This window comes from Lynx rufus, unplaced genomic scaffold (assembly GCF_022079265.1).
Source record: "Lynx rufus isolate CCGP_SWC_20201006 ecotype Redwood Valley unplaced genomic scaffold, mLynRuf1.p SCAF_6, whole genome shotgun sequence".
In the NCBI taxonomy this organism is placed as follows: domain Eukaryota; kingdom Metazoa; phylum Chordata; class Mammalia; order Carnivora; family Felidae; genus Lynx; species Lynx rufus.
Genome location: NW_025814878.1, coordinates 121654255 through 121726131, shown reverse-complemented (window position 1 = coordinate 121726131; position 71877 = coordinate 121654255). Strand labels below are relative to the sequence as shown.

Sequence of the window (71877 nt, the reverse complement as noted above, 5' to 3'; positions counted from 1 at the left end):
GCTGGGGCACTCACATCTGTTGGTGAGGGACCACCAAAGGCAAGGCACCTAATTTATCAGAAAATAGGATGTTAATTGTGCAGAAAGTCTGACTGGAACTGAGCACATGCTACTGTGCTACGTGGTAGTGACATTCAAACCTGCTTCTGTGGAACCTGAGAGTGAGTTTTTGGGAAGCTGAGGTGGGGCTGGAATCAGGCATCTCTGTTCCTTCCCTCAAAACCCCGAATCTGCACCCTGATTTTCAAAAAGTACCACACAAGTGTACAAACGGAATGCATGGTCCACTGAAAGGTGGGGGGCAGGGTTTGGTGAGAAGAGGTGGGATGTCCTGTAGCTGGCAGGCACACACCTGTCACTTTTGATGGGGCAGCTATTGTTCTTGCCTTGTCCTCCAAAGATGGTCAGGCCCTCTGGGGTGGCTCAGGCGGCCAGCACACCACAGGAGGGCATTTCCTGCAGGCAGGGCTGCACAGCAGGAAAACCCGGGATTGGAAGGTCACCATTCTCTTGCTGATGGCAGACGGCACCCCCATCCGGGCCTCATTTGAAGAGTCTGATCACTGCGGTCTTCTCCAGTGCAGGTGTGTATTTGGGGCCCCGCCATCAGGTGATTAAGTCTCTACTAAGCCTCCTGGACCACAAAGTCACATCCACAAACTTGTCCCTATTTATTCTGGGGAATTGACTTCGTTCTTTTACATAGCCACAGACTGACAATCTGTGGCCACAGTCTCATAGTTAGCCCAAAGTGAGGGCTACGGGTGTTCTTACCTTGGGAGACTGATCTGGCCCGCTATTTTCCAAGTCTGGGAAGAGGGTGGCTTGGAGGCTTTGGACAGGAAATCCGTCCCTCCTCTGAAATCACTTAGGATGGGAAAACTTATTAGAGCAAAAAGAGAAAAATATACTGTTACTTTCCAAGTTGGGACCACGGCATAGACTGGAGCTGACCTGGACAGACCAGATGTACGGTCACTCCCTGCTGCCACATCACCCTGTGTCCTTGGGCAGAATAACAAGATTAGAACATGCCTTTGTTTGGTCAGGACAAAGTGCACACAGCACCCACGAGACCTTCATGATGCGCACGTTTCTCTTACTGGCCACCGAGGTCTTGTCCGACACATCTGTTGCTCGAGACAAAGGCTACCTCAGCTTGCTTCCAGACAACTCGTTTATAAAGAGCTCACAGCAGTGTCAAGCTGCTGCCTCCTGGGAGGATGAGCGAGCACTTCTTCCTGAATCATTCAGGAAATGATTTACAATACAAGACCCTGGCTGCAGGCTTCCCAGTGTGTGTATTTGTGGTGACGCAGTTGTACCACAGAGCCGTTTAGATGTGCGAGAATGCCCTTTCTCAGAGTTGACAAGATATTGAGGCCCAGATGGCCTCATACTGTGAAAGTATTGGGGGAAATGCCCTTGTGCAGGACTTTTTGTATAAAAAGCTGTGGCAGGGGGCGGGGGCGGGGGAAGGGGTGCCTGGGTGGCTCAGGGGTTTAAGCGTCAGACTTGGGCTCAAATCATGATCTCATGAGTGAGTTTAAGCCCTGTGTGTCGGGCTCTGTGCTGACAGCTCAGAGCCAGGAGCCTGCTTTGGATTTTGTGTCTCCCTCTCTCTCTGCCCCTCCCCTGCTTGCACTCTGTCTCTCTCTCAAAAATAAATAAACATAAAATTTTTTTTTTAATAAAAGAAAAAGCTGTAGAGAGGCTAGCTCAGCTCTAGGCGACATTTGCAAAGAGTGACCAGCATTAAAAAGCCAGGGGTACAACAAGGCAGCTGGAGAAATGCCCAGGTCACTATAGGAACACTTCCTCGAAGAAAGGTTTTGGGGGATCGTTAATTAAACCAGGGAATTAAAGCTTAAGTTTTATCCACATATTTGCCTTATGACCTTGGTCGCAATGCCAGATCTCACTAAGCCTCAGTTTCCTCATCTATAGAGTTAGAATCATAAGAGTAGTAGATGCATGTCTCGGAGAGGAAACACGATAACGTGCAGGGCTCTGTTAGCACGGTGCAGAGCACAGTGGAAGGGCTTGATACCTGCCAGCTGTTACTGCTGTATCATTTAATTACTTCCTCTTGAGAAATCCTCCCTAATGCACAAGACCTGCCTCCTGTCATCCAGCTGTCTGTTCACTGACTGTCTAACTGCTGCCTGTCCAGAGGAGCAAGAATCCACAGGCATCCTATCCAATGTGCCTCTGTGTCTGATCATGCAGGACTTAAGGCTTTATGTCCCTCAGTTACAGACTGACATCCAGATCCTTGCATCTAGCCTTCTCCCAAATATCCTCAGATACCTCAAAACCAACATATGCCAACCTGCAATCATTTTTCCTCCCCAACCTGCTGCTTCTCCCTTTGGCCTCTGTCAGAGAATGGTACCCTGGCTTCCCATCACCCTGGCAGGAAACCTGAGTGTTACTCCACTTCTCCCCTTTCCCACCTGACTTTGAGCAGCCCTCAGCAGCACCTCTGGTCTGAATCATCCCAATGGCCTCTTTGCTGCTCTCCTGATTGCAAATATCTCTCCGCTGCATAAATTTTTTCCCCACTGTCTGCAATAGTGAAGGACATTAGACAATTACCCCTCTACAAATGAAACAAGGTTCAAATTCTCTAGAACGATGCATGCTGAAGTGTTCAGGGGCGAGGTGTCACAGAGGTTGTAGCTTATACTCAATAGATCAATAATCACTGAATCTAGATATTCATGCTACTCTTCCAACTCTCCTGTGGATTTGTAATGAATAAAATGGGGAGGAGCTAAAAAGTGTCTACACTAATCACTAAGGAAATGCAAATCAAAGCCGAAATGAGATACCACCTCACACCCTTTAGGCTGGCCACTACCAAAACACAGAAAACAAGTGTTGGCTAGGATGTGGAGAAATTGGAGCTCTTGTGCGCTGTTGATGGGAATGCAAAATGGCGCAGCCACTGTGGGAAATGGTTTGATGGTTCCTCAAAAAATTAAGCGTGGAATTATCATCCGATCTGGCAATTCCACATCCAAGAATCCACATCCAGAATATATCCATTCTGGTATATCCAGAAGCACTGGAAGCAGGGTCTCAAGCAGATGTTTGTAGCCCCATGTTCACAGCAGCATTATTCACAAAGCTAAAATGTGGAAACAGCCCAAGTGTCCACTGACAGTAGGATAGGAAACAAAATGTGGTCTATAGATACCATGGAATATTCTTCAGCCTTAAAAAGGAAGGAAACTCTGATACATGCTACAACACAGATGAACCTTAAGGACATTATGCTGAATTAAATAAACCAGACACAAAAGGATCGATACTGTAGGAATCCACTTCCATGAGATTCTCCAGAGTCATCAGATTCATAGAGACAGACAACTGAAGGGTGGGTACCTGGGGTTAGTATCTAACGGGGTCAGAGTTTCAGTTTTACAAGATGAGAAGGGTTCTGGAGGTAGATATGGTGGTGGTTGCACAACAACATGAATGTATTTAATACTACTGAACTGTACACTTAAAAATGGTGAAGATAGTAAATTTTATGTTATGTGAATTTTACCACAATAAAAAAAAATTGGAAAAGGTCTCTAAAAAGCTACACAAACCCTTCCTGGGTTGTCTCCAGCACAAGTCCTCAGCCTTGTTCTCACCCTACCCATCTACCTCACACTCCAAGTGTATGGGTTTCTAAGCTGTTCCACAATGTGACCTTTACTTCTTCCACTCTGGGAAAATTCACACTCTCTGCAACGTTCTGCCTTCCATTTCCCACCGGCTGGTCCACCCAGGGCCTCTTTAAATGATCTACTCCAGGAAGCTTCTGATCTCATCATGCAGCCCTGGGCTTTGTCTGTAGGGAGCCGTGTGTTCTCTTTCTACCATCTGCCATCACTTCAGGGTGTGGCCACGACCTAAGGAGCTTGGTCTCTACTCGGCACTCAGTGCCTGCTGTGTGAGCGAGGAGTGCCTTCCACCCTGGCTTGGTGTGGGTGCAGGTAAGGGAATGTCCATTCATCTTCAAGCACTGTGCAGAACCCCTGGATCGTTTCAGTCGCTCAGGAAACACCTTTTCTAAAGCAAGTGTGTCAGGAGTAAAGGGAACTGCTAGATTAGCAATCGGGGCTGAAATGTCCCACCATGTTCCAGTAAGGCCATAGAGATTTTTTTACAACACTGCATGCTTTTAGGGCACCTGGGTGGCTCAATTGGTTGGGTTTCTGGCTCTTGATTTCAACTCTCAGGTCATGATCTGGCAATTCATGGGCTCCACTGCCTTATCCGGCTCTGCACTGATGGCATGCAGCCTGCTTGGGATTCTCTCTCTCTCTCTCTCTCTCTCTCTGTTTCTGTCCCTTCACCACTCTCTCGCTCTTTCTCTCTCTCCCTCTCTTTGCCACCCCCCAACTCTCTCTCTCATCTCAAAATAAATAAATAAACAAACATTTAAAAAAAAAAAACACTGCAGTGCTTTCAGACTGGTTGGTAATCAGCTCTAGTCCCCGCGCCCCCCTAAGTCTGCTTCAGAACCCTGGCCTCACTGGTCTCTCCTCCAGCATCCCCAGCACCCCCAGATCTCCCATGAGCCAACATGTATTGGGTAGCCCCCAGCACAGTACAGAGCCTCTGGAAACTGTCCTCAAGAAGTGCCCTTTCTGATCCTTTGGTGGCCATACCTTGCATGTTATATATTTTGTCATAAAAACTCCATTTGTGTTGGTAGCTTCAGGTAAGAATAAACAAAAAAGAGACTACAGTGACTTCCAGAAGAACCACAGGTCCAGAATACGCTGGCCTGAGCCTCTCAGGGGACCTTTTGTGGCGATTCCAGCCCGGGTGCTGGTGGATGAGTTTCAGGTGCTCACCCACTCCAGGACAAGGGTAAGACGGCCCTGGCAATAAGCAAACCTGGGCGGCGGCCTCCCCGGGGCATAAAAGTGCTCTTGGCTCTGTGACCATGAGGAATGGCTTGCACACAGCTTTGGAAAGATTTCTGCAGGGCACACACCTGGGAGGCTCTGACACATGCTTTTTGGAATCAGAGCAGCAAAGTATTGGAAGGAGCTGACCAGTCTGGCCAAAGGGCAGACTGTTGTCCTGTCTGAGCCAACCCTCCAGAGAGGCCGCCTGTATCACATGCAGACTTCTTTTTCAGGTAATTTCAGAAGGGAAGGTTTTTTTTTTTTTTTTTTTTTCCAGCAACACAGAAATATGCGTACTTAGCATTTTTAGAAGGAGATCATCGCTGTTTACCTTCATATGCAGACACCCTAAGTAAGTTCAGGCTGGTTTGGACATGCAGGATTTGAAGCAGAGAACAGTAAAGGTTTCAGGATTAATTAGGGCAGGAATCAGTGCACGTTTTCAAGCGCTGTGATATTGCCTTTCATGCTAATTTTTACACAGCCAAGGAGACTGGGGGGCTGGGAGCCATTGCGGGTGTGAGCAGAATAACATTGTACCCAGTGATCAATGCTACAGCTTACAGAAATATGCATTTCCAGGCCTTTTATCGATCATCCAAATCTCAGTTTGGTTAGCAGAGCAGGACTGTGGGTGTTCATAGCTATGGAAAATTTGAGAGATAAAGTATCCTTGGACACATGAAAAATAGGCCACACACATACACACACACACACTCCCAAACTTTGAGAGGTTCATGCCTTGATTGTTGTATAAAAATAACAAGTTAATGTGAATGTGGTTTGAAAAGTAGACATGGATTTCAGTTATGAGAGAGGGAATGGAAGTTGAGATTCCCTTACTGGAGGCTGAACTGGGTTAACTTAAACACACACTGCTTTTCTGGTAAAGAAGGGGCTATATTTTCATCTCGAGCAGGCGGCGACAGATGAGATGAGCTTACTTACGCTTTGGCACGCGGACAGTCTATCAGCATTTAGCGATGCGTGTAGCTACACATCCTTGCTGATTTCATCGCATTTGTTTTCTTAGAAGGAACTTCAAGCTGCTGCATGAAAATGACATGTTAGCAGTGGGAAAAAGGAACCCAAAAAAGCCATGTTCTGGACTAGCTTTCAGCGGGGAGACAGGTCCTACGGGTGTCAGAAAAACGGTTTCTTCCAGCTTTGCTGGCAATTGTCACTTATTGATCTATTGATTTGGAGGAGAAAAGCAGTGACTTAAAAAGGCTCCCTCCTGAATCCTGCTGTTGAACAAAACAGCACATGGCAAGAAAGGAAGTCCCTTGAGAGGAGGGGCCCAGGGCATTCCCTGACATTCACACTGACCACCCCGCAGACCTTGAAAAGAAGCTTTACCACCAGCTGCTTCAGGGCCTGGCCGTGTCACACAGAGAAGGAAAGAGCCCATGCACTGTTTCGTGGGCTCGACTCACCTTCCAGGAGGTTTGCATGGACTCCACAGAAAATTCCTCTGACAGGGACTATTGGGTGGGGGAGGCTGATTAACACACAGCCCTGTATTGTCCTTGGCGGTTCCCAGGGACGCTTTGCAGCTTTCCATGTTCTCTTTAGAGTTTCTCCGCCATTTCCAAGTCCTAACTACTATCTCTGTCCACATTCAAAGGACACTGTGCTTGCCTGGAACACAGACCTGGCCAGACAGCAGGTCCGAGAGCTCAGGGACATGCTGCTTATGCTGCTTGGAACAGTTGCCATTCCAGCCAGGCCTGTCACCTCACCTAATGCCCCTCCTGCCCCTACCCAAACATTTCCTTGCTCCATTCCTCTCTCTTCCACAATATTCTAACTAGTGTCTTGAGTTTCATGGCCCCTTGAGCAAAAAATTTCAGTGCTGAGTTAGAGCTCAGCCAAGCCACGCACGAGACCAAGCCTTCTCCCCAGTTCCCTCCTGTGCTTCCCACTTCCCTTAGAGGCATCATCACGGTGGTAAGCACAGCTCATAGTCACATTATCCATTCCTGGGTCCCCACATCTAGTTAGTGTCAAATTCTGACACCAGCCCTTTTTCCATGTTTCTTATCCCAGCCCTTTCCTCCTGTTTCCTCTGGTACTTTCTAACTAGCCAACAGCCCCCTTCCAGCTCTCCCTGTCCCCAACCAGAGACTGTCCTGGACAATGTATCCCACAAACCCCTAAAGACTATCCCCCCAACAATGCCTCCTATGTGCTACTACTCCTATCACGTATGCCCCTAACATACATGTGCCTGTGCATGTACACAAACCCAACACACACACACCTAAAACACACATCCAACATATTCACCCAATACACACACGCTCAACACTTGTGCCCAACATACACATATCTAACACATTCACATCCAGCACACTCACCCAACACACACACACTCAGCACATATACCCAACACTCACCCAACACACACATAGACCCAACACTCAACTGAACACAAACACACACATGTAACACACACACCTAACATACACACCTTCAACATGCACATCACACACACACATATACACATACACATACACACAAACTCCGGCCAGCTCTTCCTAATATTCAGAGTAAAGTTTGTAGACAATGTCCAGCCTGACATGCAAAGCCTCCCACAGTTAGCCCCTACCTACTTATCTAGCTCTCCTCTCACTAGCTCTCTGCTCCAGAGATGACACATTTGGTTTTTTTTAACACGTTTATTATTGAGAGACAGAGACAGAGCGTGAGCATGGGAGGGCAGAGAGAGGAGGAGACACAGAATCCAAGCAGGCTCCAGGCTCTGAGCTGTTAGCACGGAGTCCGACATGGGGCTTGAACTCACAAACCGCGAGATCATGACCTGAGCCGAAGTCGGACGCTCAACCGAGCCACCCAGGTGCCCTCAGAGATGACACATTTAAGGACAATTTGAAATATGCTCATCATTTGCAATGGAAAAAAATTTTCAGTGGAATATTTTGTGGTTGTTTAACTGTTCTGCAGACAACACAAGCTATATATGTATATACACATCTGCACATACTTATGTAGATATATATGAGAAATGTATGTTATGTAATATATAGTATATCCACGTCTATGAGGAAGGAGAAATGACCCAAATGCCGGTCTTTGTCCTTATAACTTTTGGATCCAAGGCAGTGGTGAGGTTCTGTAGGATCCAGATGTTGACCCCCCCGCTCACTACTGGTGCCCCATTATACTTTTATCACAACCAGCTGTAATCCTTGATTTGCTTGTCTGTCCTCAACGGGATGGGGTTTCCTCTGAGACAGGGGAGAGGGTGGTGCACCCTCTTCATCAGTGTGTTCTCAGTGCTCAGCACAGCACAGAGCCAGCGTGGACCCCCTGCGATCTCCTCTAGTGAAACAGAATCGGGAGAGTTCTTCCACACTGGGGTTGTGGGGAACATGGCAAGGGTGCTGCTCAGTGACGTGTGTGTGAGCCTCCATGAAGCCTTCATTTGCAAATCTGTGATCTCTAAAAGGTAAGTTTCCAAAATCCTTCAGGCAACATTTTTTTGGGGGAGATGTGTGGTTTCCTTAAGCCAATCCACACCACTGTGGACACTGAGGCAGTGGCAGGCCTAGGGGAGATGACCAGGATCCTATAATGGCACTTCACATCCAAGAAAGACCTACTTGCCCCCCAAATTTTCCCCCTACTAATATCGTCACAGTGTCCAATCCATCCCTTTGGGTTGTGACCGTGGTTCTCAACCCTGGCTACGTGTTTAAATCACCTGAAGCACTCAGTCCTGACACTGGAAGCTTCTGCCGAAGGTTCTGGTTAATGGTCTAGGGAGGGCGATCAGGATTGAGGACACTTGCTAACACATCAAGAGGCACAGTGCTTCATTTCTCAGTTCCCAACCAGTGTTAGCGACAGTGTTCCATGAAGCTTCATGTTGTTGAAGGTGCCAATGGCACCTGCTTCTACTTTCATTTCAAAACAATAAATGAATAAAGCAATTACTCAGAGATTCCTCCCTTTCCAGCCTAACAACTTGCACTTCTAAGTATTCAGGGAGTGAGCCCACATGGCTATGCACCTAGACAGTGCTCAGATTTTGTTACTCAGTTTGCTGGGTACAGCTAGCCATGCTGATGCTTGTGACAGATTTTATATCATTCTTCATCTTAGTTTTACCTTTTAAATTCGTGCCCATAATGGGCCGTTGGTTAAGCAAACAAGGCGTTTGAAATACTGACATTTAAATACAAGTTTATGAAGAAAATAACACAATCACTCCCTAAATAAGCCTCAAAAATTCTACCAGTTATATTCATTGGATCAAAATTCTTAAAGGACATCAGCTTCCAGTATCTCAAAACCATTGTCTACAAGAGAAAATACAGGAACTTTTTTACCCAGTTGCTTTTCCATTTGCTGAAAAGAAAATTTCACAAAAGAAACACCCTCTCCTTTATCTTCTCATTTTGAAACAAAGTATGAAAATTATTAAAAAAATAAGTGTATGGGTTACTTTTCATGCCCCTAACATGACTAACTTTCAAGCTGCATTTTAATATTCGTTCTTTGCCCAAACCAAACACAATATAACAGGCCATTTTAAAAATTAGTTTGTCAACAAATTGTGCTTTTTCATATGAAATGAACACATATTAAACAGCACAAGCCACTTATTAAGTGAGAAAAATAAAATGCATCTTATAGTGATCGTCATTACTCTAGCATTAGAAATACTTTATGACATTCTTTAATATCAGATTGATCTGAAATAAAACACTAAAATGAAAATAGCTTTTGTTCAAAGCCATGCAAAAATAATAAAATTGGGGCTCCTGGGTGGCTCAGTTGGTTGAGCGTCCGACTTCGGCTCAGGTCATGATCTTGCGGTTTGTGAGTTTGAGCCCCTCATTGGGCTCTGTGCTGACAGCTCAGAGCCTGAAACTGGCTTCAGATTCTGTGTGTGTCTCTCTCTCTGCCCTTCCCCCACTCACACTCTGTCTCTCTTTCCTTCAAAAATAAACATTAAAAATTTTTTAAAAATAATAATAAAATTATTTTTCTTAATTTTGAAGGAGTTCTTCAGATTATACATTACAAAAAAGAGGTACGTGAGTTACAAACTTTGGGGAAATGGCATCTTTCCCATAACTTGATTATCAGAATCACCCAGGGAGCTTGTAAATAAAGAGACTTCTATTTCTTATCTCCTAGACCCGCAAATTAATCTCCAAGAGATGCTGAGGCACCTCTATTTTTATATGCACCCCACATGATTCTGATGGTGAGCCTGGTGTGGGAAACACCCGTCTTGCCAGAAAGCAGTTTCTCGAGGCAAAAAGAAGCCAGAAAAGCAACTGTCTCAGCTGGCAGGAGAACACAATTGGCAGAAGGCAGCCAGAGCGGCACATAGCCCTGCCCCGGAAGATGTTAGCAAGCTGGAGGGAAGGCAGGAAGACACTGAAGGGCTAGATTCAGGATTCCATGAGGATTAAAGCTATAGGTTATTGCAAACCTGCAGATGAAATTACTTGTCTCAGAACTGTCTCTTACCGTGGGACCTAGGGGAAGTCACTTGCCTCAGGTTCTTCATGTGTATAATGAAGGTTTTTATTTCTGAAGATTTTTATTTCTTCTCTTTTTTTTGTTTTTCTTTCTTTTATTTATTTTTTTGAACGTTTATTTATTTTGAGAGACAGAGACAGTGTGAGTTGGGGAGGGGCAGAGAGAGAGGGAAACAGAGAATCCCAGGCAGGCTTTGCAGTCAGCTCAGAGCCCAGTGCAGGGCTCGAACTCATGAAACCATGAGATCAAGATCTGAGCCAAAACCAAGAGTTGGATGCTTAAAAGACTGAGCCACCCAGGCACCCCAGTAATTAAAATTTAAAAAACAAACAAACAAACAAACAACCTGCTAAGGTTGTGATAGGGGTTAAAATAAATTATCCAGGCAAGGCATTTGGCCCCCAAACAGCCCCAACATAAGTAGGGAGCCCCAAAGAGAGGCTGGGAATGACTTTGAAGAATGCTTTTGATTCTGCTTTTGACCTGCCTCAGCAAAACTATTATTATATTTTTTGAAACTATAACTTGTGTTTTGTCCTATTCTTTTAGGAGTGAGCAGTCTATTCATAACCAATCTGGGATCCCATGCCATTTCACTCAGCTGGCATTTCAAGAGGTGAACACTGTCTCCAAGCCTGGAAATGATTCTTCTCTAGGGAGATAGAGTTAAGAGCATCTTGGTAAAGGAGGTTGAACAATGCTGCCCTTTGAAAGTAGCTTCTGTAACGTTCTCTGGGTGACGATGAAGGTTCTGGAGAAGGGGAGTTTTACAACACCAACCTCCACTGAACAAGCAAAGTAGTCAGGCTACCAGTTGGGGGCTGCCTACGCTGAGGTCTTTGATTTAATTCTGACCACAAAGCATTCGTTTATTTAACATCTTTCAGAGATGAAAATGTGATTGGGAGCTAGGCTTACAAATTGGTGGTCCAATTCTAAAGCCTGTAGACTAACTCACTGGAAGCATACGGGCTGGTAATGAGATTAGAGACTCAGCTCTCAGATATCACACAGACTAAAATACATATTCAGGAAGCCGGAGATGGGGTCCCGGAGCAGACCAAAAATATGTTATGCAAATACAGTGTGTCTGTATTAGTCTGGGAAGTAATGAAAAATAGAAAGAAAGTAATCTTGAGACCTTTCTTGTCCTTAAAGATGTGGTGGGTTCAGAATCACCCCCCTGAGAGGATGCCCCCTCTCTGGGCTCTGGCTGGCTCTGCAGAACACGGATGGGTAGCTCTGGGAAGGCACATGCAGATGAAACCTGTCCCCCTCCCACCCCCCGCCTGCTTCTGCCAATGCACAGGACCTGCAGCAATAAAGTGAAAAGCAGAGGAAAGTATGAAGTGATTATTTTTCTCTTTATCCCTTGTGGTTGGGCATGGCTGCCCTCAATCTGTTGTTTGAATTGATTGAGTTTTCATATCTCTGCCTTCCTTCCAGACACAATGCTCTTCACTGCTACAAATTATTAGCATATTTCATCAGAAATTCTTACAGCAGAAGTATGCCACATGATGATAATTCTTTTCATCAGCAGAATGGGACATTGCTATTCATGAAGTTACGTATCCATAGCATCTCTCCTTGATGAGTTTCCTCCTTAGTCCATAGGCTAACTAAATCCAGGACAGGAAATGTGTATGTGAATGTGATAAAGAGAAATTGAGATAATTTGCTCTGACAAATCTAATGTGCTGTTTTAAATTTACTAGAGAGGTCCAGCACGGGGGCCTCTCAATATGTACTCAATCTGTAAGTGAGCTCGTTACCACAGAGAAAGTGTCCCTTTAAATGAGTGAGAAAATTGGTTCAGAAGTTAATGGTCTGATGTCTGGGGGGGGGGGGAGGGGTGGCGGAGAGGCGGTATAGAAAAAAAAAATTCCAAACTTTATTATCCAGGTAGCAGTCTACAGAAGGTACAGATAGCATGGCTACCTACTAAATCCAAAACAGCATTCTAAAGATCTCCCATTGGGGCGCCTGGGTGGCTCAGTTGATTGAGTGTCCGACTCTTGATTTCTGCACAGGACATGATCCCAGGGTCATGGGATCCATCCTTGTGTCCAGCTTCACTCTAAGCATGGAGCCGGTTTAAGATTCTCTCTCTCTCTCTCTCTCTCTCTCTCTCTCTCTCCCCCACCCTCTGTCCCTCTCCCCCACTCACACTCTCTCTCTAAACAAAGAAAATGAAATTTAAAAATAAAAATAAAAAAAGAATAAAGAGTTCCCATTGATTATAGTCAAGGGTGAGGCAGATATTGCTTACGATATGCCACAGATTTCTTCCTCCTGAAAATTAAGCCATGGTGGAATGAAAAGCTGATATATGAGTTTACCGGAGGCACCAGATGATCGGCTTCTAGAATATCATCTTTCCTTCTCCCAGACCCCAAGAGCCAGTAATTCATGATCTCTTAGGCTAACAAATGCAAATTTAAAAAAGATAAATGAAAGCCCTGACTTCTCAGGGCCCAGAGGACCTGGTTATGTTTCACAAGGAAGCAGCTGAAAATAGAAGATTCCACACTTGTCTTGGTGCTCTTCTGACCTGGTTTACCAGCCAGCAATACAAAATCTGTGCATTGAAGGAATGAATGAGTGGTAAAAGAATGGAAATGTGGACAAAGAGGGCCTTTCACAGGGAGAGGAAAGGGTTGGGTGGCTATATTTTGTGAAATTGAATTGGAGGTTGTGCCTGGGTGGCTTGGTCGGTTAAGTGTCCGACTCTTTATTCCAGTTCAGGTCATGATCTCATGGTTTGTGAATTCAAGCCCCACATCAGGTTCTGTGCTTGACAGTGCGGAGCCTGCTTGGGACTCTCTCTCTCTCTCTCTCTCTCTCTCTCTCCTGCTCACTTTCTCTCTCTCAAAACAAATAAATAAGCTTTAAAAAAAGACATTAAATTGGAGGAGTGAAAAGAATTTACACATGTAAGAAAAATAACTGGTTAATTGAGTAAATAGTCATAGGTTTTAAACCTGGGTTTATAAGCAGCAAACTGAAAAGTAAGGAAACAAACAAACAAACAAAAAAACTTCTCGAGATCACCAATAAAGTTACAGAGGCATTTCGGAGTTTCATTTCCTTAGGAAGTGTGCTCATTCATACCACACTGACGTAAAAACTTTTTTTTTTTTAAGTTTATTTATTTTGAGAGAGACAGAGACAGCGTGAAGGGGAGAAGGGCCGAGAGAGAATTAAAAACAGACTCCACACTGCCAGCACAGGTCCGACGCGGGGCTCAAACCCAGGAACCGTGAGATCATGACCTAAGCCGAAATTGAGTCAAATGCTTAACCAGCTGAGCCACCCAGGCACCACGCCATAGAAACTTTTCTTAAGTATTTTCCTGCCATTCTGTTGTTCCACTGAAGGATCCAGAAGACCGTCCTATAATGGATCAAGAGGACATTCCCACTTTTACCCCTATCCTGCTCACTCCCTCCACTAAAAGAATTTTGTATTAGTCCTTTTTTGATATAAGAGTTCCTCGAAGTGCCTCCCAGCTAGGAGCCTGTTCAGAGAAGAAGTCTACCTATTCAGGAATAAGCCTTCCAGGCAGGAGGTATTCAGGCTGCAAGAAGACAGTGCAGACTTCCTATACAAAGGCATTATCTAATTTGGGATAATTTGGAATATGCATAAATATTTTTACCCACCTTATTAAGATGATTTTAATTCCATGTTTGCATGTGACAACTAAATGGTATAAAAAATGGCCTGAATGATACACTTAGTCCTGTTTGCTTTTGAAGCCTCTAACTGGAACAGGGTATTCCCAGATTCAGAGTCATTTTTCCCAGGACAATCACCCTTATACCTCATGAACTGAAATGAATGGCCAGAGCAATAGGGAAGTGAAATAATTTGGATATGCTCAGTTTCTGCCTAATATTCTTAGCTATTAAAATAATTCTTTTGTTCATTGTGTTGGAAGTCACTTCAAACCCTTTTCAGAATGAAACAGTTATAATAAATAATTGAACAGTGTGTGTGTGGTTGCAGTTCGAGGAATAACTACATTTCTCCTAACATGGGACTTAAAATCCTTGGAATTAATTTGAAAACACCCTCCTCGATTTCATTTTCTCTCAATTTAAAAAATACTGAGTACATGTCAAAATCTGTTTCCTGAAAGTGACCAGAAGCAGCAAAATTAATCACCAAGAGCTATTATCATTGAATATAAAACTGCATAAAGGCCCCTGAAGACTAGACTGTGCTTAAATTTCAAGAGGGTGTGGTTGTGGGTGTGAAATATGGGGCTATCATGTAAACCTTGGATGTTTGCCCAAAGCATGCCCACACAGCCACCCCTGGTTGGCCAGCTCTCTCAGAGAGACTGCCTTTAAGTAAGGCCCTCTTACAGCATGGTCTGAGAAGGAGCCATGTGGGCTCTGCCACAGCAGCTGCTTTGGTGATGAGTGTGTTTCTCAAATGCCGTGCATCAGCAAACCAGGGAAACGATCTCACTTACCATCACACTGTCATCTGCTGACACTGAACTTGGAGATTCAGGAGTATAGTCAGAATCAAAGGAGATCCCGGTCTGCTAAACTTTAAAATAGGTTAGTAACAAAAAGCAAAACCTACCAGAGTAGTCTGCAATGGCTTAGCTTCTGGACTATAGCTGCAGCCCAAAATTGGTCTTCAGAACTAGCCTTGGTTCCTTGGAACATACTTAATTTGGGGGTCTGATGGTGGATAGTCCCTCAATAGTAAACTTCCCACACATACATGATCTTCTCATTCGGAAGTTTAATGTAAATGTCATAACAATTTAACAAAAACTTCAGTAAGGAGGAAGCAAACTTTCCAGTTATTCTCAGCTCTTCTTCCATCACTGGCCCGAACAGGAGGTTTTTGGAAAGCAGTGTTTTGTCCATCCCTTTAAAAATATATTTACATGTTTTTTCAGGCTTATGACTTCTGCTCTGGGCTTACTGCAGCCAGGTCATTTTGAATGTTTGAGTTAAACAGCCCTTGGGAAAAGAAACTTCAATTATTTTCCTGTCTGGATAAGTGTCAGAACAATTCATCATAACAACTAATACAAATGTACTTACTTCTATGGAAGTCAACTCCTTGAACCAAGACACTGGTATTTGTTCCATTGCCCTGAGCTTTTTTTCTGATTTCAGTTCACTGAGCCCTTTATGCCTGGGCAGAATTTAAGCCCCATTGGTGAGGTCTGCATAGTCACGAGATAACATATAGCAGAAATTTGACAATTAGCTGAAATACTTGGGCTGTGCAGACAAGTAATTTGGGCTGCTACTTAAAAAAATACATATTCAGGCCAACTAGAGAGAAGGAGAGAGGGGTAAAAGTAGAAGCTTTCATTAACATGGCCATATCTGCATTGAACAGATCTGGGGATGAAAATACAAATAGGCACAAAAGCCAAAAAGAAAATCAGCATGTGATGATTTACCTTAGAAAGGAAGGTCACCCAAGACTCTCTAAAATTCTCTTGATTTGCAGTAAGCTATCTTCAAACATTATCTTGATGTAAATTTTCCCTTATTTTCTTAGACTGACCCTCAAGAAGAGCTAGAATGTTTGTGTCAAAAAGGCAAAGAGAAAAAAACAAGAGTGTTCCACCCTAGAATGGTTTTCTTGAGATTCCAAAAGGAAAGCCACGGTGGTGCAGGAAATAAGAGATTATGTCCTGGAAGGAGAGGAAAGAAAGAACCCAAGTCACATGGGGTGTATGGCAGGGAACATGGCAGCAAAGGTGCTGTTGGCAGCGGGTGGGAAGAAAATTGAGAGAGAAGAGGACCATCTGGCAGGCAGCACAGCTGCTGCCTGGAAGACAAATCACACAGGCAGATCCTGACATTGTGAGTGGTGAAGAGCTGTTCTACCTGTCCTCATTGGGCCAGGACCCTCATGGACACCTCCCTGCCCACTGCCAATGGACAGGGTGCTCATTTCTCCAAACATCTGCTGAGCCCTAGAACTGCCTCTTGTTTCCTCCCTTGAATGGCCTAAACAGAATTCCCCCCAAAGTAGAGTGGGTCTTTGATACTCAGTCACGCTGTTGGAGACAAATCCAAGGCCCTCAACCGTGTGGGTGAGATTGAGTGGAAAAATATAGCTCCCATTACAAATTCCTGCTCATTCTAATCAAATTTATGGAAATTGAGTCAATCCATATCTTTTCAGAAGCATATCTTCTCCATAAAGAGAGGGGTCCTGGAAGTAACCTTGGTCTTCTTGACTAGGAGCCCTTGTTCACCTCACCTATATGGCTGATGGGTGATGTGTTAGTTTGAGAAGGCACTAAATGGACAATATTTGGGGTATACAGATATGAGCAGATATCAAATGGAGTAAACATGACCCAAATGTTTCCCCATAATTTCCTAAAGAAGCCTGAAGTGCCTCACTCTCCTTTTCATTCACTCATAGAAGAAAACGTTTGCCAGGTACTAATCTAGAGCCCCTCTGTTATATCATGCAACTAATGCAGGTACATTCAGGGAAATAGCTGTACCTTCAGGAGCATTAATAATTGTACAACCAACATTGACTACAGTGAAATGATCATTAAAGTCCCATCTAGCTAGCAGGTGAAATGATTCTATTAAACTTTAGTTGAATATCTAACTTGGGGAAATTGGGTATAAAATGCAATGTCCTGGACTTAATTTGGGGGAGGGGGGTTCTTGTGTCCTACAGTGATGGTGGTGTGCAATAAACCTGGGTACCTCAGGACCAAGGACCCTTGAAATATGGCTGTCCCCACACTCTTCATTGCCTTGTGCACAGCTACAAGTTACACACAAGAAGCAGTATTGTTTGATTTAGCTTTATCCTTGACTTTTAACTCAGTGAATAGGAATTCCTCTGGGACGAATTTTAACATGCTCGATAAAAATCCTTGCCCACTGATGCTTATACAGAATCTGAGCCTTAATACCACTTTAAGACTATCAGCAGAAATAAATGGCTTCTCAAGGCAGAAAACAGGACTTTTCCCCTCTCTTCTTGCTGATTTATGACTTACTGATTTGAAATCACATTTAGATTATCTGCATACTATAAAGGAGTAGAAATAAAAATATATTCTCCCTCTACAATTTTTTCTTTTAAAAATTTTCAAATATTCAATAGTTGAAAGAATAAAATAGTAATAAGGGACTGCAACCCTTTCCTTGGATTCCACAATTATTAACATTTTGCTATAATCACCTCACCTATCTATCTATTTATTTATTGTGAAGCCAATTGAAAGCTAATGTTTAACATTATGGCATGTCATTATAAGGACTTTGGCATGCAAAGCCTAAAAACAAGGACATTTTCAGTACAAAATATCATTATTACACTTATGAAAATAAAAATTCTGAAATGCCATTTAATATCTTGTTCATCGTCTTTTCCAATGGTCTAAAAAGTATTCTTTATGCTGATTAATAGATTTACTTTAATGTACTAGGTGTGACTTCTCAACACTTGGTTTCCTCTATTGGCAGAAAGCATGACTTATGAGATTTGAGACTGTTGTAATATGCAGATTCTGATTTCTAGTAAATGTACTCCAAACTCAGTTACTTGAAGGCATATTTTATTTGACAATGAAGTTAGCCTGGTGGGATCACCAGTAATCTAAGTTGGTTATCTGTCTATGTGCATAGGCATGTGGCAACCAATTACTAAATGTTACTCTGACCTTTTCCTAGACGCAGATCACCGTGGACCATCTTGAGGGTGGACAATACCAGGGCCTCGACTATTGTTTTGTTCAGGCAGGAAAGCAGCTCTGGGCTATGGGCAGTTTTAGGTGTAGATCCTCCTTGCCCTACAACCATATGTGCTGGATGTTCCTCAGACATCGCAGTTATGAGGATTAATCAGATCCAGACAAGAATCCTGTCCTAGTGATTGAGAGCATATCCATGCACTTAAAAAAAAAAAAACAAAAAACAAAAACAGAAAAACAAAATAACAAAAAAACAAAAAAACACCAGCTGAGCATTCAGACAGCAGGATGGAGTTCTTTCATGCAAAAATGCCTGCACTCTCCCCTGGCCAGAGTCAAAGCCTTAGCCATTTGCTATCTCACAGAGTTTCCCTGCCAGTGAGGGGACAGATCATGCCTAGTCCTCTGAAGGAAAAGAAAACACGGGAAGGAGCTAGTGATGGGTGGAAGCATCATGCTCTTTTGGTAGGGGGGTTGGGAATGACTCTCTTGTGAAATGGTGGATTTGAGTAGAGACCAGGGAGGGCGGGAGCCATCCTGCCATCCACTAGGACACCGGGCAGCTTTAAGCCCAGGCAAAGTAGCTGTGAAGGCCTGGGGTGGGTCTGCCTGACGTATCTGCAGGGGAGTAGACTGAGGGAGTGGAAGAATGGTAGGGGATAAGCTGCAGGCCTGGGAGGGCTGGGGGGAGGGGGTGACACAGCAGGTCACGTAAAAGTCTTAGAGGACAGGCTGGATTTGGGAGCTTAACTCTCAGATGGGAAGTCATTTACAATCTGCATTTAGTACCTGAATGCAGGTCTGTGGCCTGCATATCTATGTAGCAAATTTCCTTTGATCCTCTTTCTCATCCCCTGTATTGTTTTAGACTTTCAGTTGTAAATTATGCATTTTTTATTGCATGTATAATTTGGCAAGTCACCTGAAATCTTTTGTGGAATCAAACAAGACATATCTGTATCTCTAAATCTATCTATCTAAGCAGTAAAAAAATTTTAAATTATATTACCTGTTTTGGCCTAACATTTCTGGTTAATATGAGCCGCTATGTTAGCTCAAAACACTAAAATCAAGTTCAGGCATGGAAATTTTATTTTGATTCAGAATAAGGAAATTCAGAATCCTAGTAGTAACCATGATCCTTTATTTAATCTAACTATTCAAAGAGGACTGATATCTGTCCTAATATAATAGATAGCCCTCATATAAATATTATGGGCAGTCACTGTGTCTCAAGCTACAATGCCAATTCCTTCATATTTCAACTTTGGTCTCCGGGTGCCTGGGTGGCTCAGTTGGTTGAGTGTCCAAATCTTGGTTTCAGTTCAGGTCATGATATGGTTCTTGAGTTAGAGCCCTATGCTGGGCTCTGTGCTGAGCATAGGGCCTGCTTGGGATTCTCTGTCTCTCTCCCTCTGCCCTTCTCCCCTGCATGTGTGCTCTCTCTCTCTCAAATAAATAAAATGAAAAAAAAATTAAAAGTATTTCAACTTTGATCTTTAAAGTTTCCTTATTTTTCCTGTATAGTTTCCACAAACAAGCTTACTAATTCTGCTCATGGTGGCCAATAGAAAACAGCTTGACTGGATGTTTTGATGAGCTAATAAATGTGAAAACAGTGTTTATCTTGAAACCAGAAAATTATGTTAAATCACCTCATATATTCATGCATTTGTACCATTAGAGGAAATGGAATGGGTGCGGGGAAGAACTACAAATGTTGTGTCTGTCCACAGGCTGTTTGCTGACTCACCTCACACAGGTTATACATTGAAGAATATTTATGGAATTCCAGTAACTAAACAGTGTGAACACCATCAGCCTTTCCCAGTGGGATTTTTAGGGCTGTGACTAATGCTGATAGTCTCAAACAGTCTTGGGTTTTCAGTGAATTTTCAGAGGGTCATGCTAAAAAATGGCAACTTAAATTTAGGCAAACACCTTGGCTGCAGCGAAGGGTGAAGTCTGTTATCTGGGCCTTAAGTAACGAAATTCCATCCTCAGAAAAGGGAGAGTGTGAAACAATACTCAGTTTGGCAGAAGCAAAGATGAGATTGGCGGTGTAGGGGCTGAGGGCAGGTCACCTCAACATGTGCCACTTTGGCATACTGATGATTTCAAATAAAAGTTACCTAAGATACAGCAGTGCAAGAAGGACTTTCAGACTGTCCTCCCTTCCCCTAGAAGCAGGATATAAATCTCACATGGAAAAGGGAGCCTCCTTGTACCAGGAGGTAAAGCGATATCCTTACCACCAGACAGAGGGAATTCAGAGCTTAGAAGGCCGTATAAACAACCTTTGCTACTTTTTACTAATTTACCACCCAGCCCAAATTCTGTTTAGAATTTTTTTTTAAGTTTTATTTATTTATTTTGAGAGAGAGAGAGAGAGAGAGAGAGAGAGAGAGAGAGAGAGGCGGGGAGGGACAGAACGAGAGGGGGAGACAGAATCCGAAGCAGGCTCCACACTGTCAGCACAGAGCAGGACGCAAGGCTTGAACTCAGGAACCATGATGAGATTGTGACCTGAGCTGAAGTTGGATGTTTAACAGACTGAGCCATCCAGGTGCCCCTAGAATTTCTTACTGAATGAAGCTCTCAAATTAAGTTTTATTCATTCTGTCAACTCCCTGTAGATTTACAGTCTCTTTGTCTAAAAAGTATGAAAACTGCCTGTTTGGTCATCTCCTTAGTTCTTAATTTCACTGTTGGGCCTTCATGCACATTTAATAAAACTTTGGGTTTTTTCTCCTGCCAATTTGTCTTATGTAAATTTAATTCTTCATCCAGCTAGAAGAATTCGAAAAATAGAGGAAGAATTTTTCCTTTCCCACAATAGGAATAGGGTTAGGATCCCTTGGGGATAAGAAGGACGAGAGGGATTATATGGATAAAAAGACAGATTCAGGGAGAATTGATGCGTGGGTGAGTCTCAGTGGTCATCTACAGCCTGATCTTACTTCGTAGTCAGGAAACAGAGACATTAGGAGCACAAGTGATTGACTACACAGCTAGCTGAATATCCTTAGTGACAAAGGAGAAGTGACCATGTAGACAGTATGAGAAAGAATCTGCTTAGATGAACTTGAACTTTTAAATTACCTTCGATTTACTGCAGTCATGCCTGATTATTGCATGAAATCTGGAAAATACAAAAGTGCACAAAAGAAAATAAAAACCCATCACTGAGAAATAGTCATCATGAACATTTTAGTCTGTCCCTTTTTAAAACGGTTCAATGCCTGGGGTTGGATGATAAATTATGAAACTTCCCCAATGTCTAATTGTTGGAAATCAAGGGATGTCATTTTGGCAGGAGAACAGTGTTGGCTCTCTGGCTCATTCAGCCATTCCGCAGTTATTCAGTGAGCATTCATCAGGCGCCAGGCCCTGTGTTGGGCATGAGGCATACAAATATGAACAAGACAGGTATAGTTAGTCCCTGACCTCATGGAGATTACATTTCTCTCCAGGAAAACACGATTAACACTTAGGTACAATTATGAATGAATGCAGGCATTATGAGATTGTATAATGGTGTCTCTTGACATATTCCAGAGTCACTTTCTCTGGTTGTTGCTACCCAGAGTGGACTGCAGGCCATGAGCATCAACATCTCCTAGGAACCTGTCAGAGATACAGACTCTCGGGCCCATCCAGACCTAATGAAACACGATCTGCTGTTCACCAAGCTTCCTAGGGACCCACAAGCACATGAGGGTTTGAGGAGCACTGGTCTAAAGTATGAGTGGGAATCAGCAGTCCATGCAAGTGGTATGGGAATGGGGAAGGCCTGTCAGGCCCATAAGTGGGCTCTGGGTGGAGGCGCCTGCCACCTGGAGACAGTGGAGACAGCCAGTGTGGCTGGAGCAAGACCAGATGGGGCTGGTGGGATGAGCAGGGAGGCCCTCAGTCTGGGGCTTGCCATGGGTTGGAACCACTTTAGATCCTCTTGGAGCCTTCAGTGTCCTCACCTGCCAAGGGACAATTATCCTCCGCCCCATCCCCCCATCCCCAGGGGCTGTTGGGAGGCTCAGATTCGTTAATGTGCCACAGGTGTTCACAGCTGTGGGCCTCTCACTGCTCTTCTTTGGAAGAAAAACGAAGAGCTGTGGTTTCCAGAATGTTCACTGAATTACCTTACCATGTCTGGAACTGGTGAGGTGGGACTCAAAAGTAATTCCTGGTGCTCATACAAATAGTTTATCAAATGCATACTAAGCACAGGTAGTCATTCTGCATATTGGTGGAGGTAGAGTGTTAGGAGAGGGGTTACAAATGGTGGAAGCTGTGAGGTTAGGGCTGCCCCTGCGGCCAGGACTACCTCCCTCATCCCCGGCTCACTGCCTGGCATCAGCCCCCTGCTTCCTATAGTGTTGTGTTGTCAGACAGGAGGGGGGACACAGGGTGACCTGGAGAAGTGACTATCAACCTTTGCACTGTCTTCCTCTTAACAGTGAGGCCTGGAGAGAAAGGGTAGAACTTAAAACAAAGCAAAACAAAACACCACCAACAACGACAAAGCCAAAACAAAACAACAAGAGAAGAAAAATAAACAGAGAAACCAACCTCCCTTCAAAAGTAAAGGCCTTGAAGCTCATTTGCTGTTATGAATCCAATTGAAGTATCTGGTTTCCATGGCTCTTACCCAGAGCAGGGCTCTTCCTGCGTTGCACCTGTGTAACTCTGCACCAGGCTTGAAAGATGGACAAGGTGAGCCAGAGAGCTCCTCTTTGTTCTCCACTTTCACACGCTATTATGCAGGCTCAGGCACTGAGCTGGCTAATCAGCTTGATTTACAGCCTGAAACCACCCTACCTCCTGTGTATCTGGTCCTAACATTTATATACTACGGGCCTCAAAGGTGTTCACGGCTCACTTTCTGCCACCTACCATGTTATCTGTCCTAGTAACAGGCATGGGCTTTTCCAAATTCTTGTTTACAATTCCTAATTCACAGAAAGGCATATCCAGGCCAAGAAAGTTTAGGTGGGTTTGAGGTAAAATAGCTGGAATCAGTCAGTGGCTCGGCAGGACCAGAACTCAGAAGTGCTAGTACTTATTTCAGAGATCCATTCATCACCATCAGATGATGATATTTAAGTAACAAAAAAATACTAAGACGGAAATCTCATTAGCAGTTATTCCCACCACCGAGACGCTAGCACTGGGGAACGCTCATGGCTATGTACTACCAGCCTCCCACAGCACCCTAGCCTTTTTAAAAATTACACAGTATATGGGGCACCTGTGTGGCTCAATCAGTTGAGCATCTGACTTCGGCTCAGGTCATGATCTCACAGTTCGTGAGCTCGAGCCCTGCGTCAGGCTCTGTGCTGACAGCCCGGAGTCTGGAGCCTACTTGGGATTCTGTGTCTCCTATCTCTCTGCCCCTCCTCCCCTTCAATAAATAAATAAATAAATAAATAAATAAATAAATAAATAAATAAATAAATAAATAAATAAATAAATAAATAAATAAACATTTAAAAAAATTACATGGTATGTGAATTCCTCTAATTCAGAAATATACATAAGAACAGTATAGATAAAGCCAATATCCCTCTGACACCCTCCTATCTGGACTCATTCACCACCCCAAAGGTAGCTTTATGAATTTGGCAGTATCTTTCTAAATTTAGAATTGCTTTGTCATACATATCTTTATTATTACACTATACCCATCAGCCGTTTCCACTGACATTTTGTTTCTGGGATCTATCATACTTTTATAACTGATCCATTTTTTTGTAGTTGTATTATATTCTATCACATGTCACTAATTTATTCATTCCACTTTTGATGAATGTTGAAGCCCTTTCCAATTTCTTACTGTGACAAACACTGCAACAATGAGTGTCTTTGTACCTTTCTTTTGCTGCCCACGTGTAAATACTTCTTTAGGATAGAATCCCAGGTGTTGTTGGATGAAAAGTTACACACATTTTCAATTTTAACAACTACTGCTAAAGTGCCTGCCAAAGAGCCTGTCCCATCTGATGCAACCAAATCAGTGTATGAGGGTACGTGTCTGTCCATAATCTTGCAAAAATCCTTATTGTCAGACGTGTCCAAGTATACTTTTCAAAAGTTAAATACAATCTCAAATGTTTCTACAAATATGGCATGCACATATGTCAAATTTTTTTTTACTTCATCAATTAATGAGAAAATTTGTAAGATGAAAAAGTTGATTCGAAGACCATTTGAAGAAACAGGTTTATACAATCCTTAAAATATATTAAAACAATATTGCTAGACTAGACATAAGGATGGTTAATGTCCAGGGTGCCTGGTTGGCTCAGTAGGTTAAGCATCTGACTCTTGATTTCTGTTCAGCCGACTCTTAATTTCTGCTCAGTTCATGATCTCATGGTTGCTGGGATCAAGCCTGATAAAGCCCCACGTGAGCTCTGTCAGCACAGAGCCTGCTTGCAGTTCTTTCCCTCTCTCTCTCTGCCCCTACCCTGCATTCACATGCACACATGCATGCTCTCTCTCTGCGTCTGTCTCAAATAAATAAAATTTTAAAAAATGGTCAATGTCCTACAGGGCAATAAATTATAACCTGTGAAGTTATCTTTTCTCTGGGGCGAAAATTATCTGCATCTCTACCAAGCACAAATCTACAAGTTAATATATAACTTTACAGTCTTAGCCTTTCATTAATAGTAAATAGCAACATCAAACAATGGTGCATTCTGCTAGAAAATTAAGTAATCCTTGGGCTTTAAAACAATGCCCAATAACTATGAAAGGACATAGATTGAGAGGGTGACTATTCTCTTGGCCTTCTTTCTAGATATTGGATAAGCTTCTTAACAGATTTTTAGAAATCTGTATCAGTGCAATGTATTAAAAAATGGTAGTTCATTGTGTTTTAATCTGAAGTTCTGTAATTACTAGTGGCTTTGGGGCAGTCATTATTTTTTAGTTAGCCCTGGTTTTCTCTCCTTCCAGGTCTCTTGAAACAAATATCACTGATAGGAAAACACTTTCTTCTCTTTAGTGACCAGGAATGCCCGCCACAGACTGAGGGGCAACTTTACAAAGTTAGGTCTCCCTAGCAACAGGGGCCCAAAGACCTGATTGTTCCTAGGCAAGATTTTACAGAATGCTTAAAAGCACCTTAATTCTGGCCTTTAAAGTACTAGGGATGGCTGTTCAGCCCAGTGGCAGTAAGAGAAAAAGGGTGTGTGTCCTGGGAGGGTGACCGTAGGGAGGGGCGGGGGGGAGAATTGGGGGCTCAGTGGGGCTTTGTTGAGGGAGGTCAAACTCAGCCCTACTCCACTCCTTCAGCCTCTGCCCTCAGGCCCCTGGGTGCACAGAGCAGACTCCCTGGGGTCAGCCTATCAATCACACCACACTTACTGATTGCCACCACAGTGCCAGGAGGCCATGCCAAATTGTGGAAAACCCCTTCTCCTCCCAGTTTGCACAGCAAACGGGGACTATGACCAGCACGGGGGACCGGGCGGGGGTGGGGGGTGGTTTAAGATAAACCTAGATGGTGAACCATGAAGATAGGATACCTACAAGTCACTGGAGCAGTCTGAATAAAACCTGGTGGTGGTGATGGGGTGATGGGGGTGGGAAGGAGGACACGTCTGGGTCTGGACTCAGTCAAGTGACCAGCAACCCGCCCTCAACCTCTACAGTTTTTGTGCACTAGCTGGCCTTTCGATACTTTCTAGAACTCTGCAAAGTGCTGAAGAGCCAACCCGGTCTCTCCCACCCCTGCCTAGAGCGATGTGAAGTCACTTGAGACACTTCAGGACCCAATTTCCAATTCTTAAACTATCCCTTGAAATTATCTACCAATGAGGAACAGCCTAAGAAATCAAGGCTGCTATAGATCCCAGTTTTCAATGTGGGCAGTTAACCCACTTAGACTTCCGAAATCCCAGTCTCACAAAGGGCTACCAGGCTCCGGGGGAGGCTCTTTCAGAGGAGACGCCTTTCCCACCACCAGTTTGTCCCACTTCTTAAAAAGATTTAGGGTCTTCTTTTCCTTTTGGGGGCGACCGCTTGGCTGGCTGGCCGGACGACATCTTAAGAGACGCCCCTTCTCAGTCTGTCCATCCCGCCGCGTCCTGGTCGGCAGCAGGCGTCCGGGCTGCTGCAGCACGACTGGAATGCGCGGGGGGACGCGGGGCGGGGAGCGGACGCGGGGCGGGGTGGAGACGCTGGGCACGGGGAGGGGACGCCGGGCGCGGGGAGAACGCGGGGCAGGCGGGTCTCTGCCCTAGACCTCGGCTCCCGGCCCTGCCTGGGGTGGGTGGGCGACGGCTCAGGGACTAGGGCGAGGCCAACAGTCCCGACGCCCGGCGCGACCGGAGCTCTGGCACCGCAGCCTCGCCCGCGCTCCGCCCAGCCCTCGTCCCGGCCCCGGCACACGTGCAGTTTCCTTCCCGGTCGCCGGCCGGGTGGGGCGCGCAGCCCCCACACCCACGAGTTCCCCAGGACCGAGAAACGGAAGAGAAGAAAGTCTGCACCGCGAGCCCCGGGAGTGCAGGCCCGCCCCCGCCCTCCCTTCCCAGCTTCTCGTCCAGTCACCGGCCGGCGGCTCAGGGGCCGGGAGGGGAAGGAAGCGGCGGGGGCGGTCCGGGTCCGGGCCCGGGCGGGGGGCGCGGGGGAGGGGCCCGGCGCTCGGGTTTCGGCCGGGCTCCCGGCCGCCAGGGTGCCGGCGGCCCCAGCAGCGCGGGCTTCGCGTGGGCGGCGCGGGGCGCGGCGGGCCAGGCCACCCCCTCCGCTCGCGGCCCGCGGCCCGCGGCGCGTCCGCTCACCCGGAGGCGGGAGGAAGGCGGCGGCGGCCTCGACGTCGACGACCGCGCCGCCCGCGATGGGAAGTGCCTTATAAAGCCGCAACTCGGCCGGGCCCGACCGACTCGCCGCCGCGCTTCCCCTGGAGTGCGCGCAGAGGCCGGGGGCCGACCCCAGACAGACCGGGGTTACGACGGACTCCGGCCCTTGACAGCCGCCAGACGGACCGCGGCTCCGGACAGACCTCGGACGGCCGGCGTACTCCGGCCCCATCCCGGGTCCGAGCGGACCACAGGCAGACCCCGGCCCGATCCCAGCTCCGGACAGACATCGGACGGACCCTGGCCCCGGATACACCTCAATCCCGGGCAGACCGCAGGCACACGGCGGCCCGATCCCGGCTCCGGAGACCTCGGACCGACCCCGGCCCGGCAGGCGGGCGGGCGGGCGGGGGCCGAGGGCGCCCCTGGAGGCGGGGGCATGCGCGGCCCGCGGCATGGCCTCGGCGGTGTTTGAGGGCACCTCGCTCGTGAACATGTTCGTGCGCGGCTGCTGGGTGAACGGCATCCGCAGGCTCATCGTCAGCCGGCGCGGCGACGAGGAGGAGTTCTTCGAGATCCGCACCGAGTGGTCGGACCGCAGCGTGCTCTACCTGCACCGCAGCTTCGCAGACCTGGGCCGCCTCTGGCAGCGCCTCCGCGACGCCTTCCCCGAGGACCGGCCCGAGCTAGCGCGCGCGCCGCTGCGGCAAGGTTCGGGGGACGCGGGCACCGGGGTGGGGCCGGGGGGCGCCTCGGATGGGATCTCAGCCGGAGATGTGGTTGCATGGTCGTCTTACAGCGCAATGAAGGGAGGAGGGGAAGTTACTTAAACCGAGATTGCGGCTTTCCCCTCCATCCCTGGCACGGGACAGGGGACGCTCAGATCCTCCGCTCCCAAATGAAGGGCGCCCGAGGCGGCAGTGGTCGGAGGACAAGGAGTCAGCCCGTGGAGCTCTGGGGCCTCCGGGCCGAGATTGGCAAGACAGGCGCCCTGACTGTCCCCAGGGACGAGTCACTGACCAGTACCAGTGCAGCGGCCAGTGTTGGGGTGAACCCAGCCCCTGCTCCGGCCTGGCGGCCTCCCCACCTCCCAACCCCCGGGAGGGCGGGCTGCGACCCCCGCCTCGCCCGGAAGGGGACAGGAGAGAGTCGGTGAAACATTTGGGAAGAGTTAACCACAGTGTCCGGCTGGGGTCGCGTCGGCACTGGCAGCCGCCCCTCCGAGGGCTCCGCTGGAAGGGACTGTGTCTCCGGTCTCCTCCGGTGACGGAGGAGCCTGGGTGCGAGGTGCCACGCAGCCTTCTGTCACTCCTCCGGAGGGGCCTCCCTTCTGGCGACTACTAGGGAGAGCCCGGTCCCCACCCCAGGGGTGGGTCCAACATTTGGGTTTGATTAACCGCGGCAGCCTCCTCCCTGGCCTTGTGACTGCCCTGGCCCTTGGAGATTTGAGTTCTCAGAGGACTGCCGCGGCTTCCTTCTGCCAGGCTGACGCCCTTCCAGGGGCTGCACTTGGGAGGCAGTAGGAGAGGCGGCCGGCCGCCAGAGGGAAGGAAGCGCCTGAGCGAGGCGAGCCTAGAAGTAGGAGGGGCTGGGGGAGAGGGGGCCAGGGAAGGCTGTAGGGCTCTGAGCAACCTTCCTCCACCACCGCTTGTGACCACCTGCAGCGCTGAGAATGGTCACACATCACCCAGAGGCCGTCCTGTCCACAGTCTTCTAAACATACCTGGGGGCTCCTTTGGGAGCATTTTACTGAAGCAGAGGGTGGCCGGGACGAGTCTCCTTAGCTGCTGGTCTGCCTGAGGTCTTATGATAACCTCTACTTCCCCGGGTCGATCCCCCGCCCCAGTGTGTGAATTATATGGATAATTAGCTCAGTTCTCATGACACATCCTTTGGAAAGGCTCCCAAAGCCAGCAAGTTTGAAGGCCCTGAGCCAGACGGCCTGCCTTTCAGGGTTCTCTTTGCCCCCCAGATTCTCACATTGATTTCGGATATGGAGATAGCTTTGTATTGTTTCAGCATGGCAGAGTTTTCCTTGGATTTGCTATTTGGGTGTGGATGTTGTTGTATTTTTTGATTTACCAAATGAATGCCTGAATCAGGAAAGCTTAGATGCAGGAACAGCAGTTTATTGTTGACTTATGTCCTTGCTGGAACAAGGCTGACCATTAACACATGAGAGCCCCTGAGAGCTGGCAGAGAGCTGGCCCTCCCCTCTGTGCTCCCCCCACACACCCCCTCCACCCCTGCTCTAGGTCTCACTCTGGTCAGGTGACACAGCTCAGGTGTGTGACCCCAAGCAGGTAGATTGGCTGGAATTGTTCCCCCCCCCACCCCGCCCCGTAGCATAGTACTTTTCCTATTCTTGTCTTTTTTTTTTTTTTGGTGAGAATTACAATGCATAGTATAGTGTCCAGCAATAGTTAGTCCTTCCTATACTCTAGTTGTTACTGTTACCCTCAGCGTCAGCACTTCTGGCAAGGGTTGTAGGCAGCTGGGAGGCCCCAGGATATGGTAGTGAAAACACCTTGCCTGGAGCAGAGGCGGGGGTGAGTGTGAGGCACCAGACTTGCTTTACACACGCAGCCAGGCTCTGTCCTCTCTGCACTCACGCTCTGGATCCTTTCTGGGTTCGTGATGCGGAGACGCATAGCGTGCGTCTGAAGAGTGGAGCATCTACAAGCGAGAAAGGTTTAGGAAGAAAGTGATTATCAGGGCGAAAAGAAGATCCAGAGGGACAGGATGGCTGCTCAGGTATCTGAGGGGGACTAGAACTGGGTGTTAGCCAGGCTGCTGGAAGAAGTAGGGGCGGTGGGGGTGATCAGGATGGGGACCAGTGGTTGGCTTTATACTGGAACTGTTGGCACTACCTCCTGGGCTAGAGTCCTGTCCAGTGGAGACCTCCTGCCAGGGCTGGGCTGGCACCCCCTGGAGGGGAGGAGATGGGGCACTGGGACCAGAGGAAGGCGTGACCTTAATTCTTTGTTCCGGTCCTAGATTCTCTGCCTGGGGGCAAGCTGGTACTGACCCCTCCTGCACTACCCGAGTTTTGGGGCGCAATCCCAGGGGAACCCCTTTTCCTTTCTTAGATCCTTTTAAGTCCAGGGAAATTGTTCACGGAGTAAAACACATAACAGTAACGTAAGAGAAGATTCTACCTTATTTCTATGCAGGTTTATTATTTGCATAAAAACATTGTCTGGATATACAAACTGTAAATACAAAAGGTAACCAGGTGCATGTATTCTATTGGAAATGCCAGGTTTTCTCAGTATAATTCCCCATCAGATTCCCTCACTTGAAATTTATTGAAATAGTTCTGGGCTGGGCTAGATCTGGGCTCTCTACTTTTATTAAAAAGCTTTGTGAGGAAATCTGGGTTTCGGAGCGCACGCTGGCAGCCGGCTGGTAGCTCTTATAAATGTCTGAACACCCTCACGGGGTGTGAAAGCCTTGGCCCCTACTTGCATTTTTGAGTCTGCATGCAATTAAAGGGATGTTGAGCCCTTTTTCTTAGTCCCCCAAGTACTGCAGTGGAGGAAAATGTTTATGTGGAGAGAATGTGCTTTTTTCTCCCTTGTGCACATGCACTGTGGTGTTAAGCTCGGCAACCGTCCGTGGGCCTTGAATATTTCACAGAGACACATGCGCAGAGATACTTAAAGCCCTGCATGGGTAGAGGCACAGTGCTCACTAATTTACCTTCCTGTCCTCCTCTTTGGGCAGGGCTGACCACCCCGTCCTTTCTTGGGCCCCAGCCTGAGAAGATGGAGCCAGCTGCTTCCTGTGGATATTATCTCTGGGTGACCAAGGGGTTCCTTTTGCCTTTTCTACACCTTCTACCCAGTGGGGCTGGGTCTTTAAGTTGAATTCCCTCTGCATAATACTTGTGTGGTTCAGAGTTTCCTGACCGCGGCCAAGGTTTCCTGCCTATTACATCCCTTACATCTGGGAAGGTTTAACATGTTAAAACATCAGCATGTAGAATCTCTGATTGACCATTTGGGGCTCTTGGACTATTCTGATTTTTGTTTTTTTTAATAGCACCAATATCAGGCTTTGTGAAGTCATCTGGTCACCACTGCAGCAAGAAATTCTATTTCCAAAATAGTCAGGTGATCTTTGATTCCTGACTACTGTGAAGTCAACATTTTGATTTCACATTCATCCATTCAGTGAGTATCCGCTGAGTACCTACCATGTGCCAGGAATTAGTCTAGGTGGTGGGGACACAGCAGTGATCGAAAGAGACAAAAAAAAAAAAAAAATCCCTGCCTTCATGACTCTCATTCTCTTGTTGGGATAAATCTAATAATAAACAAGAAAGACAAATAAATAATATGTTAGATAGTAATAAGTATTCAGAAGAAAAAAGTAAGCAAGGAAAGGGCCTATGACCTCTAAGGGGAAGAGTTAACTTTCAGATAAGGTTCTCCAGAAAATCTCAAAGGAAATGAACTTTGAGTCGAGACCTGAAGGAAGGGAGGGAACGAGCCATTTTGTCAATACCTGGGGAAGAAAGCATTCCAGACAGAGGTGAGAACAAGTGCAAAGGCCCTGAGGCCAGCATATGCCTGATGGCTTCAAGAAGTGAGGAGGCAGCCCTCATGGCTGGAGTGGAGAGTAGGATGTGGAGAGTAGGTGACCAGAGAGGAGGGAATGGGCAGATCTGGGAATACTCTGGCCGCTGAGAAAGACTGGAGGTGGGCAAGGGGGAGTCAAGGAGATGGGAGACAGGTGCTAGGGCATCCTGCCAGGTGCAGCAGAGCAGGTGTAAGAAGTAGTCAAACACTGATGTGTGTGGAAGGGAGAGATATGAGATTTACTGAGAGACCAGAGGTGGGGGGTACGGGAGGGTCAGGGCCACACCACAGCGTTCAGTGTGAGAAGTAGAATAGCCATTTCCTGGAATGGGGGAGCCTGCAGGAGGGCTGGTGTTGGGGCCCAGCTTGAGTGTGGTATTTGAGCATTTTCTCTAAATAAAGCCCATCATTGAGGGCCTGGCTGTGCTGCTAGCATACAGGCCCGTATTCACTTGTATCACCAAGGACGTTAATCTACCTGCATATTGCAGACGGTCTATTCTTCAGTTTGAGATCTGAGGAATGGAGTTAAGGCATCCAGGACAGCAGCAGAAAGGGCTGGCCATGGATCCACTTGCCCAGCTCGCACAAGCCTGACTGTGCCCCCAGGCCCTAAGCCTGCATGCTTATTCTCATGTGGACTGCGGGGGCGAAGGTCTGTGCTACCCTGAAGCTAAAGGGGAGATCACCACCTGATGCAGGGGCAAAGCCACTGACTTTACTTTCTTAGTGAAAGTGGCTGAAAAAAGGTTAGAGGCCACACGGGTCCCAGGCAGCAGACCAGAGACAGAAAGCCCACCTCTGCCTAGCCCAGTGGACCCTTGCAGCGTGGTTCTCAGTGGTGTGGGTCTGACACAGCTCCCCAGGCCCCATGCATGGCTTCACTTTAGGGCATCCTGCCCCTTCTGACTGGGGCAACTTCACTTCTCACAGGGATTTGGGGTGTTTTTGATTCACAGGTGTATTTTTGAATCTCTTCTATGTATAGGGCGCCGGGGCTGGTGTGCTTTTCCCGGGCCCCCGGGGTATGCTGTGCCGCCCTAGCCCAGCACCAGGACCTCCGTCTCCTTGTAACTTGTTCTCTCCTCTCTGCCTTCTGTTTTCTCTTTCTTCCCCAAATGTGCACCCTTGCTGCCACCCAGCCTCCGCTGTGATTTCCTTTTCCACTGCTCCAGGGCCCTCTCCTTTCTCTTTAAGTGGCCACGTGGCTGAATTTGGTTCTTGGTCCTGTGATCTTATCCCATCGGATCTCAGACTGTGCTGTGGGCCCCCGGTGACCTGACCTAACCTCTCAGCTGGAGAAGGAGCCAGCCAGAAACTTACACAGGTGGTTAGGTAGCTTGCTTCTAGGTCACGGTGACTTTCCGCCCAATTTCCAGGGAGAAATTTGGCCTGCTTCTTGAGCAGACAGCATTGTGAACCTACTGGTGGCATCTTGGCTGCCCTTGAACTAGCCCCCTGGAGACACAGGTCCCCTTCCCTTTTAAAACAAGTCTGGGCCTCCTGTGTCTCTGCTGTCTGTTTTTACAGACACTTTTCCAAACGGTGAAAGATGTTTCTGTGTTGTGAAGAGTCAAGTAAAAGGAAGATTCAGAGTGCTAGTGGATGGTGACAGTGCCACGCAAAGTTACTGAAATAATGGGCATTTGATTGGGGTGCCTGGGTGGCTCAGTTGGTTAAGCATCTGACTTCAGCTTGGGTCGTGATCTCACAGCTCATGAGTTCGAGCCCCATGATGGGCTCTATATTGACAGCTCAGAGCCTGGAGCCTGCTTTGGATTCTGTGGTCTCCCTCTCTCTCTGCCCCTCCCCCACTCACACTCTGTCTCTGTCTCTCTCTCTCTCTCAAAATAAATATTTATTTTTTTTTTTTTTAAATTTTTTTTTTCAACGTTTATTTATTTTTGAGACAGAGAGAGACAGAGCACGAACGGGGGAGGGGCAGAGAGAGAGGGAGACACAGAATCGGAAACAGGCTCCAGGCTCTGAGCCATCAGCCCAGAGCCCGACGCGGGGCTCGAACTCACGGACCGCGAGATCGTGACCTGAGCTGAAGTCGGATGCTTAACCGACTGCGCCACCCAGGCGCCCCTCAAAATAAATATTTAAAAAATACAAAAAATAATAATTTGATCAGTTTGCCACTTCTCACTGAAGCTCCGTGTGGAGGGGGGTGGGATTCGGGAGAGTGAGGACAGGCTAGGAGTATGAACCCAATATGCATTTTACCCTCATGGCCTCCCCGACAGACGTTGGCCATGGCCCACTCTTTGTGTGTCCTTGGGAGGGAGTGGGAGAGACAGTAAACTGAAGTGAGTCCTCATCAGTAGTTGGTTGCTGGCCCACTGAATCCATGGAAATAGCTTTTTATTGGTGTTTGTGTTCACGTTTACTTTTTTGGGTGACAGTAGGCATCCACTGGACACTTTTGGTCGTCATCACTGAAACATGGACCCCGTGTCCTGGAACGGGTCTGGGAAGCTCCCCGGGGCCGCTTCATCTGCATCCTCTCTTTGATTGATGGGTGGGGCAGGGACAACGTGGGGGCGAAGGTGTCCATGCCCCATCCTTTCCTGGCCAGGCTGCAGCCTCCCTTAAATGGTGAGAGCACAGATGTGTCATGCCCGGCACAGACCCATGTGCGGGGATGATCATATTCTCCAGACAGACTCCTCCAGTCCACCCTCCTCACCCCACCCCCTAAATTGAGTCATGACTGTGGACAGAGCCACTTAGCTCTTTGGCTGATTTACACTGGCAAGTTTTCATATTTGTCTTAAGAACAAAACATCTTAATCACCCTTTGCAGGTACGTAACTTAGAATCAGCAGGAAAAATATGATGCACAGCAATTGGACAGAGGGTAGAGAGGGAGGAGGGAAGGAATAACATGTGATTAAAGCATTTACCTAGAGAATCTGAATCCCACCAGAAGCCCCTCCTGTGTCCTTCAGGAGAAAATCCCCAAGGCCCTGCAAGATTGAGGACCCACCTGGGGACAGAGGGTCCAAGTGGGAGAGGTCAGGGTCATAGTGACTCACCTATGGATACAGCAGTGTCACCGTGGAAGAGGATCAGGCTGAGTGGTTGAAGGCATTGGCTTTGGAACCAGATGGGTGAAGATTCAGACTCTGGCTCTGTCACCTGCTACTTGCTGGGTGACTTCAGGCAAGCTGCTTGGTTCCTCAAGCCTCAATGCCTGACTGATGAAAGAGCAGTAATGATATCCACAGGCAGGACTGCTGGAGTACCGAAGCAGTGATAGCCACAAAGTACCCAGCACCTTGGTGGACACTGGAGAGCTGCTTTGGACTCAGGACCATGTGTCCCTGAAGCTTCTGCCCTTTGCTCTCGAACACACAGCCTTCCCTCACTGAGAGTCAACCAGATGGGCAAGTGCGAGTATCATTGCCCAGCCTGCTGCCCCTGACAGCGTCCTCTCCAGGTGTGGCTCTTCGTCCTCATGTCCCTAGGAGGCAGGGATGGTGATAGCCCCTGCCTAGGCTAGAGAGAGCCCACAAAGGGGGTCACCGAAATTACCTCAGTGGGATGCTTACAGACCAGGTCTGTGGCTTTGCTTATCCAGAAACTAGAATTTGGTGTTTGACGTGGGTCATGCTTGGGGACTGTGCTCCAGGGGGCAGTTTCACAGGGGGCAGATTAGGGTGGACTCCTAGGGTAGGTATATGTATTAACCGTAAGAAATAGAACTGCCAAGTGGGTAGAGTTGGGACCAGAGCCTGCATAGGAGGCCACGGCTCCCCATTGCCTGCCACAGGGCAAACCCTTAATGCAGTTTGTAAGGGCCTACTTGTCTCAGTCCTCGCCTTCCAGCCTCCTTAGGGCCTCTACACTTCCTGACCCCATTCCCAGTTCCCGTCCTCCCTCCCTGCCTCCTGTATCTGCTCACCCTTCAGGCTTCCTCGCCTAGAGAGGGTGGTCTCCCTGCTGGGAGTCTTCCCAGCCCCCCATGTGACACCCTACTCTTTGTGTCCAGTGTTTGCCACAGCTCTGTTCTCCTGGCTTTCAGGAAAACTCTGGGGATCTAGGGGTGCCACGGCACCCCCACCTGACAGGGTGCCCGGCCAGTCAGTACTTCAGCATGTGTGGGTAAATACATGCTTCCTGTTTTGTGAGTGTGGCATGGGATGGGGTGCCCTGAATACCTTTGTTGGTTGAAGACAGACTGGCCGAGTGAGTGGATCTTAAACTCATGAAGTGTGAAGTTCAGGAAGGGAACTGTGCTTTTATTGGGAGAGAATAATGAAGAGGCCCAGGGAAGGAGGGATTGGGAAAGGGCACAGTAGAGACCAGTACGTTTAAGTCAAGCACTCACTCTCTTGTGCTGGTAAGAGGATGTGTCACTCAAGGGAGCACCTCCCAGGTGCAAGAAGAAGCAGAGGAAGGAGGGTCTTCTTCTCTCAGCCCCTTCTTCGATCCTCAGGGAAGTGCTATTTCTTCTCTGCCTCTCTGTGTCCTCCTCCTCCTCCTTTCTGTCCCCTGCTTTTCATTCTTGGAAAGATGCAGGGAAGAAATTAATGCCCATCAGGATTCCCCCTCTTACAGCAGGTGTGAGCATCACTGAACTAGAGCAGCCTATAAGAGGGAGGGTAGGTACCACCGTCAGCCGGGAACGAGGGACAGACAGGGTTTCTGTCCTTCCAGAAATGCTGTGCAATACCCCACACATGGGAACAAGGAGACCTGCATAGAGTAACCACGGGCTCCCAGGGAATTAGAACTTCCACTGAGATGCTTAAGTATGCACAGAATAACCACCTGGGTCACGCTGTCAAGCAAATCATTATTTACTTTGCCACTTCTTGAATGTTGAGTACCTACCCAGAAAACAGGCACTTAGGAAATCAGCACTGAAAATTTCCCTTAGAAGATTTATAATATTTTGCTTCTAAAACTCATACGCAACCTTTAAAGAATACCTACCCCTATGCTCCCAGGATGACCGTGCATTCCTCACCTCACCCGAGCAATCTGCCTTGCTGTACAGTGTGTTCATGGACACATTTTTTAAATGGAAAAGGACCTCTTTAAATGTAATTTATTATTTGAGTCAGTTTGAAAGGTCACTTTACAGAAAATTTCCGTAGGGCTGTATTCTGAGAATCTCCTCTAAGAGACTTGTGTTCTTAGGGTAATGGGCACTTCTTAATGTGCTTTGAAAAGGACGTTCTTCCTTCCCAATTGACCCAAGAGACACCTTGTCTTTATTTCTGAAATGATGGAAGACGGCACTCAGGTTAGATTCCGACCTCTGAAGCCCAGCCCCCCGGGGAGGCCTGGCTCAGTTATCAGAGGAGTTCATCCCAAAGCCTCCACTTACTGAAACAGTGGGACTTTGGACCCACGTTTCTGAGGTTAGGAAACTGGTTTGTTTACATTAGCTCTTACTGATAAGTCTTGTGCTGACCCTGAAATGTTCAGTTTGGGTTCCAAGAATAAGTCAGGTGTTTATGATTGCATGAAGAGGTTAATCCTGAAAAGTGACAGAATCACATTTTCTGTTCTCAATTTTCAGTGCCAAACTAGTTTAGAAATAAAGGGCGCCCTGGCTGCTCTAGGCTGATTTTTGGCCACCAAATGTATGTTAAATTGGTGCACTGTAATTTACATATAATCATATTATCAGTCTTTCGGATTCAAATCTCTATTTTAGGATAATCTGGTTAAAATCTCCACGTCACAAACTGTGTAGATTGTAATTTTACAAATTGAGGTTATATTAAGTGATTATGCTTTATCAGAAATTAGAAAAATTGCCAGGGGCTGTGAAGTTTTCTGAGTCAACTTCCTAACAACTAAAACTTGCAGGTGGACGATTATCCTTCTGTCCTCACTGGATTAAATCCCGTGGGTTCCACAGAGTGCTGGCCCCCTCTGCTGGCCAGTTCTGGAATGACATTCTCAGTACCAATAGATAATAAAGTTTTTCCATCCGGCTGTGCAAAATCACAGCCGTTGGCCCGCCTGCAGTTTTTGTTATTACCATCTCAGATAGTACAACGGAGCCAAACAATATCTCCACAGAATTATTTCATCCACAATATTTGGAATAAAAACCTAAAAGTATTTACATTGTGGTATTTAAACATATTTTTGAAATAAGTTTTAAAATTGGTATTACTGTAAACAGTTGCTATCTGGAGAAGCTTTAGCAGCCATTAAAAACCAAAGCTGTTGCATCACAAAGGAAAAACACAACCGTTAGGGTAGAAAACAACCCCAATGCATAGAATTAGTCTGTTTGGGATGGGCTCAGTTCTTGGCCACCTGCCACAGAAAAGTAACGCAATGACCCACATGGGGTTCTCTTTACTACTTCACTCATCAGCGCTTGTAGCATTTTGAGAATTTATAATTTCGGGTGTCGCCAGCAGGTGTCTAAGGTTTCCACCAGTTATGAAACAAACCTGAAAGGAACCCAGTGACTATGAAACAATTAGAAATTTTAAATTTTTTTAAATTAATTTATTTATTTTGAGAGAGAGGGAGAGAGAGAATCCCAAGCAGGCTCTGCACTGTCAGCATGGAACCTGTTGTGGGGCTCAAACTCATGAAACCGTGAGATCATGACCCAAGCTGAAACCAGGAGTCATATGCTTAACCGAATGGGCCACCCAGGTACCCCAACAATTAGAAATTTTAAAATAAATATTTATTTCATTTTTGCACTGTGACCATTTGGGGTGTGTCTTCTTAAAAATATTTTCCTAAAGCATTTCAGTTACCCATTGTTCAATGGGAGGCACTTTTAAAACAGTCCAGAAGGGTGATGTCCAGGGCCCAGGACAGAAGGAAAATGCAGACGTCTGGCCAGGCAGCCAGGGGCTGCTTGGAGAGTGGTGAGTCCTTCATGCCCGCGTTTGGGGTGTTGGGAGACTTGCTGTGCTCTTAGCTCTGGTGGTGGCTGTTAGACGGCTTTCACCACATTCTGCTAGATCCATCATTTCATCAATTTCTGCCTTTTATTAGCTGAGGCCCCTGCTGGGGAAGAGGCCAGTGCTAGTTGTCACCCCGTGGATACATTTCTTCAGAGAGAGGGGGACGGCACCTTGAGGGAGCTGATCCAGATTGCCAGCGTGATTGTCTCTGGGAAGCCCTGAGAGAGAAGCAAATGATAAAATGTGCCCCCAGCAAAAGGCCCAGAGCTTAAAAAGTAATCATCTATCCTTTCTGTTCTTGCAATGAGGGATTCCAGCATCTTCCTTTCCCTGGTTAAATTTCCTCAGCCTCCTTTTGTTTGGAAACATGTTTACATTTCCAAGGAGGACCATCTGGCCGCCATTCGGAAACATAAAGACGGGTCAAAGGAAGCAGTGTGGTTCCACACACTTTCACAAATAAAATCGAGCCAGACTGGCCGGTGACTCACACGGTATGCCCCTTTGCTCTCAGGCAGCTCTCCTGTGAGGCCTGTGACCTAGAGCCAGCTGGCAGGAGGTTCTAGCTGGGGTCTGGCTGAGTGTGGTGCTGAGAAGCAGGAATTAGGGTCACTGCCCCGTGGGCAAGACAGAGCACACGCTTGGAAGATAACGCATGCTTGACTTGTGTTCACTAATACTAGACTTCTGTGCTCTCTTATGCAACTTTACTCAGTCAGCAAACGGCTAACAAACATGGATCCCCTGCTTGTGTCAGGCCCTGTGCTCAGTGATGATAAAGGTGAGATGAGCCACAGGCACGTCCTACCCTCAGTTTTGCACAATGGGCTTGGGGAGACCCAGAGGTCCAGGAGCAGTCACAGTGCCAAGTAGCAAATACTGTGGTGGGGGAAGGTCAAGGGGTTTTGGTAGCATGGACCTTCTCAATGGTCATGAGAGTATGGGGATGGCAGGGCACAGAGCTGGGCAGGTGGGGTGGGGTTGGTCATGGAGGGTCTGTGCATTGAGCTCAGATACCCATACTTTTTCCAGTATCTTCATCAGGTTCTTCATCAGATACTTCCAGAGGCCTCTTCTGGTATTTCCTGCCTTTCTCCACTTCATTCTGGAAAATGGAATACTCTACCAGGAAGAGAGCATTGCCAGATAAAATACAGAACCCCCAGTTAACTTTGAATTTCAGATAAACAGCCAATAATTTTTCAGTAGAAGTCTATCCATACTATTGTATTATTCACTGCTTATCTGAAATTCCTATCTAACTAGGTGTCCTATGTTTTATTTGCTAAACCCGACCATGCTTAAAAAAATCAGTATAGAAAAGAATGTATTTATCTGACTAAATCTTGGCCTTTAAGGTCATAGACCCAACCAGGGGCTGAACATTAATTAAATCAAAGATGTAACCAAAACTATGTCATTAAGGCAAAAATGCAAGAATTATAAACCTCTGTGCTAACTTAAGATTGTTAAATTATGATTTATATTCTATAAGATGGGTTTGAGTATGTTGCATGCATTGATTATATGAGAGGCTAATCTTCCTACAAATGTACGTACAGAATATTAAAATACAGCTACTGTGTCATAAACTTGAGTGATTTAAAACTTATGTTCTAGAGGTAATCAAAGTTGTAATTTAGTAATAGTTTTGATCATCTTAGGATACAGAAGCATTCAGTGGAGATGATTTATTTAATTGTCCTCTCTTTAAAAACAGTTTTGCAGCGGGTTTTGCATTGGCCCTCTTTTCCTGTGTAAACTCCCCTGTGGTAAGCAGAAGATGAAAGCATTTTGGTTCCAAGGGCGGCGGCACAGTGTGTGTGTGTGTGTGTGTGTGTGTGTGTGTGTGTGTGTGTGTTTCTAAGCAGGGAGTTTAGGGCCTAGGGGAGAAGCATCCTGAGAATCTGGCACTATTTTCTTTCTTTTCCCTGCTTCCCACAATATGAAGGGTGGTGTGGTAGGGCCTGGTAACCCAAGGAGAAGGGGAGAAGGCCCGGTCCCTTTCTCTAGTGACTGCTGGGATGTCATACTGGGGTGTGTGTTCGAGTGGACAGAGGCTGTAGGTTTCTCAGCAGGCGAGTCACAGCCCACCCACCTCTGGGACTCCTCCCTGAACAGCTACAGGCTGGCCACCTGGGCCTGCATGGCTGACGGCCCCTCTGATACCCAAGGTGGCCTGTACTTTAGGAAGTTGAGAGAACAATTCTCAGCCTTGACTACAAGTTGTCCCTGACTCAGGCTGATGTGAGGGATCCCCCTGCTACCACCCAGGCTTTCAGAAATGTCCTCACTCATGTTTCGGGGTATCCCTGGCTCCAAGAAATGTATGTTCTGGTCGTCTTATTTTAATCATATAGTTCAGGAAATTAATTTTGTCATGATGTAGTCTTAGTCAATGACTTGCCTGAAAAACAAACAACCCTTTTGGGGCACCTGGGTGGCTCAGTTGGCTCAGTTGGTTAAGCGCTTGACTCTTGGGTTTCGGCTCAGGTCATGATCTCGTGGTTTGTGAGTTCGAGCCCCACACGGCAAAGAGCCTGATTGGGATTCTCTCTCCCTCTCTCTCTGCCCCTCCCCCACTCACTCTTTCAAAATGAATAAACTTAAAAAATTAAAAAACAAAGCAAAACAAAACAAAAAAAAAGAACCTGTCTCCTACAGAGCAAAACCAAACCAGAAATGAAAAACTTAGATTCAGCAAGTGACAACAGTTCTGGGGTTCTGGCGTCTGGTTTGGTCATGACTCAGGGACAGTCATGCTGGGTCACACGAAGTATGGAGAAGAGGCCAGTGCCCATGGGAATCTCCTATTCCCCTGTCTCTAGGACCCCGATGTGGAGAAACTGAAAGGGGAAGGTTTGTGTCCTTTACTGTTCCTGGGGAGAGGGAAACGTACCCAGGACCTCCAGGCTGCCAGCTGTAGTATTTTACAAACAAAGGACTATACTTTCTAACAACCCCTTGGGACTTCTGGTAAGTGTAACAAGGATAGATATTCAGATTCCTGAAAAGTGCTGTGAGTCATACCCACTTTGGGTTTTTCTGGTTAAAGGTCTGATTTTTCCCTTCCAAACCCAGCATTTAAATGACTTGCCTAAATATGGGCTCCATTTACATATGCCCTGCAGTGAGGTCAGCTGAGGCTGGCAGGGCAAGCCCTTCCACTGTGTGGTTGGGGGTAGGCAGGTCCTGGGGAGCCTCCCCTGGCTGTGGCCACCACGCTGGCAGGGGCTGAGTGGTCCCCAGCCAAGCTGTGGCCTTCTCCAGGGTGTTTACAGGGCTGGCCCAGACTGTCCCATTCAGAGGAGACTTTGATATGTGGCTTACACCTACCTTCCCCACTCATTCCACTGTCCCCAGCCTGCCTGACTTCTTTTGGATGGACATTGTCCACTTCGGCACATGTGTAAATCATTCAATGGGTCACTGAAACTCAAAATGAGGTTTAGAGATTCTGGGAAGATGGCGGCGTAGGAGGACGCTGGGCTCACCGCGCGTCCTGCTGATCACTTAGATTCCACCTACACCTGCCTAAATAACCCAGAAAACCGCCAGAGGATTAGCAGAACAGAGTCACCGGACCCAAGTGCAGACGAGAGGCCCATGGAAGAGGGTAGGAAGGGCGGCGAGGCGGTGCGCGCTCCACGGACTGGCGGGAGGGAGCCGGGGCGGAGGGGCGGCTCGCCGGCCAAGCAGAGCCCCCGAGTCCGGCTTGCAAAAGCGGAGGGGCCTGACGGACTGTGTTCCGACAGCAAGCGCGACTTAGCGTCTGGGAGGTCATAAGTTAACAGCTCTGCTCGGAAAGCGGGAAGGCTGGAGGACAAAGGGAGGGTGAGCTGCGGAGCCCCCGGACGACAGAGCTCAGTTTGGCGGGGAACAAAGGCGCTAGCCAGCGCCATCTCCCCCGCCCATCCCCCAGCCAAAATCCCAAAGGGAACCGGCTCCGGCCAGGGAAATTGCTCGCTCCGCGCGAACACCCAACTCTGTGCTTCTGCGGAGCCAAACCTCCGGCAGCGATCTGACTCCCTCCGGCTGCCACAGGGCCCCTCCTGAAGTGGATCACCTAAGGAGAAGCGAGCTAAGCCTGCCCCCCCTGCCGCCGTGCACCTTGCCTTCCCACCCCAGCTAATACGCCAGATCCCCAGCATCACAAGCCTGGCAGTGTGCAAGTAGCCCAGACGGGCCACGCCACCCCACAGTGAATCCCGCCCCTAGGAGAGGGGAAGAGAAGGCACACACCAGTCTGACTGTGGCCCCAGCGGTGGGCTGGGGGCAGACATCAGGTCGGACTGCGGCCCCGCCCACCAACTCCAGTTATACACCACAGCACAGGGGAAGTGCCCTGCAGGCCCTCACCACACCAGGGACTATCCAAAATGACCAAGCGGAAGAATTCCCCTCAGAAGAATCTCCAGGAAATAACAACAGCTAATGAGCTGATCAAAAAGGATTTAAATAATATAACAGAAAGTGAATTTAGAATAATAGTCATAAAATTAATCGCTGGGCTGGAAAACAGCATACAGGACAGCAGAGAATCTCTTGCTACAGACATCAGGGGACTCAGGAACAGTCACGAGGAGCTGAAAAACGCTTTAAAGGAAATGGAAAACAAAATGCAAACCACCACGGCTCGGATGGAAGAGGCAGAGGAGAGAATAGGTGAACTAGAAGATAAAGTTATGGAAAAAGAGGAAGCTGAGAAAAAGAGAGATAAAAAAATCCAGGAGTATGAGGGGAAAATTAGAGAACTAAGTGATACACTAAAAAGAAATAATATACGCATAATTGGTATCCCAGAGGAGGAAGAGAGAGGGAAAGGTGCTGAAGGGGTACTTGAAGAAATAATAGCTGAGAACTTCCCTGAACTGGGGAAGGAAAAAGGCATTGAAATCCAAGAGGCACAGAGAACTCCCTTCAGACGTAACTTGAATCGATCTTCTGCACGACATATCATAGTGAAACTGGCAAAATACAAGGATAAAGAGAAAATTCTGAAAGCAGCAAGGGGTAAACGTGCCCTCACATATAAAGGGAGACCTATAAGACTCCTGACTGATCTCTCTTTTGAAACTTGGCAGACCAGAAAGAATTGGCACGAGATTTTCAGGGTGCTAGACAGCAAAAATATGCAGCCGAGAATCCTTTATCCAGCAAGTCTGTCATTTAGAATAGAAGGAGAGATAAAGGTCTTCCCAAACAAACAAAAACTGAAGGAATTTGTCACCACTAAACCAGCCCTACAAGAGATCCTAAGGGGGACCCTGTGAGACAAAGTACCAGAGACATCACTACAAGCATAAAACATACAGACATCACAATGACTCTAAACCCGTATCTTTCTATAATAACACTGAATGTAAATGGATTAAATGCGCCAACCAAAAGACATAGGGTATCAGAATGGATAAAAAAACAAGACCCATCTATTTGCTGTCTACAAGAGACTCATTTGAGACCTGAGGACACCTTTAGATTGAGAGTGAGGGGATGGAGAACTATTTATCATGCTACTGGAAGCCAGAAGAAAGCTGGAGTAGCCATACTTATATCAGACAAACTAGACTTTAAATTAAAGGCTGTAACAAGAGATGAAGAAGGACATTATATAATAGTTACAGGGTCTATCCATCAGGAAGAGCTAACAATTATAAATGTCTATGCGCCGAATACCGGAGCCCCCAAATATATAAAACAATTACTCATAAACAGAAGCAACCTTATTGATAAGAATGTGGTAATTGCTGGGGACTTTAACACCCCACTTACAGAAATGGATAGATCATCAGGACGCACGGTCAATAAAGAAACAAGGGCCCTGAATGAGACACTGGATCAGATGGACTTGACAGATATATTTAGAACTCTGCATCCCAAAGCAACAGAATATACTTTCTTCTCGAGTGCACATGGAACATTCTCCAAGATAGATCATATACTGGGTCACAAAACAGCCCTTCATAAGTTTACAAGAATTGAAATTATACCATGCATACTTTCAGACCACAATGCTATGAAGCTTGAAATCAACCACAGGAAAAAGTCTGGAAAACCTCCAAAAGCATGGAGGTTAAAGAACACCCTACTAACGAATGAGTGGGTCAACCAGGCAATTAGAGAAGAAATCAAAAAATATATGGAAACAAACGAAAATGAAAATACAACAATCCAAACGCTTTGGGACGCAGCGAAGGCAGTCCTGAGAGGAAAATACATTGCAATCCAGGCCTATCTCAAGAAACAAGAAAACTCCCAAATACAAAATCTAACAGCACACCTAAAGGAAATAGAAGCAGAACAGCAAAGGCAGCCTAAACCCAGCAGAAGAAGAGAAATAATAAAGATCAGAGCAGAAATAAACAATATAGAATCTAAAAAAACTGTAGAGCAGATCAACGAAACCAAGAGTTGGTTTTTTGAAAAAATAAACAAAATTGACAAACCTCTAGCCAGGCTTCTCAAAAAGAAAAGGGAGATGACCCAAATAGATAAAATCATGAATGAAAATGGAATGATTACAACCAATCCCTCAGAGATACAAACAATTATCAGGGAATATTATGAAAAATTATATGCCAACAAATTGGACAACCTGGAAGAAATGGACAAATTCCTAAACACCCACACTCTTCCAAAACTCAATCAGGAGGAAATAGAAAGCTTGAACAGACCCATAACCAGCGAAGAAATTGAATCGGTTATCAAAAATCTCCCAACAAATAAGAGTCCAGGACCAGATGGCTTCCCAGGGGAGTTCTACCAGACGTTTAAAGCAGAGATAATACCTATCCTTCTCAAGCTATTCCAAGAAATAGAAAGGGAAGGAAAACTTCCAGACTCATTCTATGAAGCCAGTATTACTTTGATTCCTAAACCAGACAGAGACCCAGTAAAAAAAGAGAACTACAGGCCAATATCCCTGATGAATATGGATGCAAAAATTCTCAATAAGATACTAGCAAATCGAATTCAACAGCATATAAAAAGAATTATTCACCATGATCAAGTGGGATTCATTCCTGGGATGCAGGGCTGGTTCAACATTCGCAAATCAATCAATGGGATACATCACATTAACAAAAAAAAAGAGAAGAACCATATGATCCTGTCAATCGATGCAGAAAAGGCCTTTGACAAAATCCAGCACCCTTTCTTAATAAAAACCCTTGAGAAAGTCGGGATAGAAGGAACATACTTAAAGATCATAAAAGCCATTTATGAAAAGCCCACAGCTAACATCATCCTCAACGGGGAAAAACTGAGAGCTTTTTCCCTGAGATCAGGAACACGACAGGGATGCCCACTCTCACCGTTGTTGTTTAACATAGTGCTGGAAGTTCTAGCATCAGCAATCAGACAACAAAAGGAAATCAAAGGCATCAAAATTGGCAAAGATGAAGTCAAGCTTTCGCTTTTTGCAGATGACATGATATTATACATGGAAAATCCGATAGACTCCACCAAAAGTCTGCTAGAACTGATACATGAATTTAGCAAAGTTGCAGGATACAAAATCAATGTACAGAAATCAGTTGCATTCTTATACACTAACAATGAAGCAACAGAAAGACAAGTAAAGAAACTGATCCCATTCACAATTGCACCAAGAAGCATAAAATACCTAGGAATAAATCTAACCAAAGATGTAAAGGATCTGTATGCTGAAAACTATAGAAAGCTTATGAAGGTAATTGAAGAAGATTTAAAGAAATGGAAAGACATTCCCTGCTCATGGATTGGAAAAATAAATATTGTCAAAATGTCAATACTACCCAAAGCTATCTACACATTCAATGCAATCCCAATCAAAATTGCACCAGCATTCTTCTCGAAACTAGAACAAGCAATCCTAAAATTCATATGGAACCACAAAAGGCCCCGAATAGCCAAAGGAATTTTGAAGAAGAAGACCAAAGCAGGAGGCATCACAATCCCAGACTTCAGCCTCTACTACAAAGCTGTCATCATCAAGACAGCATGGTATTGGCACAAAAACAGACACACAGACCAATGGAATAGAATAGAAACCCCAGAACTAGACCCACAAACATATGGCCAACTCATCTTTGACAAAGCAGGAAAGAACATCCAATGGAAAAAAGACAGCCTCTTTAACAAATGGTGCTGGGAGAACTGGACAGCAACATGCAGAAGGTTGAAACTAGACCACTTTCTCACACCATTTACAAAAATAAACTCAAAATGGATAAAGGACCTAAATGTGAGACAGGAAACCATCAGAACCTTAGAGGAGAAAGCAGGAAAAGACCTCTCTGACCTCAGCCGTAGCAATCTCTTACTCGACACATCCCCAAAGGCAAGGGAATTAAAAGCAAAAGTGAATTACTGGGACCTTATGAAGATAAAAAGCTTCTGCACAGCAAAGGAAACAACCAACAAAACTAAAAGGCAACCAACGGAATGGGAAAAGATATTTGCAAATGACATATCGGACAAAGATCTAGTATCTAAAATCTATAAAGAGCTCACCAAACTCCACACCCGAAAAACAAATAACCCAGTGAAGAAATGGGCAGAAAACATGAATAGACACTTCTCTAAAGAAGACATCCAGATGGCCAACAGGCACATGAAAAGATGTTCAGCGTCGCTCCTTATCAGGGAAATACAAATCAAAACCACACTCAGGTATCACCTCACGCCAGTCAGAGTGGCCAAAATGAACAAATCAGGAGACTATAGATGCTGGAGAGGATGTGGAGAAACGGGAACCCTCTTGCACTGTTGGTGGGAATGCAAATTGGTGCAGCCGCTCTGGAAAGCAGTGTGGAGGTTCCTCAGAAAATTAAAAATAGACCTACCCTATGACCCAGCAATAGCACTGCTAGGAATTTACCCAAGGGATACAGGAGTACTGATGCATCGGGGCACTTGTACCCCAATGTTCATAGCAGCACTCTCAACAATAGCCAAATTATGGAAAGAGCCTAAATGTCCATCAACTGATGAATGGATAAAGAAATTGTGGTTTATATACACAATGGAATACTACGTGGCAATGAGAAAAAATGAAATCTGGCCTTTTGTAGCAACGTGGATGGAACTGGAGAGTGTGATGCTAAGTGAAATAAGCCATACAGAGAAAGACAGATACCATATGGTTTCACTCTTATGTGGATCCTGAGAAACTTAACAGGAACCCATGGGGAAGGGGAAGGAAAAAAAAAAAAAAAAAAGGACGTTAGAGTGGGAGAGAGCCAAAGCATAAGAGACTGTTAAAAACTGAGAACAAACTGAGGGTTGATGGGGGGTGGGAGGGAGGGGTGGGTGGGTGATGGGTATTGAGGAGGGCACCTTTTGGGATGAGCACTGGGTGTTGTATGGAAACCAATTTGTCAATAAACTTCATATAAAAAAAAAATGAGGTTTAGAGGAGGGCTTTCATGGTAGGACTAAGGAAATAATCCCAGACATTTTTTATGGAGGATGGCGCAGGGCATCCTTGTCATGGGATGCCTGTTGTTCTGTATTTAACTTAGGGGCACAGTTCCTGGTCTGATTTTTTGGCTTTAAGGCATTTCTGTCTCAATTCTAGGACTGGTCGCCATAAAGGATGCGCATGATATAGAGACCAGGCTCAATGAAGTGGAGAAGTTGCTGAAAACCATCATAAGCATGCCGTGCAAAGTAAGTAGCATCTGGGCTGGGCTGGAGGTGGGAGGTCAGGACACATCCGGCCAGCTGCCCCCTCCCTGGGGGGGTAGGAATAGCCAGGGGAAAGGAAGATTTTTGTGGGGTGTTATGGCTCCATTGTTTTCTCCTTGGGGAAGAAGCGGGAATGAAGGGCCAAGGAGGCATTGAGTAGGAAGAGACAAGGTCCTTCCATTGTCGTGGTCTTTGCTCTCTTGCCTCCACTCAGAAGCCCACTCGTCTTGCAGCGGGTGTTTTGGAAGAGGGTGTATGGGAGCCAAGAAGAGTGTTAGTAGATGAAGTTTGCAAGCTTCATGTGGGGTCGTGAGGAAGAACCTGGACTCTAGTCAGGCAGTCACAACTTGACTACCATAGCATCCATTTCCTCACCTGTGAACAGGGAAAGTCGACACACCGCAGTTTATTGTACAGTGAAGGGACCTGTGTGCGGAACACTGGCACATACCAAGCGCTCAGAAAAACTCATCAGCGTTTCCATTAACCCCATCCTATCTGTCCCTGGGGCCTTGCATTTTTGCCACATGGGGCCCAAAGTGAATGAAGAGTGTGCCATTATTGAAACCTCATCAGTGTGGTCAGTCCCGCAGAGCGTCTGAACAGCCCGGGGACGTTAACACCAGGTGAGGCTGCCGTGACGGAGGATGAAGTTTTAGTAATTAATGTACTTACTCTCAGTATTCTAGGTCAGAAGTTGTGCTCACCTTCTTTGAAAGATCTCCTTTGGATCAGGTGTTAAAAAATGACAATGTCCATAAAATTCAACCCAGCTTTCAAAGCCCAGTGAAAATATCAGGTAAGAGCTACAGGGAAGGCATGGCGGGGGGCAGGTGCTGCTGTTGATGGGTGTGGTTTCCCAGAAGCCCTTCCAGTTCAGTGTCTGTGTGGTGGGCACCCCCTTCTATGGGATCCAGAAAGACAGTGCAGCAGAAGGGGGAAGATAGTGGGTGTAGCTGTGGCCTGATTTTCATGACACACTGCGTTTTCTACCTACTGACCTGCATTTATGCTTTTCCTGTTTCCAAAGTGAGTGACATGGCATGTAAATTGGAACTTACCTAAGAAATAGCATAACGAGAGGCCCGAGAGGGTGGCTCAGCTGGTTAAGTGTCTGACTCCTGGTTTCGGATCAGGTTATGATCTCACGGTTCATGGGTTTGAGCCCCGAGTCAGCCTCCACACTGAGAGTGCAGAGCCTGCTTGGGATTCTCTCTCTCCCTGTCTCTGCCCCTCCCCTACTTACTCACTCTCTCTTTCTATCAAAATAAAGAAACTTTAAAAAAAAGATATGATGAAAACATTAATAAGGCTTTTTGAAGCAAACTACTGTAATCGGGAGCCTAGCGTGCTAAAATAAGATAGTTTCTGTAAGGTGGCAATGAATTTGGTTTTAGGGCACCCAGGACAAACAGGGAAGCCAGTTTGGGTATTACCAGTCTTGATGCCGGGCCATGCCTTCTAGCCCCCAACAGGCAGATGTCCCAGCAGCAGGAAGAGCGAATGGTCAGCTGGGAGGAGCTGCTGGCTGGCTCAGCTGTGGGGTGGATGGAAAGGGAGGGCAGGCCTGGACTTCACCCTGTTGGGTAGCTTTCTGAATCTAGGTCACACCTGTTGCTAGGACAGTAGACTTTTATTTTTGCAGTACGATTGTGGTGAAGGCTGCTGAGGGGCATTTTGTGGGGAAAAGAGCTCTGTCCTGGGAGCCTCAGCTATGGGGCTCCCCCAGGCAGTGGATCTATTTCTGAATGGAGGATGGAGGAGAGGAGGAGGAGCAGTGGAGGAGGAAGGCTCAGGAAGTTGATGAAGAAGAGTCCACAGATGAGAGCACATCTGAGCCCAGAGCTGGCTCATAAGAAGGCATGGGGGGTTCATGGTGATGGGGAGACATAGGACAAATCAGGATGGTGGCAGCCGATATCTTTGGTAGAAAAGTGTCCTTACTGAGCTATGTGTCACACAGCAGGGTTGAGATTCCTAGTTGTGTGTGGTGGTGGTGTGGACAGGATGGACAAGTCCTGGGGCCCTGGAGTGGAAAACACGTTTGGATATGGCTACATGTAAGCAGGATGGCTGTTAGGCCTGGGTTTGTTGGGGTCTGGTGCTTTTGATGTCTTCCTGTGTGTTCTTAAAAGAGCGGGGTTATTTGGGTATCTCTCCTTAGCTGGCACCTGGCACCCAGAAACTCCTTTATAAGAGAAATGGCAGTCGCTTATCTTGGTTGGGTGTCTACGGACCCCAGTCCTGCAGGGCACAACCAGGACTCTGGGAACCTGTCAGTCATGTTGGGCTTTACTTGCTGTCACCGGGACTGTGGGCAAGTGTCTGTTCTTTAGCCCTGAGCAGAAAAGTCCCAGAACTGGTGTCTCTGTTTTGCCTTATTTCTTTCTGTTTTGAGCAAATAGGACAACAGAGAGCCACAGAACCCTTTCAGACCTTGTGTTGGTGGCTGAGCTGCATGGAGTTGCTTCTGATTCATTCCTGGAGTGCAGCAAGCTGGAACACTCCCTTTGTCTCTGTGTCCTGTTTGTACCTGTGGCTTGGATAAACACAGGACCCATGTTTACCCTAAAGGGCTGAGAGTAATGAGGTGAAAATTAACAGGGGTAACTGTAGTGTCCCAGGTGAGATTTGAACTACATTCTCTGGGTCTATTTGCGAGGACTCAGGACAGGTTTCAGCCTGCAGGGACACGACAGTAGGTGGAAGAAACTGGAACAATTTTGGCTCCACACAGAACGCTTTGTAACAACTGTGCCTGCCTAACAATGAAGTCTGTAAACATCTATTGTAAGTCTGTGCTGAAAGACTTACACTCCGTGCAAAGGCCAGGGGGCCTATCAGAGGCATCCCTCTCAGGGTTAGCAGGCTGTGAGAAGCCTCTCCACCCCTCCAGGGCTAAGATTCTCTGACTCCTGGGGATTTTATCCTGTTCAGCTCTGATCTATTGGGCACCAAGTCTGGGGCTTCTCCCTTGGAAGCTTCCCAGGCTTCCCATCTTTGCTCCAGGAGTAGCCAGCCCTCACTCTGTCTGAGTGAGTGCTTCTCACCATAAATTAGTGTGTACATGTGCAGGCAGTGAGGGGGCATTCCCCAGGAAGTAAGATGTACTTTCATTATTCACAGAGGGAGGAAACCAATCCAGTAAGACAATGAACTATAGTAAATTCAAAAATACTTTTCAGTGAAACTTCTACTTACAGTAACACAAACAGCCCTTTTGGGAACTAGCCTGCACAGGGGCAAGCCATATTATGCTGGCTGGTTCCCCTGTGTGGGTGTTTATGGATTCGGGGAGCCTCGGGCTCTGGAGAGCATGGCCAGCCTGGGAACATGCCCCAGGACACACCCTGAATACTGAGGTCGATCATAACTCTGACTTCCTGGGCTCACCCATTTTTTCAAGACCTTACACTCATGGTAAAGGCCAAGTGCCCTGGTCATTCCAGGCATGCCAGAGTCTGATCCTGTCACCATAGAACCCTTTGCTCCAGACCCTCAGCCTCCCCTCAGTGGGGCTTTGCAGGGCTGTGGGCCCCTGTCTTCCCTCTGTTCACACAAACTCTGCCTGTCTGTCATATCCTGCTAAATTCCATTCAGTGGTAAAAACTCACTAAATTGCACTCAGTCGTGAAAACGTCCTTGCCTCCTGCGACTCACTGCACCCTTCCTCCTCCTCTCCTGTCTCATTTCTTAATGTCTTTTTATGCTGTGGATGTGGCATTTATGGAGGTGGCACCATGGGGGACAGGCACTTGACCTAGGCTGTCAGAGGCTTGCTTCCCTTTATGGGTAGGCAGGCACACAGTCTCTTCTTTCTCCTATTGAGACCGCCTTGTGGTCGGGGCTCCACTAGATGGTGCCAGGCGCTAGCAGTGTGGGAACCACGCCACATCCTGGGGCCCAGGCAAGGCAGTCAGGAAACTCTGTGGCCCCTTCAGCAATGCTTTGGGCCAGTACAGCCTTAAACATTCTTCATCCTATGTTAATCTAAATGTTTATGGAATAAAAAAAACCCTAAATGTTCTTTTCTACACTGTGGCTGTGTCTGTGCTTTTAAGCATAAACCCCAGCTGAGATCTGGCTACTTGGATTAATCAACATAAGCCATAAAAATCTAATTATTCAGGTTTGGGGGCCTGGAAATGACCTATAATTTCATATTTCATTAACCAAACATCTGTACAATCTCAACTCTAACTTTTACCTTAAAAGGTTAATCCGATTAGCCAATTAATAAAAAGGTGGTGCTTTGGATTTTGTTCTATTGCTGGACTACACTGAAAATATAACGGGAGAGAGGATTTAGATGGAGGGTGGCTACGCTATGAATGCTTTCAGGACTGAGCTAATGTCTGCTGAAAAAAGGAATGTATGAATTACTGAACTGAAGGAATGATGGCCTAGGGGACATATGAAAACATGGCTACAGATAAAAATATAGAGAAGTTGCCACTGGGCAAACACCACAGTAGTACAGTTGACCCTTGACCAACATGGGGGTTGGGGCACCCACTCCCCACAGTTGAAAATCCGTGTATAACTTTGACTCCCCCAAAACTTAACTACTGGTAGCCCATTGTTGACCAGAAGCCTTACCAATAACATAAACAGTTGATAGCATATATTTTGTATGTTATATGTATTACACACTATATTCTTATAAAAGTAAACTAGAAGAAAGAAAACATTAATAAGGAAATCATAAGGAAAATACATGTACAGTACTGTACTATATTTATCCAAAACCAAATCCACATATTAGTGGACCCATGTAGTTCAAATTTGTATCATTCAAGGGTCAAGTATAATTGTTGCAGTAAAGACCCTATCTTTCCTGTTAAGATAGTAGGGCAAAGTTTAAGGTTTTACACACGCTCAATGCATCTCCCCTGGGATATTTATTAACTACAAAGAGAAAGAGTAAATGTGGCAGAAACTTCTTATGCAAGTGATCCTGATGAACATCCTGGAAAAAAGGCCTGTTGACATCAGACACCCCCTGGCAGGATGCATGGAGGGGACACAGGGTCACCCTGCAGGATTCCTGCCTGGAACGCACCACCTGGGTCACATCGCAAAAGCATCAGGCAAATCCAGGGACCTTCGATAAAATACCTCACCAGTCCTGCCCAAAGTGTTACTTTCATGAGAGATGAGAGGAGAGATCGAGGGACCATCAGAGGTCATACAAAACTGGGACACAGCAACTCAAGGCAATAAGGGATCCTGGATTGGGTCTGGAACAGAAAAAAAAGAGGGACATTAGTGAAAAAGCCTGTGACACTCAAGTAAGGGAAGTATTTAGTTATATCCAGCTTTCTTCACAGCACCATAGTTATGTAGAATATGAACATCAGGAGAAGCTGGGGGGAGCTCCATGAGAACTCTGTACTATTCTTGTAACTTTTCTGTAATTCTAAAATTAGCTCAAAATAAAAAGTTAAGAAATGGCAAAGCAGAACTCTTCATGTGAAAAAAAATATGAATGCAGAAAAGTAGCTTGAAAGTGAACGGCTTCGTGGAATTAGTCAATTATGTGATTAAGGCAATTACATTGGCCAGTGATTTTTGCTATAGGTACTAAGCTGACTTCTAAGAAATTCACATTTTAAGTATGTTTGAAGATCACCTTCAGAGGTTAGCACTTTTCTGTAATAATAACATTTTCTTTGGTTCTTTTTATTTGCTTGACATTAGCAATAATGGTACCATCATTACCATTTTTCAAGCCCTCCACATTTGTTACATTCTTTACAAATACCATCTCATGTCATCTCCACCTAGGTCTTTTAGGATGGGCACCATTATTCCCATTTTGCAGATGAAGAAACCGAGCAAGAAGTAACCTGCTCCTCATGCACAAGTAGCAGAACTAGTTTCCAGCTTGCCTTTAAAAAATTAAACCACATGACTATGTACAGAGGTTTCTTTGCATACGCAGTTAAGGAATGATTTGTTACAAATCTGTTTTGGGGGGCTGGCAAAGATTCCATGTTTTAGAGTTCCAAATTTCATATTTAAGAAAAATTAGGAAGTTCAAAAGTTCCCAAGCAAGGTAACTCTTCAGAAACATGTTCAGAAATGTTTTGCTGCACGTACATTCGTTTTCACTTGTAGGGTTTTCCCCTCCAAATTCCCTTAGCAAAGGGGTGGGAGAGGGGCTGGAAGCTATTAGCTGGCTGAGGTTTTATGTGCTTCTGAGACAGATTTGAGTCAGTTAGGAAAACACAATAAAGAAAGTGGTTCTGTGCTGCCATAGATTTTTATTTGAGCGGCGAGGGAATCTTAATCTTTCCTGTTAAAAGTTAGTCATCTTCAGAGTCTGTTCACTGAGACTTTGGTAAACATCTTCTCTCACATAGAAATGCTGTTGTTCCCAGAGGCTCCAAGCACTGACTTCTCCTTGGGTTTTGATGCTCCTTCTCGTGACTTTAGGCTCTCCTTGCTTGTTCTTGCACAGGGAAGGCAGGTGGGCTTCAATCCAGAGGGGTGGGGTGGGCAGGAAGAGCAATGTGCTGATGTCACCCAGAATGTGATTAATTGGGCTGGTGTTTCAAAAGACCAAAGGCACTGGACCTGTCACTTCTGCAGAAAGTCAGGAGGAAATTTTAGCAATTACTTGGCAAATCTGGTTGAGGAAAAGTCATTTTAGTCCTGTGGGGTAAGGAGGAAATCTTCTGTTTTTCTTTGTTCATTTTAGTGTGGTTTCCCTAATTCTGTTTGTATGGAGAAAACTTTGAAGAACTGTGAACCAAATACCTAGAAAGATTAAAAATAAACAGGAAGTTGTAATTATACTTATGAAAAAAGCAAATCCACACATGGGAATAAAATAACCTAAATTATAACAAGATATAAGAAAAAAATATAAGGAAACAATCCCCCAAACAATTGCATCAGATGCCCACTGAGACTGTGGATAGTGAGGAATGTTCTTGTTGGCTGGGCTGGGCCAGTAGGAGAGGAAAGCTATTTAGAGCTGTGTGTGTTTATATGTGTTAGACCTTGAATGGGGAGAGGATAATCCTTTGAATTTGAGAATGCCCCAGAAATTTGGAGTCTATTTTAAGCCTTTTTTTTTTTAAGTTTATTTTTATTTATTTTGAGAGAGAGAGATAGAGCACAAGCAGGGATGGGGCAGAGAGAGAGGGAGACAGAATCCCAAGCAGGTTCCACACTGTCAGCACAGAGCCCACCATGGGCTCGAACTCACGAACCATGAGATCATGACCTAAGCTTTGCTGTCAAGAGTTGGACGCTTAACCAAGTGAGCCACCCAGGCACCCCTTAAGCATGTTTTTTAAGATGAGGTAAATAGAGGGCCTGATTTGAGAAGACAGACAAGAGCCATAAACATGGAGCTTAGCTAAGAGCTGAGGTTAGGGGCTAAGCCAGCCTCACAGAGAGATGGAGAACTACAACAACAAGGAGAACTGGTAATGGCTACCAGATATATTCTTGGAGTATGTTTAATCTACTGAAGTGACAAGAAACACATTCCTGGGGAAAGGTAAATAAAAGCTACACCAGATATTACAAGTGAATCAAGCCACATTGGCTCCTCATACTTAAATGGACCAGATGACGTGATGGAATCTGGAAGTTCATGGGAGTTCAGAGCAGAAAGGATCCTTGGAGATCACCCAGCAGTATTCTGAAACTTTCCAGTTGAGGATACTGAGTCCCAAGACCATGGAACTCATTGTTGGGCTGAGGTGCGGTGTCCAGATTTGTGCTTACAGGTAAAAAAAAATCAGTTTGTTTATAGAATTATATAAAGTAAAAAACTGAATTTGCCCATTGGTTTAAAGTGCATACTGATCTCAGGGCACCTGGGTGGCTCAGTCAGTTAAGCGTCCAACTCTTGATTTTGGTTCAGGTCATGATCTCATGGTTAGTGAGTTTGGGCCCCGCATTGGGCTCTGTGCTGACAGTGTGGAGCCTACTTGGGATTCTCTCTCTCCACCCTCTCTCTGCCCTTACCCTGCACGCACGCTCTCTGTCTCTCTCTGTCTCAAAATAAATAAATAAACTTTATATGTAGATAAATAAAATGCATACTTATCTCATTTGACCCTCCCAGCAACCCAGGGTGGTAGACAGTGTTATCCCCATCTCAGGCACGGGGGAGACTGGATACCCTGTGCAGAGCCTCATAGCAGTGTGTGCCAGACCAATAGATGTGAGCTCAGTAGTCTTTCTACCCCAGCTGTAAACCAATGGGGAAGGCATTTGGGGAGGGTGCTGTGCAACCACAGCATCTTTCTCGGGGGAGTGATGTGGCTTTTGGCTTGCATGGGGTCCACAGGTGTGGTTTCTGTGAAGGTTGGCATCAGCTCCTGAATCTGTGTGGTAGAGCTCCAGAATGGGCCTCTGGGGTGCAGAACGTTCTCTCAGAGCATGGGGGAGAATCTGGGGCAGTAGATGGAGGGGGAAATAGGGAGATTGGTATAACCTCAAAACTTCAAATTCTGGCCTCTCCTGAATATTTACTTTGTTGCTTTCATTTTTCAGAAATCATGAGGTCCAATGGATTTTGCTTAGCAAATACAGAAACAATTGTTATTGACCACAGTATACCAAACGGAAAAGACCAACACCTGGGTGTGGATCCCACAGAGCATTTGTAAGTACATTGATTTGAATATAGTTTTATAGAAGGGCTGCCTGAATGGTCAGCTGGTGCCAGGGACTGGATTTCTCTCCCCAGACAGAGCTCTAGAGGAAGTAGATGTGGCCAGAAACATTGAGCCATCCTATCTGTATTTGGATACTTATCCTAAGTGTTTGCCTCTTCTAGAGGATGGTGAGAGCTTGATTCATAAACTTTGTGGGACCAAGTGGCTGGTTGTGAGGGGGCATTGAGGAGAAGTTGCCAGGCTCATATTTGTGCTGGGCCCTGAGGGGCTATAGGGGCCATAAGCCTCTTCATTCACTGGGATGGGAAGGAGTGTCACCTGCATGGTTTTACATTGCAGGGCTGGAGGTTCTCCTGACTCTGAGGTGGCCTCTGTGTGGCTCACAGGCTAAGGCCTGGCCCTGCTGGGCCTGCTGATTAGTGGAGTCTGATTAGTGAAGGTGGGACCACCAAAGACACCACTGCCTTCCCTGTTCTTCTTTCCCCTAATAATGGGGAACTTTGACCATGATAACTGCTCTAGGAAAGCCCAACCCTGGGGTCCCTAAGGGGCACCTTCATCGTTGGTTCACTTCCAGGTCATGTCCTTGGGAGTCCTTGGGAGGCAGCTTGAGGGGACATCACAACTTGGCTTCTGTTGACTGTCAAGGCCAATCCCAGGGCTCTTCCTGGTTGTGTGAGCTTCAGAAAGCTATTTAACCTCTTCTGGCTTCTTTTCTTCAAAGTGGGGCCCACTCTGCTCTCACAGGGTCACTGAAAGATCTCAGATGGTGACTGTGAGACATTTGGCCCAGGAGCCCCTGAAGGCAGCTCTGGGTGCTCAGGGTCTCCCTGTGGGTACATGGGCAGCTCATCCCGGGATCAAGGGGCCTTGGGGTCCTACATCCTGCCCCACCCAACTGAGCTGCAAATAAAAATGAACTAGGAAAACTCACGTGCTGAGACACACCCAGACCAGCTGAATGCAGAACAGAGCATGACCCCAGGATGTACAGGTGACTAGAGCCTCCTCTACTGGACTCTTCCTGTGTCGCAGAGCACAGCAGGAGCCCTGTCCAGCCCATGGAACTGGCTCTGGCCAGCAGCACCCACTTTCCCAGGTGTCTCTTAGGTGGATGGCACAGGGATCCCTCACAATGGTGATGTCATGAAATACTTGTCTAAAAGGATATGCTAGTGAGGCTGCAAGGGGTGGCCCTTCTCTGAAGTGCCATTGTCTCTTCTGCATGCCTTGCCATGACACCACATGGCATCGCACCCACTGTATGTGTATATAGGTAGCTCATTAGTTCTTGACCCAAGGGTCCTCCGTGCTGGCATGGGGCTGGCATCATGGGGGAACAAGATGGCTGTGTATTAAGTGGGTGACAGGAAGGAGAGGCCCTTTACCTTCACAGGAGGAGCTTCTGGAGAGAGCTTGTCTTGGTGGAGGAGAAACAGGTGGAGACCCTCCCTCATCACCCTGCAGGGCCCTGGCTCTGGCCCCACAGTATTCCCAGGGGGGACCATTTCCATCGTCAGGAGGCCTCAGGATGCCATCTCTGCACCTGGCCAGATTTGACAAGCAAGTTGAACCTGTGGATAGTTTTGCCAAGGAGAGGCACACAGAGAGAAAGCAAGGGTCGTCACGTGACCCCCCCCCCCCCCCGTGGCTTTGCATGGACAAGCATGACACACCCCCAGTATGTGGCCCCCTGGCTCCAGGATGCCCAGCTGGCAGGAAGCCAGCAAGAAAAACCTCTGTGATTCCAGAAAAGCTTAACAAAGAAACGTCTGCCTCCAAATGGCTCAGGGGAGCATTTAGAGGAAATTCCTGACTCGGGCTTGCCAGGATTTTCTCTAGGTGCCTAATGTAGAGCAGCACAGCTGAGCTAACGGTCTGCTGCTGGAGTCACTCAAGAGCAGCCTGTTTTAACACTGCACAGGGCTGCAGCAGGGGAGGGGGGTGATGATGGGACAGGAGGTCGCAGAGATGACGTTTGAGTAACAGGGCTGTGCTTCCCTGCCACAGCCGTCCTCAGTGGTACCTGGGAGTTACCATTTGGCCCTGACACTGGGAATTTGGTGCTGTTGAGCCTGCCAGTAGGACCAGTGCTGTAAAGCCAAGCAGACAGGACAGAGACCCCACTGCACTCAGGGAATGGGGGACGGGATATGCCTAGCACAGATGTGAGTCAGCGTGACAGTGGGGCCTCTGCCTGGTGACCATCCTAGCTGGCTGGAGTGGTGCCCAGGCTCCCAGGAAACTCACTCAGGGATGAGGCAGCCCCCACCCTGTACTCACAGGATAGGAGCAGAGGTATCTGCTCCTGGTCACTCACCTTCCCCAGCTTCCCAGCCTCCCCTCCCTGCCTGGGTTTTCAGGGTCACCTGATCTGAGGGCAGGCGGTGTAGGAAGGGTGAGAAGTTGTCCCCACAGGGCTGTATCTTGGTCCTGTCCCTCCCCTGGCTTGAGCCTTCCCCTATACCCAAGTCCTCTTTTAATTCATTCCAATGCTGGTTTTCCGGAAGAGACTTCACATCCTGGAATAAAGTTGGAGAGTTGGTCTTCCCTCCACCAGACATGCTGCCTGGCTGGCTGCGCACACTTGTGTCCACGCTACATCTCTTGCTCCGCAGCCTGGAGCTACCACCTGGGCGGGCAGTGTGGGGAGGAGTAGCTGAGCCCCCAGCCCTTCCCCTGCGGGTGTGGGGAGGCCCCACGCATCCACACACACACCCCTCACTCTGGAATTAAAGGAAGACATGCTTCTGTGGCCTTTTCTGTCCAATTTCGAACCTCCTCCAACACTTTTAAATTTCAGCTTCCACTGAGAGGAAGCCTGCTTCCCTGGGAGCCCCACCTCTGAATCTGCGGGATTCTGCCCAGTGTGCTCTGCAGGCACGGGCTGGGCTCCTTCTCTGCACCCCATGCAGCCCCCTGGCCCCCTGGCCGGTGCAGCCAAGCAGACTCCCCTTGCGGTCTCCTTTGCTCGGTTCGTACCCTTCCTGGTTAGGCCAAACCTTTCCAGGTACAGCGGAGCTCTTACAGCTGTACTGCTTAGTGCCGGGAATCAGCGTAGGGACACAGTGTGCACTGTGGCCCCCGCTTTCCTGGGAGAGCCGAGGGGGAGCCTGCATCAGCCCACCTCTGCCCTGCCCCGCTTTTTGGGACTGATCCTTAGCCTAGGAAAGTGGAAACAGCCCAAGCAACTTCTCTGTTTCCCTTCCTGGGGAGAGTGTCCTTCAGGTGCTTCTTTCTCTTTTTAGGCATTTTTTTTTTTTTAATTTGGAGTCTTTTTTTTCTAGCTTAGGAGGCCTTGTCTGGGTTAGACAGGGATTGGAAATGGTTTTAATTCATGGGGGAATGTCAGGAAGGTGTTAGTCACCTTAAATTTGGCGTACACATTCACCTGCCTCCCCTCCCCCCAGGTACACCCCCCAGTCAGATGAAGGCCCCCTCTAGGAGGAGCCCTCCCTCCATGAACCCCTGCCCCCTGCCCTGCCCACACCTCTCTGGACCGCTGCTCTCAGTCCCCGTAGTCCCCTGTGCACGTGTCCCAGGGATGTGGTTAGGTTGTGAGCTTGTGACCACAGTGGCTTCTCTCACTCATCTTTGCTGTTGTCTGCGTTCCCACAGACCCACAGACCCACTCCCTGCCTGGCTAAGTGCTGTGTCCCCAGACACAGAATGGATCCCTAGATAGAGAAAAATAATCACTCTGTGAATGAATGAATGCCTCAGTAAATATTGGCTAATGAATACAGATAGCAGTCTCTAAGGCAGTAAAAAGCAGAGCTATCACAGTCTTTAGAGAAGGGTCCATTTCACCTAATTAATTTGTAATCATGGTTCTTCCCCATACTTCATGCATTGAAAGGACTGTGCCTGTTGGTCTGATGCACCTGTGTATCCTGAAGAGCATTGTGGACAGGCCCTCTCACAGTGTTTGGCATTGACCCTGAAGCGCCCTCTTGCCAATGACCTTCTGCCCTTTATTTCTCCTCTTCAGTGGTGGTGGGGAGTCAGTGAGCCAGCCCCAGCCCTCACCTCTGGACTTTTCCATTTCAGGTTTGAGAATGGCAGTGAGTTTACCTCAGAGCTGGAGGATGGCGATGACCCGGCGGCTTATGTCACCAACCTATCCTATTACCACCTGGTCCCCTTTGAGACGGACATTTTGGACTGAGTCTCTATTGGGCCCCCACTGCTCCCCAACCCTTGACTGCTGGTTCGGCACTGGCTGCAGTGGGCAGAGCTGCTGCCCCAGGCCTGGGCCAGGTGGTGCCTCTGTGGGGATAGTGCCCGGGAGGCCCAGGTGTCCTGCCAGTGTAGCAGCAGGGTTTTCTGGAGTGAGGGCTGACTCGCAGGTCAGCCAGGTCACCAGAGTCCTGCACAGCCTGCTGCTTCTGAGGGCTCTTCTCTCTGCACCCGACACCACCAGCCTGTCTCTGCACCCCTGGGACTCGCTCCTCACCCTTGTGTGGGAGACCCACAAGTGCCTGCAGGACATGTGGGTGCCAGGGTAGACACCCAGGGCCCGGCCAGGTTCCTCCTTTCTCCATGACTGCTTCCTGGAGAGGAGCCTTCCTCTGGGTGCTGGGGGCCCAAGGCCACCCGGCCACCCTCACTCCCCACCATTCCTTCATACAACAAGCGCACAAAACATTGCCTGTGAGATTGTGTTGGGTTGCCAAGTTCTGGACGACATACACGGGGAATGTTAGGTAATCCAGGATTTCCCTGGGAACCAGGATGTGTGGCTTTCGTTTCTGTTTTTCATCTTCTATCTGGAAACTGTGGGTTTTGTGTCAGCCAAAGGGGCTCTTCACAGAAGAGTCATTGTGAATGGCACATATTGGCTGTGGAGACAGGGGAAGCCGTTGCTCAGCAGGTGCCCGTGAGCGGATACTGAGAAGTGCTGATTCTCCTCAAGAGGAAGAGAGTTCCTGCCTGGCCTGCCAGCCCCTCTTCAGCCCTGCAGTGTGGGGTAACAGTGCCGTAACCCCTGGACCGCGGACCGTGGGAGGTTCACCTCTCCTGCTGTATACCAAGCTCTCAGTGATGTCATGCCATATTGACCTGCAGGGGGGGATCAACAGGAAAGCCCTAAGTCTCCCCTTTGCCCCTGGGTGGGCGGGTCTGGGTTCTGTGTGCTCCTCTCCTCATGGTGTCTACTAACGACCAACATTTGCTAATGTAAATACTAGTAAATTATTGAGAATCCTAATTCTTTTACATAGTCTGTTTTTTAATCTATTTTAATTAAATAAAGTGTATTACTCTACTCGTGGATTTAAGATGTTTGGTGTGTCAAGGTATGTCTCTTTTTATTCCGTGCAGTCTCAGAGCTGGCCACGGGGCACTCTGGTCTCATTGTTCTGCAGGAAATGTGTTCAGTTCTCACCCTAGGAATAATCTGTCCAAACTGAAATGTGAGCAAACAGCTTGTTTTGTGTGTGTGTGTGTGTGTGTGTGTGTGTGTGTGGTTGTTTTTTTTTTTTTTGTTTTTTTTTGTTTTTTACTTCAGGTTGTCCACCTTCTCCATGTTCCTTTTGGCAGTCCCAGGAAACCTCCTCCGTGACCCAAGTGCATAGCATATGGGATTTCCATGGCACCTACGTTTCCCTTCTGCCTTCCAGCTGCATTTGGTTTAATACACCCTGCTTTCAAATAGGCTGTTGGGTGGCTGATGGCGGTTGACCAGTTACCTTTCTTATCTTGCAGGGTGAAGTGCATTCTTTCCAAGGATAGGGCTGCTTGCCTGGCAGTTAAGACTGGAAATCAATCACCACATTTAGTTAATCACCACCTAGATTTCGGTTGTTGATCCTCATTATCCCTGTTACCCAGAAGTGCTTCTCCTTTCTGTCCAGCCACTGTCAGGCAGCTGCCTGTGGTTCTCAGCTGACTTGGACTGTATTTCCCCATCAGGTCCTAAGGTTGGTTCCAGAAGCTCCCTATCTGCCTTCACTGAAGAAGCTTCACTATTTCCAGTCAACACACCGTAAGATTTCTCAACTAAGAGTCAGCTGTTGGCATATTTGTTTTTCTATGAAGCACATCAGAATATTCTCTGGTTTCCTTCCCCCCCCCCCGAAAAAACACAATGTAGGCTTATTCTTCATGTTCCCACATTTGAAACAGTCAGAAGTACAGATAAATAGTTCTTTAAGTGGCATGGTAACTGGTTGCTGGCACTCAACCTCACTGTGGGAAGGTCAGTGTAGAGCAGTGGGGACTGGAGCAAATGCACAGCTTGTGCACTGTAGAAAGGGACCCATTCCCACCGCTCAGTTTAGCGGACTGTTCCAGCCAGTAGTGTGAGCCCAGTGTGGCCAGTTCTCCCAGTTTTTCAGTAGGAGCTGGAAATTGGGACTTTTCATATGAAATATTCCAGTTTTGAAGGGCTACAAAAAACAACAGTGATGAGAAACTTTTCCAAGTAAAAGAATAAGGAACTTTGAGCTTCTAAACCATCAGTTCAGAGAATCAACACCAGAGGAGTTCAAGTTCATGTGGGAAGTTTGCACTCTTGCCCTCACATGTTTCTCCAGAGAATGCTTTTAGAACAATCTGCCTCTCATCTTATTTCTTCTGTGACATGTCCCTTGTGCTGCCCTGGTAGCCAGGAGGCCCTTGGCAGGGGTGGCCAGGATACTGCCCTTTATTACTGAATCCTGAGGACTACTGTCAAGAAGTTCATTTACTCTGCTAGAGAGGCCCCTGTGAAGGGGTATGCAGTTAAAACAATTTCTTAGCAAATCAAATGAAAGTTGCCTAAGTTTCCTATTCAATAGGAACCTTCAGCAAAGGCTATTTATAGGCGGGGGTGGGGGTGGGGGTGGTCATCTGCTCTTTGTGTCGTAAATTAGATGCTGTATTTCACGGAGGAGGTTTGCTTGAAGGGAAGATGCACAATGAGGACATGATCTAGGTCTGCCCTCTGACGAGCCTGCAGAGTTGACATGCTGAGCAGGACGCGTCCTTGCTGTGGGACAGCAGACAAGCACAAGCTACCTGGTAATTGAGCAGACTGGGGGCTGATTAATAACCACACAGTTCTCACAGATAGAACATTCATTAATAGCAATATATGCAGGGGTGTTGGCAGCCAAACTGCCCTGAGCAATGTGTCCTAACCTTGGCTGCATTCTCCTGCTGGGGATAGAATGCACTCTTGGTCTTCATTTAAGGGGTCATTCTGTCAAATTACAAGCATTTTTATTGCAGGTGAAGTTTCTGACCCATGTCGGGTGCACTAATGTGTCCGCTGCAGATCAGTATTCTACTCTAGGGTCCTACTGTTTTAAAATGTAGATTTTACAGCAGGGGGAGAGGGGAAGGGAAGGTGCATGGGTGGCTCAGTTGGTTAAGAGTCGAACTCTTGGTTTTGGCTCACGTCATGATCTCAAGGTTCATGGGTTTGAGCTCCGCATCAGGCTCAGTGCTGCTGGTGTAGGATACTCTTTCTGCCCCTCCCCTGCTCTCTCTCTCTCTCTCAAAAAAAAAAAAAAAAAAAAAAAAAAAAGAAAAAAAATTAAAATGTAGATTTTATGGTTATACAGGTATGGCAAGGCCACCAGATCAGATGATTGCCATTGAAAAGATAGTTTGTTACTCACAGATCCCAAAAGGAGGGAGGCACAACCCTATGTAGCACCACATGGAGAGACACTAGAGCTGGTCAGGAAACAGAGAAGGGAGGGCCTGGGGGCAAGAGCCTTTTCGTTATTTCTACAGACTGAAACAGAGGCAGGGTAAGCAGCTTTAGGATTGGCTAGGTTGAATAATTTCAGTGGGCTCTGAGGCACAGGGCTGTCCCTACTTGTAGGATACCTGGCCTTGAGGAGATTATGGCAGGTGGACAGTGACCCAAAGTATGAAAGCCCATAAAGGAGGTGGTGAGGGTGTGGACTCTGCATTGGTTGGTTTTCGTATACTCAAAGGCAAGTTGTTCACTATCTCTAGGACTTGGCTAATCCTCGGAGGGGCAGCCCCTCCAATATGAGCAAGACCTCAAGATGTCTAAGCATCAAATACAGAAACTGGAAGATGCTGTTTTACACATATTAATCCCTATGAGTCCTTGGTCTACAGAGGGATCTGATTTTATCCCCTGATGAGGACACAGAGAAAACCAAACTTGCGGCATGACATTGTGCCTCATGCAAAAATCTTCCAACAGGTACAGGTCTCCATATAGATGTAGACATTACTTTTTCTTAAATCTTTTTTTAAACTTATTTATTTATTCTGAGAGATAGAGAGGGAGAGAGAGAGAGAGAGAGAGAGAGAGAGAGAGAGAGAGAGAGAGAATGAGCAGGGAAAGGGCAGAGAGAGAGGGAGACAGAGAATCCCAAGCAGGCTCCGTGTCATCAGCACAGAGCCCAATACAGAGCTTGATCTCATGACCGTGAGATCATGACCTGAGCTGAAATCAAAAGTCATATGCTCAACCAACTGAGCCACCCAGGCACCCCATAGATGTTACTTTTTCTTCATTTGAATAGGTAATATATTCCTGTGGTGCAAAACTCAAAATGATTTAAAGGGTTTTGCACAGAAAGTATCATTCCTATTCCTGCCTCTATCCTATCTTCCCTAATACCGATTAGTTTCTAGGGCAGGCTTCTAATATTTCCTTATGAAAATACCAAACAAATATGAATATACCTATTTTTTTAGACAATAACTAAAGAAGTCTTCTGAAGTCTATATAACTTAGCATTCATGGTCAATAACAATGTGTCTTGAAGCACCTCAGAATTCAATAGTCTGCTCAAACTTGATAAATTTTGCTCCTAATCAGAGAGTGTGAACAGCTAACTGACTTGGCAGGTGTGCAGTGTATCAAATCTTAGACATGCTTAATTTTATTAGATTGTTGGGCACAGTGTTAGCATTTCTCTTATTTGCTCCTGTCTGTTTTGGGGGTGGGGGTGAGGATAGGAGTGGTAGGAATTGACAGATGATTGTGAATTTGCCATAAGCTAGGGGCTGCCCTTGGTTAAGACAGTAAATCCCAAGAGCAAATTTTTTCTGTGGGCATATTCACACTAAACAATCTTGAGACAGATGTCTAAACACCAAAGTGCCTGGTCATTTATTTATTTACATCAGAGACAACTGATCCAGGAACCAGAATCCTTAGAAGTTATGGCTGGCCAGTGCCTTCACTTCTGGCAAGTGAGAAAAGTTGAATAATGATCTAAAGCTTGTTCATGAGTATGGAAATTAGAAGAGAGATTAATTATATTAAATGCCACTAGAAATAGCAGTGATACCAAGACTCTAGAGTTTTATGGAAGGCATTTTGACACCACACAGAGTCAACAGATTCACAGTTTTTAAAAGTGACTATGTTTTTTTTCTCATCTCTCTGCAGGCAAGTGAAAATTTGTCATGGACAAGCAATGAATTATTGGAAACCCAAGAGTTGAATGAAAAGACAATAGAGATGACCTCACCAATGTTACAAGCAGTAACATCTCCAAAGTCAGGATGGCCTTGCCTATCTGACTCAAATATTCAGATGAGGATTATGGGAGGGTAGACCCTCTTCTTGGCCCTGCAGCATCCTTGCTCAGCAGGGAAACACTTCTCCAGGAAGAGTTTGTTGGTGGGAGGTGGGGGCATATAAATTTTCATCCTTTATGTTCTTTTGGATGGAACAATTATGGCTTCCTACTGGACCAAAAACTCAGAGTTGGTTGGGTGGATCAAGATTTTTCCAATGGATGGTGCTTGGTAGGCACTGAACAGATTTGCTTCTGCAATGCACTTCTTCTCTGAGACACATTCTTTCTTCTGAGTAGATATTGTTTGCACATGATACAAAATTCAAAATAATACAAAGTGGTGCTCTTTGAAAAGCAAGTTCCTGCTCGTCCTTATGCCCTAGCTACCCTAGGGACAACGATTATGACCAGTTTCTTGGGTATACTCCAGAAGTATATATGAATGTATATACATTTTAATGTATGCACCTGGCTCTTTAACGTATGCACATATTGGGGGTGATCTTATAGGCCACAGTAAGGTATTGGCTTTACTGTGTGATTGAACCCCAGGGAGAATTTGAAAGGAGGAATAATAAGATATGATGTATATAAGGGTCATTCTGGCTGCTGGGTAGAGAATAGGACTGAGGGGGCAGAGTAGAAATAAGGAGATTAGTCAGGAGGTGTTTCAGTAATCCAGGAGGAGATGATTGTAGACCATGGTGGTAACACTGGAAATAAGGAACCATGGTTGGGTTGGTCACTGGGTATGAGAGGGTAACTACAAGATTTTGAACCCAAGCACCAGATCATTTGGTTTCCCTCAACTGAAATGCCAAAGACAGAGCAGGTTTTGGAAAGGAAGAGCAGGAAATAATTTGGACATGTTAAATTTGAAATGACTATCACTGTTACTTGGCTTTGAAGTTCAGGAAAGAGAGCAGATCTGAGGGTGGATATTTGGGAATTACCAAAATAAAAGACAAACTATTTAAAGCCATGGGACTGGATTTGATCACCATAAGAGTGGGTGTAGACAGAAAAGAGTTCCGAAGATTATTCCCTGGGGCCCTTCAACACTGAGAGAAAAGAAGAAAAGAGAAAACAAGAATCAGAAGGGCCAGTGAGGTAAGAGAGAAACTGAGAGAATGTGGAGTCCAGAAGCTAAGCAGAGATGGTATTCAGGAAAAGAAACAGATCAAGTGTGTTCAATGCTCCTGATAACTAAGTATGGTGACAATGGAGAAAAGAATATTGGATTTTGGCATAGTGGAAGTCATTGTTGACCTTAACAAGAGCAGTTTTGGTGGAATAATGAGGGAAAAAACCTGACTGTAATAAAAAGATAACCAATGAAAATTTTCCTTCCTGTCTCCCCCATATACCATTTCCCCCAACCCTCTACCCCCAGCTGGGTAACCACTTTCATTGTTCCTCATCTGTCGACCAAGAGTTTTTATATGAATATAAGCATACATTTACCCATTTTTTTTGTACTCTCCACTTTTTGTACACAAAGGTAGCATACTATGCACACTTCTCTACATCTTGCTTTTTTACTTAAAAAGATACCCTGAGCGTCTTTATCTATCAATTCTGAAAGAGCTTCTTCATCCTTGGCTGGCATCTGCACAACATTTCATTGTGGAAGTACTCTATCTAAACAGTTGTCCACAGACAGATGTGTGCATTGTTTCCAATATTCTTCAGTTATTACAAACAATATTGCAGAGAAGAACCTTTTTACAATACACATCTAGGTATATCTGTAGAGTAATCCCTCCAAAGCAAGAGATCTGGGTTACAGGGTACATTAATTTATAATTTGGTAGACATTGTCAAATCGTCTTCCTCAGGAGCTAGACCAGTTTGTACACCCACCAACAATTCATGTGAATATAACTAGGCCTCTCTTGATGGAAAGTGAGATTGCTTCAAAAATTTTGTCATTGCCACAGTAAGAAGCAAAAGTATACCTGAGCATATAAAATTTCTCACGAATAAGAATGAATATTTGTTGAATAAAGCCTTATTGGCTGTAGAAGTATTTTTACATGTGAAAGATGTGTAGGAGTTTTTTGTTTGTTTCATTTTTCAATGAAGGAAATTAGCCTTTGTATCACTTAGCTTTTGCTGCATAACACAAGCTCCACACTTAGTGATTGAACTGCTATTTATTTAGCTTCCAGTTCTGTGGATCAGCACCATGTCCTGGGATTCACTGAGTAGTTCTGCTGGTTGGGACCCCTCTTGGCCAATCTTGGCTGGGCTGTCTGCAGGAGAGCTGGTGTAGGAGAGCTCCTGGGATGGCTCATCATTCCTGCTCCATGTGTTCTCTCCTCCTCCAGCTGGTCAAGTCAAGCTTTTTCACATGGGAACTCAGGATTCCATAGGCAGAAAGAAGGGAAGCCCCAATGTGCAAGTGTTTTTCAAGGCTGTTTCCATAACATTTGTTACGGTCCATTGGCTTAAGCCTCAGGTCCATGGACTCAGGTCCATGTGGAAAGACACTACCAACAATATGGGTACAAGGAGGTTTGAACAAGTTGGAACCATTACTGCAATGAATCCACTATATCCCTTAAAGGCCCAATCTTAATTCTCTGTTTTAAGTATTTGGGGTCAGTCTTGTCCCTATTATCAATAAAGCCAGGTATTGTGCTAGGGTGGAAGACACATGAGTTATGGTCTCCAAGCCCTGGACTCTAAAGCAGTTTCAGGTCTAGAATATGAGCTTTTTCGCTCTGGAGTTTATTTCTTCTGAAAAGACATAGATTTAGTGGGAGTGAGACCCAGGGAGGAAGGCTGCTACCAATGTGGGATGCACCTCATTTTTGTGGTTTTGAAAATAAAGTTTTATTTTATGAACAGTTTGTTTTCCTTCACTCAAAAGGAGCTTAATGACCAGGTATCCCTCCGGCATCCCATGCAACCCAGAAAGATTTTGCTGATTTCAGCTGATAATGTGTTTAAATGGAAACAACATTCATGCTAGGCCTTTCAGAAATGGACTGGAATGGCTGGATGATTAGATTAAAAGTTCCCCAGTGACTTGAAATTTTGACTCATTGAGAATAGTCTGATTGACACTTCTCCACGCAATTTATTTCTTTTCATATTGTGAGTGGTGTTGACTTGATTAAGTCAGCCCAGGAGCCTCCTGTTTGGGAGAAAGAAGCCTGCAATAAAATCCATGAAATTAGTCCTCTGAGAATTTAGGCAAACAGCTGACAATGACTTCCCAACCCCTGAGGCATGAGGGTTGGTGTGACATGACTGTTGTCATCCACATCCAGGCCTGGGAAACCACGGAAGTCCCTTGACAAGGAGTGGGAAGAGGAGGAAGAGAAGGAACATTTGTTGAGCATCTATTATGTCTCAGGCACTGCTCAACACATTAAGTGTCCAGAAGTGTCTAAGATGCTAAGTCTTGAGTAGACAGCAGCTAGCCTGTGAAAACATGAAACAAAACATAGTAGGAAGGAGGAAAGGGAGAAGAAGGAGGAGATAAGTAAGAAGAAAAAGAAGAACAAGAAAGAAAAAGAATTCCAGAAAAGCAAGGATAGTGAGAAGGTGTGTACTGACTAACTGCCTGGTAGGGCATTTGAAGGTGCTCTTTAACCATTGTAGATGGGCCCCGACTCCTTCAACCTCTGCTTAGTTTCAAGATACTAGTCAACTCACAGAACAGTGTGAGCTTTCAATCTACCTCTGAGTGTGGGGCCGGGTGCACAGTGTCCACAGCCTGTGTGGTCTTTATGCTTGAGTCTGGTCTGCACTCTGAGCTAGGATTTGCGAGTTAGAGTCACAAGCCCAGGAACTTCTTTCTTTAGAAGTAGACTCCGCTGGTATGAGATCGGCATGCAGACAAGAGCCGAGCACTTTGAAAATCTCGGGAATTCCTTCAGGGCGCCTGGGATCTGATTGAGTGAGACCGGCGACCCAGTGTGTCTTGCTCACCTCATCATCCCAACCCTAGAAAGATGCCTTGCACACAGGGAGGCGCTAAGTGGTGGCATGTCGTGAGAGCATGTCATTATGGCCGGAATGGGTTAATACTTTCTCCCCAAACACCCACAGTGCCCTGGGGAGTTATTTATTCTCTCTGGGAATCTGGTTCAACTTGATCTTCAGTAGTCCTGGTGGGGGTGGGAGCATGGGCCCTGGCTTGTACGTGTCCCTCACCAGAAGGAATTTCTACTCTCGCTCACCACAAAGAAAATAAGAAGAAAGAATGAGGAAGCATAAACCATACTTTCTCTGTGTCTGGCTTATCTGCTACAGGAAAATCCTTGTGACTGGCACCTGAGGATGACAAAGACCCTGGGTGTGCTCTCCTGGGCTGTGGATGATGGGTTACTTAGCTGCTTGGATCACTAGAAGCAACATACAAGTTTGGATTCCAAAGGTCCCAGCTCTTACAGCAGGTAGCAGCTGGGTACTCCAAACTACTCCCCACCAGCAGGTGGGCTGTGGTCTGGGTGCTCAGGAGCTGCTGCCTTTGATCCAGCCCCTGGCGCATCTGCTTGCCAGAAAGGCAGGACTTTAGTCTGGGTTTGCTGAAGTATCCAGGTGCCTGAGGGGTGGGGCCTTTCCTGAATCCAATTTGTCCTGTGTGGAGCTCTGACAGCCTGCCCATCTCCTGCCAAGGCACCCTGCTTCTGCAGTTCAGCTGTGGCCACAACCCTGTGGCCCACGGTCCCATCATCCACCAACAGCAGAGCATTGCACCACCATGAGTGGGGCTTCTGACTTCCAGTAGATTTATCACTTGGCATGTTTTGTTTAAAACCTTCCCCCCAAAGCCCCCAAATACACTGCCTAGAACCCACACAGTCCATTCTGTGTTGCTGGCTCTGTCACAGTGAGATAAAAATGAGTTTCGGTGATGAATTAAATGGAGAACTCCTAAGAAGTTTTATTTTCTCCAATATTTTCTAAAAATCTAAGAGCTTGGTTAGATTTCATGGTTTATTATCATCTTGAAAATTAATTTTGGGGCACCAGGGTGGCTCAGTCAGATTTTGGCTCAGGTCATGATCTCACAGTTCATGGACTTGACAGTGGGAAGCCTGCTTGGGATTCTCTCTCTCACACTCTCTCTCTGTCCCTCCCTCACTCGCACATGTGCTCTCTCTCTCTCTTTCAAAATAAATAAATAGGGGCGCCTGGGTGGCGCAGTCGGTTAAGCGTCCGACTTCAGCCAGGTCACGATCTCGCGGTCCGTGAGTTCGAGCCCTGCGTCGGGCTCTGGGCTGATGGCTCAGAGCCTGGAGCATGTTTCCGATTCTGTGTCTCCCTCTCTCTCTGCCCCTCCCCCGTTCATGCTCTGTCTCTCTCTGTCCCAAAAATAAATAAACATTGAAAAAAAATTTTTTTTAAAATAAATAAATAAACTTAAAAAAATTAATTTTGAAAATCAATACCAAGCAGGGCCAAGATTAGGTTGGTGTCGGTGGGTTTGGGGTGGCCTGATTGCTGGTGGTAGGTATCACCTCTTCTTCCTATGACCTGGCTTTTTCCACCAAACCTTTTCTGTAAAACATAATTTATTACTTTCCCTCTCTGATTATCCTAAGTAGACTGGGTTCAAGTGCCAGTCTCTTGTTAGGTCATCGTAGTTCATAATTGCTACCCTTTAGTGGGGA

The 71877-nt window shown here is 46.5% G+C and overlaps 1 protein-coding gene across 1 annotated transcript; it reads left to right on the top strand.

The window, feature by feature from the left end:
- Positions 1 to 26970: 26970 nt before the first annotated feature.
- PXDC1 (PX domain containing 1) lies at positions 26971 to 62021 on the top strand. Its single transcript, XM_047102958.1, has 5 exons — positions 26971 to 27665; positions 47996 to 48087; positions 48787 to 48904; positions 56623 to 56734; positions 60798 to 62021. The coding sequence occupies exons 1-5, from the start codon at positions 27410 to 27412 to the stop codon at positions 60913 to 60915; spliced, it is 696 nt and encodes a 231-aa protein (XP_046958914.1). The 5' UTR covers positions 26971 to 27409; the 3' UTR covers positions 60916 to 62021.
- The last annotated feature ends 9856 nt before the right edge of the window (positions 62022 to 71877 follow it).

Bases quoted from the DNA above. Each gene is read 5' to 3' on its own strand.
- PXDC1 (XM_047102958.1), top strand. From the start codon at position 27,410: ATGGCCTCGGCGGTGTTTGAGGGCACCTCGCTCGTGAACATGTTCGTG. The intron at 27,666-47,995 runs GTTCGGGGGACG...TCTCAATTCTAG, and splicing joins GCGCGCGCCGCTGCGGCAAG to GACTGGTCGCCATAAAGGAT. The intron at 48,905-56,622 runs GTAAGAGCTACA...TTCATTTTTCAG, and splicing joins AAGCCCAGTGAAAATATCAG to AAATCATGAGGTCCAATGGA.